The following is a 52,395-nucleotide window of genomic DNA, read 5'->3' on the forward strand; positions in this document are numbered from 1 at the left end:
TTTGCAAGTAACACATTGGGTTAGGTGTGAGAGTTCAGTTAACTACTTTGTTGTGGCAAGAGTTAAGACCATGCCTCAGAAGGGCCCTGGACAAAGCCTCTATAGACCTTATCCTGGGCATGTGGGAATTAGATATTACCCCTAGCAATACTTGCCATCTGTGTCAAGACTTCAGCCTTTCAGCAGAGGACTTCTTTGAATAAGACCTAGCTAAACAAGGGGCCTCAGTGGTACTCCCTATAAGATGGAGGTCAGTGAGGGTCACAAGATCTTTCCTGGGACAGTGATCAGAAGTCAGCTGACTTCCCAGGACCAATTAGTATGATTTTTGGATGGTTGAGCCCTGAGTTCCTCACCTGGTGGAGAAAAGGAGTCCAGAACACATGAATGGGTTATCTTTTAAGGTCTTGATCTTCATAGGCTTCAGAACTTGGTATTCTATTTCATGGCCTTGCTTCTAAAGATCCCTGATATAACTAAAATGATATTTGATGGGCTCCCTCTTCTTTGCTTCTAACTTCATGAGTAGCTTCCTAGTACCTTTGTAGCTAGAGGTCATTCTGACTGAGTCAGGACCAACCCTGTTTCTGTGTGAGAATATAATGATATAAAAGTTTTACTTCTTGGGTGGCTGGGATTTTTCCTCCTTCTCTCTGTCTGATTAGTGCCAAATAAACTTTCTTCTCTGATATCACTTTATTTCAAAAGCAGCTCAGATAATTAGCTCTTCTTCTCCTTACCTTCTTCCACTTCCTTAGGAGTGCACTCATGATCTGTGAATCACCATACAAAGATACTAGGCAGAGTGTGGGGTCAGGAAAACCCCACCATGGGGGCTGTTTTCATGTAAAGAAGTCCAGTTGCATCATGGAGCTCCAGCACAGTCTGAAATGAGGATAGGTGAATTTGGAAATTGAAGAACGGCATCTGTAATGTGGGGTGAGGGAGTGAGGAAAATGGCAGTCTGGCTGAATGACCATTATTTGGGTCTGAGCTTCTATGACCTCTAATTTCAGGACACACCTTTCTCATCCTAAACCAACCAGGACGTTTCACTGGGAAAGTGTCTGAGCAGCGTCTGGGTCTGGCTGCCTTTGTTTTTTTTTTTTTTTTTTTTTTTGAGACGGAGTCTCGCTCTGTCGCCCAGGCTGGAGTGCAGTGGCCGGATCTCAGCTCACTGCAAGCTCCGCCTCCCGGGTTCACGCCATTCTCCTGCCTCAGCCTCCCGAGTAGCTGGGACTACAGACGCCCGCCACCTCGCCCGGCTAGTTTTTTGTATTTTTTAGTAGAAACGGGGTTTCACCGTGTTAGCCAGGATGGTCTCGATCTCCTGACCTCGTGATCCGCCCGTCTCGGCCTCCCAAAGTGCTGGGATTACAGGCTTGAGCCACCGCACCCGGCCTGGCTGCCTTTGTTGTGGCTAGGAAAGGAGATGAGATAAACCCTAGAGGAGAGGAAGGAAGCCGAGGCTTGGAGGCAGAGCACAAGGAGCAGACAGATTCTGCTTCTGTCTTGTTAAGAATGATTCAGGTTTGAAAATTCTAGAAATGGGGACCCTGAAGCCTTCCACTGTGCTCCCAGGCATTACATTACAGTACTCACCTAACGTTTACCATGCCACAGAACACCTCCCCAGCGTGCATACCCGGAGGCAGTGTGGGGTTGAATTTAGGGGACCTCAACCTCCTTTAACTAGGTGTTAACTAGGTTAACTAACTTCAACTAGGTGGGCAATCTGTTACTTGAGTCTTGCTTTCTTCAGCTGTAAAAGACAAATTCTGAAGGTCCATTATGGGTGTGAACCAGGCTCAGCTGTTAGCAATTTACATCTCTTTTTATAAACTACATGGCAACTGGATTCAAATCAAGTTTTACTCATTCTTTCACCAAACACTAAGGGCCTATGATACGCAGAGCCCCAAACCAGAGTTTCAGTGAGCTCAGTTTGTCCCTCAGATTTTGCCACCCTGCTTCCTATTAGATTCTGGAACATCATTTCAGTTCTATCTTGTCAGCTCTCTTGCTCACCAGCACCCCTGTGTCCCCAGGGAGGTTTCCTGAATCAAGTGAGAAATCATGGAGGCCTCTTCATCCATCCCCTGCTAGTGTGCACTACCATCAGATGGTCCAAGGTTATGCTTCACCCTCCCCACCAACATTATTTTCTTTCGTAGCTTAAAAAAATTACACGAAGCAGGAATACACTTTTCTGGTAGAATAATTTTTTAAAAATAGATAGCATGCTTGTAATCCTAGCACTTTGGGAGGCCGAGGCAAGGAGGATCACTTGAGCCCAGGAGTCCGAGACCAGCTTGGGCAATATGGTGAAACCTTGTCTCTACAAAAAATACAAAAATTAGCCAGGCTGGTGAGGCATACCTGTAGTCCCAGCACCTCGGGAGGCTGAGACAGGAAGATTGCTAGAGCCCAGGAGGTTGAGGCTGCAATGAGCTGAGACTGTGCCACTGCATTCCAGCTTGGGTGACAGAGCAAGACCCTGTCTCAAAAATAGAGTAAAATAAAATAAATAGATAAAGAGAAACTCCTCTTGACAATTCCCCAGCCTCCCAACTTGATTCATGGAAAAACTCAGTCATCCCGAAGAGATAGTGACAAGTTTATATAAGGTTTTGAAAGAGGTCTTGAGGTTCCCAAATCTAAGCCCTGAACAATAACCATTAGGATCTAACCTATAGATGTGAGCCTTGACTCCCTTCAATACAAGGCAAGGTGACTAAGCTGGGCCTCAGTGGTGGGCCTGTCCTGGTGCTGGGATTCGGAAGCAGCAACTTCAGGCCAACCTGTTTTTTTCCCACCCCCGTATCTGCAGGAGCTTTATGATGCCAGTGTGTCCTCCTACCTAAGATAAAAGTTCAGGTAATGGAGGTTGCGCAGGAAAGGATGATTGTAAAATCTGAAAAGAGGAAATGGGGAGAATGATGCCTTTGATGCCTGGCCAATGTTCTTGATTACAAAGGCAAAATTGTAGCAAGCAGTAAAGTTACCTGTCCAAGGCCTAGTTGAAGGTCTGTACGTGGAATCAGAGAACTAAGAGAAGATTGCAGCAGAGGTCGGTGGCAGGGAGGGGGAGGAGAGTGCCCGGGAAACATGAGACAGTAAAGAATTGCTTGCAGAAGCACACACCCAAAGAGGAGGAGATGCCATGGATAAAGGGAGACCAGCATTAAGTTCCAGGCCCAGTTGAGCCCTGAAATGCCCTTTGTGAGGAGGTAATGAGATCACATGGCTTCCTACATGGGAAGGAGGCAGGCTGAGAACTGGAAGAGCTTGTTCAGTGGGGTTTGGAGGTCTGAGAACAGGAGGGAAGTGACTGTGGATAATGAGCTGTCCCAGACTGTACCTTGCCGAACACTGGCATTTAGAGGCACTGTTGATTACCAAAGAAGGGGGAAGTTCAGAAAAGGCCTTGTCCCTTCCAGGAATAAGAAGGAACTTTATTATTATAGATGCAGTAATAAAAACAGCTGCCATTAAGTGAGCACTTACTAAGCATCAGGCTTTGTGCTAGGCACTTACATCCATTATCTCCTGTCTACACGAAGCATTTTTGTTCCCATTCCAAAGATGAGCAATATGAGGCTCAGAAAGATTAACATGCCCAAGGTCACACAGGTAAATTATGGGGTCAGAATTTGAACCCTAGGTCTGTCTTGGGAGGGAGGGGAAAAAATCAGAACAAATAAGGAGGACAGAGGGAGAATAGACTCAGGAATATGAAATACAACATACACCACCAAAGGACAGTTCGCGTATCTTTACACAGAGGGTATAAAATGTGTATGCAAAGCTGAATTCTGAGTCAGAATGACCTAACTCATGCTTGAAAGCAAGTGCCTCTTAATTTGCCCCTCATGGCAGCCTGTGAGACAGGGGTGTCCTAACTCCTGGTCTTTGAGGAAGTCAAATTCACCAAGTTCCTCTGAGCCCTCTACAACCACACCCTTCTCAAATCAGGCAAGCTCATTTCTCTTGACCCCCTGGTGTCACTGAGGGGACAGGTGGCCCAGTGTAGAAATCATGTTTGCATCTTCGTGATTAGGAGACCTTGCATTCCAAGGAGACAAATGTATTTGCATCTATTTTCTCAAGAACCCGCCTCCTGGCTAAAAATTCCTTGGAGGAAGGGCAAAGACAGCCCCTGTGTTATACCCAAGGAATGCCGATGCTGTCTTTCTTGCTAGGTGCTGAACTGAGTCCTAGTTCAAATGGCTATTATTTGTTTTTAATTTGAGAATACTTAAACAGCTGTCATTGTAAAAGAGTCAAACCATACAAAAATATAATGAGTGTGATTGTCATGCCACAGATATGATTGTACTAGAAAGATCATGTTACTTTATTTTCTTTTTATCAAATCTAACACCAAGGTCCTATCCCATTAGCTGTGTAGACATTTGTTTTCAGAGGCACTTCTCCTCCCAGAGTAGAACAAAAGTCCCAGAGTTTTAAGAAAACCAAGATATCCAAGAGACCCTTCTGACATTTATCCATGCTGGCCACCACAGATACGTTCCTTGTCCAAACACAGGCGTTCCCTTGAAATCCACACAGGCACATCATCTCTCCCAGGGCCCAGCCTCCTGGGGTCTAGTACTCAGTCCTTCTCCAGGGACCCACTGCTTCTGGGGCACAGGCTGCAGCTTCCCACTACTCAGCCTGGCTCCAGACCCCTCACACTGGCTCCAGACCCCTCACACTGGCTCCAGACCCCTCACACTGGCTCCAGACCCCTTACACTGGCTCCAGACCCCTCCTTCCTGCCCTCCCGGTTCTGAGACTTTGACCCCTCCCTTCACCACAGGCCCTTCTGCCTTCAGGACACTCACACTTCCTCAGTGAGTTCAGTTTTTCTGCAAAAGCCAGGAAGGGAGGAATTTAAACAACATTTGCTTTTGGCAAATGCCCCTGAGGCAAGGAAATAGAAGGTGAAGCCATCTCCTTGGAAGGGAAGGAGGGAAAAGACATGGAACAAAATATAAATAGCTGTCGTTCCTTTTGATTCTACAACAGCAAAAAACAAAACTCAAATCTCATGTATTATCCTGTGATCAAAGTATTCAAAGCAAAACACCAAAGTCCCTCTTTACTACCCCCTCTCAAATTCCTCTCCCAGAGCAACCATTATCAGGATTTGAGTGTACTCTGTCTTGTCTTCATAGTTAGCTATCGTCAATTATCTGGTTGTAGACTTTCAACATTTAATCAACAAATATTGAGTGCCCACAAAGTAACAGGCAGTGGGGGGCAGGCTAGACTCAGTCATCATCTGGAGAAGAGAGGGAAGTAAGCTGACAATTACAATGCCGTGGGGTAAGTGTGTGATTAGGGAAATGCCGGACAGAGCAGCAAGTGTCAAAGGTGTTTAGGGAAATGAAACAAGTTATTATTTCTGGAACATAGGTCACAAGGCGGGAAGAGATATAGGAAGGGAACGTTAAGCCATGCGGCAGGGCCCAGACCAGGCAGAGCCTTTTAAGCTATGTTTAAGAGTACAGACTTTATATCAGGAGCTATGAGGAGCCTTGTAAGAGCTGTAAGTAGAAGAGTAACATGCTCAAGTTAGCATTTTAGACCACTTTGGCTGCAATATAGAGAACTGATTGGGATGAAGTGACCCAAGGGAGTAGGTTATGTCAGTAAATAGGGTTGGCAGTGATGGTTGCCTGGATTAGAATAGCGATAGTAAGAATGGAAGAAAGAATAAAATAAGACAAATATTTAGGAGGTAGAATTGTTAGAATTTGGTGATTGATTGGATATTGGTGGTTGCATTCCTTAAGACAGCAAACACTGGAGGAGCAGTTTTGAGGATAGAATGATTTCAGTCTTGAACATGCTGAGTTTGAGGTATTCTATTTAAGATTATTAAGGTAGAAACGTCCAGGGGGCTGTTAGACTTAAGGGTCTGGAACTTAAGAGAAGACCAAGACATATGTAATCACTGACCTCTGTGTGGGCACTGTGGCCATGGGATTGGCTGCAGTCACCCAGAGAAGGCATCAAGAGTGAAAAGAGGTGGCCGGGTGCGGTGGCTCATGCCTGTAATCCTAGCACTTTAGGAGGCCAAGGTGGGCAGACCATGAGGTCAGGAGTTCAAGACCAACCTAGCCAATATACTGAAACCCCATCTCTACTAAAAATACAAAAATCAGCCAGACATGGTGGCAGGCACCTGTAGTCCCAGCTACTTGGAAGGCTGAGGCAGGAAAATCACTTGAACCTAGGAGGTGGAGGTTGCAGTGAGATGAGACTGCGCCACTGCACTCCAGCCTGGGCGACACAGCGAGACTCTGTCTCAAAAAAAAAGAAGAGTGAAAAGAGAAGAGGGTCCAAGAATCCCAGAGGTCACCACCAACATTTTAGGGACTTGTATTTGGGCCCTTATGCTTTAGTAAGATAAATTTTCTTAGTAAATGAGTTCAGGGAAAGTATCATGTTTTCAAAATAAAATGTAAATTGTTCTTAAATTTTTTTTTAACCTTATCCTACTACTACTTTCCTTTTTTTTTCTAATCTCTACCACTTACTAGCTGTGTAATCTTGGGCATGTTATTTAACCTTTTAGTGCCTCAGTTTCCTCATCTTTCAAACGGGGACAATAAAAATCTCTACCTGATACTGTTGTTATGAGGATGAAAAGAGCTAATATGAAAAAGTGCAAAGAACAATCACTGGCTCACAGTATTTACCCAATAAATATCAACTGTACCGCCCTCATCCTGACTATCATTAGCATGGAGATGGATGGAGGGTTGATGCTGTGTTCATTTGGAGCGCCATGGCTCCAACAATGGAGTCAGACAGAGTTGAGTTCAAATCTTACATGACCTTGATTTCTCCCAGCCTCAAGCTTCTCTTCAAGTGGCTGTGATAGGGGTAGTGGGGAGGTGGAGATGGTTAATGGGTTTAAAAAAAAAAGTTACAACGAATGAATAAGGCCTAGTATTTGATAGTACAACAGGGTGACTATAGTCAACAATAATTTTATTGTACATTTAAAACTAACTAAAAGACTGTAATTGAATTGTCTGTAATACAAAGGATTAATGCTTGAGGAGATGGATATTCTGTTCTCCATGATGTGATTAGTACCCATTGCATGGCTGTATCAAAACATCTCATGTATCCCATAAATATATACACCTACTATGTGCTCATAAAAATTAAATAATTGTTTTTAAAAATGGCTATAACACCTACCTTATAGTGAAATAATGTCTAAACTCCCTGGCACACAAGAGGCCTTTACTGATGGTTAATTTCCTTCCATTCCTTCTTCCGTAGTTGTCAGTTCAGAACCAGGCAAGTTTGGTGACTCACACCAGGTCTTTTTTCCCTTCCACCTTGTCAGAGGTGTCCTACAATGCAGCACTGAGCTGTAGATGCTGGTTCCCTGTTAAAACCTGGGGAAGAGTACTGGTTAAATATCTGCAGACACACTGGAGGAGCTTCTCCAAAATGACTTTCCTCTCCCAGGTGGCCCTCTGGTCAGTGAGCGGCATCTTGGAGAAGGCTGGACCATGTGGGGAGGGTGGAGGAGCAACAAAGCAGAGCCTTCTCAGGCTGCGATTTGTCCTTCCTCAGGGAAGGCCTCCATCTTCTGCTCTGGTGGAGCAGCTGCCTTCGGACTCCCCACCACACCAGACTGTCCTCCACAGTCTTCAGAGAAATTGGTCTCCAGTGCAAATCTGTGGTCCCAGCTCTGTGGCCTGACTCTTGCAGATCCTTCCAGCCTCATGTCCTGCCTTCGCTTTCATGCCAGACCTCACTGCCCACAGTCTACCTCAGCCTCATGCCAGGCCTCCGTTCCTTGGTGCAGTGGCTTCCTCTGCCAGGAATGTGCCTCCCCAACCCTGCTCCCTTTCGTTGGTCCCTGAGGTGAACACATACCTAGTTAGCCTTTCAAGGTAGCTCTCCAGTCACCTCTTGTGAAAACTGCTCTGCTTCCCATATGTATTGTTAGCTGCCCCCCTTTGTGCCCTCCCATAGGCCCTTGTGTTATAACATCATAATGTGGTTGCATGCTTGTCTTTTGAGCTGCTTTAAGGCAGGGAGCCTCTCTTACTCATCATTAGCTCCTCACTGCATTGGATAGAGCCTGACACCAAGGGGGCCTTCCGTGTTGGCAGAACAAAGAAATGAATGGACGCATGGACAGATGGAGAGACTAATGCAGCTTGTTGAGACAGGGGCTACAGCTTCACTGATGTAAGAACAACTCCACCCTCATGCCCCAGCCTTCTTCTGGGGGCAGGGGCACATAATAACCTTTCTTCCACACTAAACCTTGCTCACTACCAGACTAGTAGGCCTTAAACTCTGGGAGCAAGTATGGAAATCCCTCCTATTTCAACACCCACTGCCCAGAGATTTTGATTCAAAGCAAGGTAGTACATATTTATTGAGAACCTACTATGTTCAAGGGACCATGGTCAGAGGAAATAGCCTGACAGTGCTTTCAGAAAGTGCACTTTTAAATCCATCATTGACATTATCTTCATAAACATCTTTATAAATTCAAGATTCTCTGTGGTTCCTCTGACGGTTCTTTCTGGAAGTCCTTCAGACTTCAACAGTAGTAGAGGGGGAAGTGTGGGCAGTTCTCTAATAAGAAATCTCTTTCTTGCCAGGATACGTGGGGTTTCTACTGTATAGGAGGCCCTGGCCCATAGGATTATTCAGGGCCAAATAAGTCATACTTTGTTCTCATCGCACTCTGACATTTTGTTTAGGGAAAATTAGATTCGAATGGGTGTACGAATCGCCATGAATGAAAAGAGACAGTAAGGCAGTCCCATCCCTTTGATGAGGAGAGCCTCAGATTTCTGTCAGCACATTCTCCTTTGTTCAGCACCAGCTGGGCTCAGAGGCACAGGGTCTTGGACAGGATCTGCCATACCCTTAGAGCAGATGGGCTGGGCTGGCTCCACCTCCATGGCATCATTCCTGGGACCAGAGTGAGCTGTCAAGGCTTATGTCTTAGCCAAGCCTCATTGCAAGATAGTCTCACCTCTCTGTCAACACCATGCTTGATCCCAGGATGGGCACAGGGCAGAGGCAAAAAAGGGACTAGTGAGAGAAGCAAGGCAGCACCGAGTGAGAAGACCCAGCCTCCTGAGAAATGGGAATCTACAGGGCAACAGTTGCCCGGGGGCATCCCGAGGAGGGCAGGAGGCACCAGCAGCACCCAGGACTGTCCATGGGGATTCTGAAAGCACTGATACAGGGACACATGGATATTCTCTTAGCCTGGGGCTTGGGGAGCAGGTAGGAGGATCAGGAGGTAGAGAGTCTGGGGCCAGGAGAGGAGCCCTCTGCATCTGGCTAGTTTAGAAAAGTAGGATTGTTGGAGTTGAAGGTTGTTAGAGTTGCTTTGCAGCAAGCTCTTCATTTAGGCCCCCTCTGGGACACCCTCTTCCCTCCTGTCTGCCTCCACTACCTGTGTCCTTGGCCCCACCATCTCTGAGTGACAAACAGTGGTCACTAGCTTACTATGAGGCAATCCAATCATAAGGCATACTCTTTTATGGCACCAAGACACTTGCCTGGTACCTCCCTAGAACAATGGAGAGGTGTGTGGCTCTCACAGCTCACTCCTGCTGCCTAAAGCCTCCCTAACCCAAATCTGTCTCTCTCTGCAGTCCCACCCCCTGTACCTGTGCAATGCCAGTGATGACGACAATCTGGAGCCTGGATTCATCAGCATCGTCAAGCTGGAGAGTCCTCGACGGGCCCCCCGCCCCTGCCTGTCACTGGCCAGCAAGGTAGACTCATACTTCGCCCTACACACACCCAGAACTTCACCCAGCTCTGGGCTGTGAGAAGACCCTGTGCTCTCTTGTTCCCATGTTTCCTAAGAGTGATGTACCTGATTCCCTTGGGTTTCCCTAACCCATGACTGGTCTGAGAGAAGTGGAAATTCATACCTCTGTTCTTTCTCCTCTGACTAGCACCAGCAGGACTTTTTGACCTTCATCCCAGCATGTTCCCCATCCCACCTCCTTCCCATCACTTGGGAGTTCCTGAGTCCCTTCCCCTGCTCTGCACCAGAGCAAAGAAGGGGTCAATTGAAGGGATTTCTTCTTTTAGAAATATACACCAAGCATGTGCAAGAACAGCAGAAATAGAAATCGTTGCCCCACCCTTAAAAAGTTCACAATTTTCCCCTGAGATTGCAAACTGGTGGCCCATAAGCTGGGTTTGGCTTGCAGACACGTTGTGTTTAACCCTCACAGTGACTTTTCAATGTGTAACTTAATTGCCACATTTAAAAATTAAAAATGTTTATATAAAAGCTCAGATTTTCACCAGGCGCGGTGACTCACGGCTATAATCCCAGCACTTTAGGAGGCCGAGGCGGGCGAATCACGAGGTCAGGAGATCGAGACCATCCTGGCTAATACAGTGGAACTCCGTCTCTACTAAAAATACAAAAAATTAGTCAGGCGTGTTGGCAGGAACCTGTAGTCCCAGCTACTGGGGAGGCTGAGGCAGGAGAATGGCGTGAACCCGGGAAGTGGAGCTTGCAGTGAGCAGAGATCGCACCACTGTACTCCAGCCTGGACAACAGAGCGGGACTTCCTCTCAAAGAAAAAAAAAAAAACCCTCAGATTTTCAGTTTCTCTAGAAGAAAGCTGCAAAGTACATTGCTGCAGGCCATGGTTGATAGGAGCGGGGCTGGGGCTGCCCCTTTTCCACTGCTGTGGGCCTTCTCTTTTGCTATGCTCCACCCTGGTCTGCTACCTCACAGGACCTTTAGACCTTTGCCTGTGACTCCTGCTTTAACTAATAATAGCAGTTACTGTTTTCTGTGTGCTCACAATGTGCCATGTGGACATGGGACAGATTCTTTGTATGTATGATCTCATTCACTTTTCAGAACAATCAGGAAAGGTAGGCATTATTATTCTCAATTTGACGTATGAGACAAGTGAAGATCAGAAAAGTCAAGTAACTTGCTGGATGACACAGTTAGGAAGGGATGGAGCTGAACTTTGAATCCAACCCTGTCTGTTTCTCAAAACTAGGCTTAATCTATCTGTGACCTCCCTTCTAGCTAGAAAACTGAACATATGTGTGGAGTGTAGTTAGATTGTGTGTGGCACACATGGGTATGCCCGCAAGGGTGGTAAGAGAGGAGAGTGACACTCTCGGCCTTTGTGCTAGCTTGTTGTCTCAGGCCCAGATCCCTTGTGGGTATCCTGGTTCTCCTGGGGGCAAGGAAACAGCCTGGATTCTTACCTCATCCCATGGAAGGCAGGGATGTGGGCAGGATTCTGAATGTGGGTGAAGATATTCACCTGGCCTGGCCATGCTGACAAGGAAGGGGACTCCAGTGGTGGTGGGAAGCAGGGGGTCAGGATGCACTTGGAGGAGCTGGGGAATGTGGCATCTCTGCAAGGCTGTGAGCCTTCATGGCAGCAGAGTTGTTAGGCTGCAGCCGCCTGCCCTACTTCTGGATGTTTCATTTCTCTTAACTTACAAAATATGAGCAAATGGCACTCATTTATTCATTTGGTAAACAAGTTCCCAGTGCCTGTACTACATTACATAGTGAGTGTGTGTGTGTGTGTGAGTGTGTGTGTGTGTGTGTGTGTGTATGGTGGAGGGGGGAAGAAGGGTTCCGAGAAGCTTTGCTGCTATTGGTGGGAGCTGGGCTGGGGCTACCCCCTTTCCACAGCTGTGGGCCTTCTCTTTTGCCTGCTGTGCCCTGGCCTGCTACCTCCCAGGACCTCTAGACCTTTGCCTGTGAGTCTTTGAGCTACCTCCAATATTTCAGAGGTTCCACGGGCCTACCTCAAATACTTGGTTTTGTTTTGGCGGGAATTCTATTAGTTCAACATGTTAATACAAGTTATCTCATAAGAAAATAAATTGTAAGTAATAAATGTAGTTAGTTTGGAGGAATATCTGTTCTTTTGAGACAGAGTCTTGCTCTGTTGCCCAGGCTGGATTGCAGTGGCTCCATCTCAGCTCACTGCAACCTCCGCCTCCCAGGTTCAAGTGATTCTCCTGCCTGAGCCTCCCGAATAGCTAGGATTTCAGTTGTGTGCCACCATGCCTGGGTAATTTTTTTTTTTTTTTTTTTTTTTTTTTTTTTTTTTTTGAGACAGAGTCTCGCTCTGTCGCCCAGGCTGGAGTGCAGTGGCGCGGTCTCGGCTCATTGCAACCTCCACCTCCAGGGTTCAAGCAGTTCTCTACCTCAGCCTCCCAAGTAGCTGGGATTACAGGTGCCTGCCACCACACCCAGCTAAGTTTTATATTTTTAGCAGAGACGGAGTTTCACCATCTTGGCCAGGCTGGTCTTGAACTCCTGACCTCGTGATCCACCCGCCTCGGCCTCCCAAAGTGCTGGGATTACAGGCATGAGCCACGACGCCCAGCCTAATTTTTGTATTTTTAGTAGAGACAGGGTTTCACCATGTTGGCCAGGCTGGTCTCAAACTCCTGACCTCCAGAGTTCTGCCTACCTTGGCCTCACAAAGTGCTGGGATTACAGGCATGAGCCACTGCGCCCAGCCAAACATCTGTTTTTCTTAAAATGTGACTCATGAGAGGTATAAGGGAAAGATGGGGTCTTAGGGGAGGAAGAGTTTGGAAACCACTGATCCCCTGCAGCTCTGCTTTGGTTTTTCCTATTGGTGCCAATGGTGTTGTCACCAATGACAGAGCTGGGGCTCTCAAGCCAGATAGCCCTGGGCTTGGAGCCTGGCTCCTCCACTTCCCCTCAGTGTGACCTGGACTTTTTTAGCTCACCTCTCTAAGCCTCTATTTCCTCATCTGTAAAAGGGGAATAATAATGGGACTTACAAGTAGTTTGGAGGATTTAATGAGACCGTACAGATGGAAGCTTTTAGCCCTATGCCACGTACATGGTAACCACTCAATAAATGATTACAGTTATCATTACTGTCATCATCATTGGCATCATCATTCCGTGCTTTTGTAGTTAACAAGGTTGGGATATTTTTCCTTCCATTTGTTTTCTCGCTTATTCTTTTCTGAAACCCTCACCATAATTCTTCTGGAGGCTTCCATTCTTGTCACCACCCCACTACCCCCTCCACCCTCTGTCCAGTCACCCAGATTGGTTTCTGTTTCTTTATTAGCAGCTCCACAGCCATCCTGGTGATAAGCCAGAGTCTTATCACCTTATGCCTGAACTCGTGCAGTGGCCTTTTGCCTGCTAGAAGGAGCTAGATCTGGAGAAAAGCAGATGGGTGCAAGCCCTGCCTCTTACCATGGAGGCCACTACCTGGTAGTAAGGAAGAGGCAGTCTGAAGGCTGAGGTCCTGGGTGCAAATTCTGCCTCCACGGCTTCTCAATTGGTAACCCTGGGGAAATTATTCAGTTTCTCTGAGGCTCAGTTTCCCAACTCAGAAGTGGGGCTGATGACTGTCTTATAGAGTTGTGAGGAGTAAATGAAATCACATGTAGGAAACATGTAGTGTTAATAATAGTTGATATAAGAGCTGGGTGCAGTGGCTCATGCCTGTAATCCCAGCACTTTGGGAGGCCGAGGCAGGCGGATCACAAAGTCAGGAGTTTGAGACCAGCCTGGCCAACATGGTGAAACCTCGTCTCTACTAAAAATACAAAAAAAAAAAAAACCTCGTCTCTACTAAAAAGTAGCTGGATGTGGTGGCGCACGCCTGTAGTCCCAGCTACTCGGGAGGCTGAGACAGGAGAATCACTTGAACCCAGGAGGTGGAGGTTGCAGTGAGCCGAGATCACACCACACATCACTGTATTCCTGCCTGGCGACAGAGCAAGGCTCTGTCTCAAAAAAAAAAAAAAAAATTAGTTGGGCCTTGTGGCATATGCCTGTAATCCCTGCTACTTGGGAGGCTGAGGCAGGAGAATCTCTTGAACCTGGGAGGTGGAGATTGCAGTGAGCCGAGATTGCACCACTGCACTCCAGCCTGGGCAACAGGGTGAGACTCTATCTCAACAATAATAATAATAATAGTTGATATAATAATAACTAATGGTTAAGCAACACCATGTGCCAGGCACTATTATAAATGCTTTGTGTGGATTCGTTTATGTAGTCCTCATAACAACCCTATGGATTAGGTCCTGTTATTATCCCAGTTTACAGAAAAAAAAAAACAAACGCAGAGTAGTGAAGTGACTTGCCCCAAGTCTCACAGTTAATAGTTGGTATCAGAGCCAGGATTCAACCCTAGGCAATCTGGCCACTGGATCTCAACAAAGGTTATATTCCTTCTCCTTCCTTTCATCCTTCACTTTCAAGCCCAGAGGAAGCCCACCTTTGCTACCGAATCTTTCCTGACCAGCCCAGGCCCAGCCAGCCCAGTAGGAGCAGAAATCCCTCCCTGGGGGCATGCCTCCAGCAGGTAGGGTGTCTGTGCATGCTTTCAACACCATCTTCTGCTAAGTCTAGGTTTCAGGGAGGCACATGGTGGGTGGAGGGGAGAGGCCAAAGGTCCTTCCTGTCCCCACCCCTACCTCAAAGTAAGCAGCCTCACTTTTATCTGCTTTCTATATTGAACATTTGTGCCAGATTGTGTGTGTGTGTGTTGGTGGAGGGGATAGTAGAAGGGAGAGCCTTCTGGAGTGAAAAAAGGTATGGAAACCTCTGTTTCTATTCCTATGTGCTCTAGAATATTATCATCAGCGTTATAGCTTTATGTATTTGCCTTGTCTCCACAACTATATTATGAGCTGTTTTGGAGGGCCTGGCTTTTCCTGGCTTGGTGGCCTGGGCACGGTAGGTGTTTCAGTTTTGATGAGCAGAAGATATACAGGGACTCTTGTCTGGAGAGGAAAATCTAAGGCCCAGAGAAATGCAGCAGCTGACCAGTGAGTCCTGCAAGTAAGAGGCAGAATTGCCACCTCACTCACATTGTTCTCTCTGTAACAGCTCCTGTTGCTAGAGGCTGTGGCAGCCTTGCCTGCTGCCCCTAGGGCCGGCCAACTCTGAAGCTTCCAAAGAGCTCTCTGGATTCTTTCTAAAACTGCCTTCCTGTCCTGAGGGCCTGCCTGTCCTCTCTCTGCTTTCCAAATTCCAGTCCCCAAAGAAGTACTTTTTTTCCTTTTTGCCTCCACTATACTTTCTTGGGGGCAGGTGGACAGGAGGCATAGATAGCCCTAGATTGGACTGCTATCTGTCCCAAATCTTGCTTTTTATTCCTAGAATTCTGGACACAGGGACCTACTGCCTGAAAGTTCTGTTTGTTTTCCCCTGTTGGCCAATGCTCTGGGCTCTTTGATCACTTTTACAACTTTGTAATTATGGGCTGTAATGGGCTGGAGTGTTTGAATGTCACAGTAATTGCCTTCCACTGTTCCTACCCCAATTCTTCAAAGAGAGAGGGGAAGGGAAATAACAAAATCTCCAAAGAAGAAAGTCTTTGCCCTTCCTCATGCTCTTCCAGGCCAGGGTGGGTCCAGGGTCTTGTTCTAGGGATGTGAAAACCGAGGCCTGGGAGTCCCAATTCTGTGACTACTGGGGTGACCTCTCCTGTCCTTTGGCCAAATCCCTGGAATAGGAGATCACCAGTAGGGTTCCCTATCAGGGATTCCTTTTCCCCTGGTACTTCTCCCATACCCTTGTTAGGAGGGTTCTGAAGATTGGAAAGTCTCTACCTGCCTGGAGTAGCTTAGATGGGGTGGACTTCCTGGGAGGAAGTGAGTAGGGAAGATGGAAGCCATGAACCTCTCAACTCCTTTAGCACTTCCATTCTGGAATTGACGGGTCCTGTGAATTTCCAGTCAATTAGCCTGGTAAGCCTGGGCCCTAGGCTGGGCCTAGCTCCTGGGGGAGGAAGGAAAGTTACCCTCCTGACCAAAATGGGGCCCCACTTGAGTGTCTCCTCTGCCTGCAGGCCGTGGGCTCTGAGTGGCCCCCTGGGCCCTGCCACTGTTTGGGGAGTGGAGAGCAGGGAGCTGGAGCAAGGAAAGGAGCTGCTCCCAGCCTGCCTGGCAGGAGACCTGCCCTGACAGGCTCTCCCTGGGAAGACAGGCAGAGATCAAAGTGCTGAGCCTGTGAGTAAGTCCCAGCACTGGCTCTTCTTGCTGCCACCACTACTTGCAGGAGGGTTAACTCCTTCAATGCCTGTGGGAAGACCCCAGAGACTCCGGAGGGTGGGGGCAGTGCCCAGGGATGTAAAATCACAGCCTGAAGCCATTAGAAGATGAACTTTTGCCCTAGGGAGGAAGGCTGGAGGGTGGCTGTGCTGGGCTGGGAGGCCCCAGGCCAAGGCCAGGAGCAGCTCCTCACAGTGCCTGTTAGTTGTTTGCTGTTGTGCCTCCCCGCTCCCCCAACCTTTAGCTCTTATCTTCCTTTTCTTACTCCCCTCCCCACGCACACCCCCTGGATTCCTGCTTTTTGTTCTCTTTCTGGCGCTGCTATCTGTTCTGCCTGGTTGGCTAGATTCTGCTTCCTCAAGCTGGCTCTTGGAGCCTTTGGTGAACATGCACGTGTGCCTGTGGGCACTTTCCCCTGTAGCTGCAGCAGCCGCTGCTGCTGACCTGGCCAGTGGTGTTGATCTGGGACTAGCCCCTCGAGTCCCTCCCCACTTTTGTCTCTAATGCTGCCCTAAGGGAGAGGACAAAAGATAAACCACTGGACAGGGACTCCTCTAAGTCCTTGAATTGGAGCCAGAGAAAGACTCGGCAAAGTAGAGTGTGGCAGGGAGAGGGAGCCCATGAGATGGGCTGAGAATGGGGCTTTGTAATGGCGGCCTTAGGTGAGAGTGCTGTCCCAGGCTCTTAGACCTTTGCCTGAGCTGGGGAGATGCCCCGCAGGCAGGGCTGGGCCCTGGAAAGCCCAGCTCCCTCTGAAGGAGAGCTCTACTTCTCTGCTGTCCCCTTCTTCCTCTCTCTTCTCCTTCTAAGGGGTGCAGGTCACTCCTGCTCTTGGTGCTCACACCTCTTAGTGAAGGCAGGCTGGTTGTACCCTGAGGGCAGGAGCTGTGTCTTATTTGTCTTTCGTCCTAGAGCCAGGTCCACCACCTGGCACCCTGTAAACCCCCCTTAAGGATTTGTTCTATTACAAAAGGAAAAGCTAGATATTATCCCTTGAAGGCAGTGGGGACCTGAGTGAGCTCAGGAGGCAGAAGAGGAGATCCTAGACCCACTGATGCCTTGCATAGGTAGATATGAGTGTGCAGAGGTGTGGTGTGGGCAAAATCCTAGGAAAGGATAGATATGTGAGGGGTGAGGCTAGACCGTGGGTGGGCTCTATCCTTCCCTGACCTTAGCCCAACCTCTACTGTGTGCCTCTGCAGGCCCGGATGGCGGGTGAGCGAGGAGCCAGTGCTGTTCTCTTTGACATCACTGAGGATCGAGCTGCTGCTGAGCAGGTACCCAGGGACATTTGCGTGTTCAAGTGGGGGGCTGGATGGAGGAAGATAAAGCTCTCAGAGGAGAGGGAAGGGCAGGGAGAAGTCACAGCAGCCCTGTGGGCACTTTCCCCCTGTAGCTGCAGCAGCCGCTGGGGCTGACCTGGCCAGTGGTGTTGATCTGGGGTAATGACGCTGAGAAGCTGATGGAGTTTGTGTACAAGAACCAAAAGGCCCATGTGAGGATCGAGCTGAAGGAGCCCCCAGCCTGGGTAAGCACACTAGACCTCCAGACCTTGCCCTGCACTATCCCTGCTTTGTCCTGTGGCAACTCCCACCAAAAGCCCTTAGACTCCTGGAGCTGAGAGAGATCCTGGAAACCCTCCAGTCCAACTTCATCCATCAGCTGTGTGCCTCTGGGCAAGTTTTCCCCCATCTTTGGGCCTCACCTACAGAATGAACAGATCAGGACAAATGAGTTCTAAAGTTCTTTACAGCTCTGTGGCTTCATGGCATGGAATAGCAGAGCCAGAATGAAACCCTGGTCCCCTGATCCGTGAGCCCTGGTTGGGGCTTCTCTACTGGGCAAGAACCTCTTCCAACCGCTCACTGGCAAGAAACTCCCACCATGCAGAGGGGTCCCTTTCTCTTTTTTCCCCAAGCACATGGGTTTTGAGATAGTACTTCTCCCAGCTGACATCCGGAAGACACTCTGAGTGCCCTTGGGCAGGGAGGGCCCACCTAATCCCACTTGCAGATCCCTCCCTATCCCCTCAGATGGAGGACTCAAGGGAACCTCCAGCTAGCTATGTGCCTCCCGGGCCTCTGTGTTTCCTCCCGAATTGGAAGTATGACCCTCTCTTCTCCTCCTGGAAGTATGACCCTTTCCCTCTCTGCTCACTCCCCAGCCAGATTATGATGTGTGGATCCTTCTGACAGTGGTGGGCACTATCTTTGTGATCATCCTGGCTTCGGTGCTGCGCATCCGGTGCCGCCCCCGCCACAGCAGGCCGGTGAGCAGTGTGGGGTCTTTGGTGGTGGTGAACATCTGCGCGTGTGTGGGTGGGTGGGGAGAAGGAAGGAGTACGTGAGGAAGGCAGCTTTATACCTATGAAACCATTTACACTGAAATACTCCAGCATCTGTCTTTGTTGATTTCCAGCAGCCTCTCCTTACATTACTCATCCATTCAACAAGTACACCAGGCTCTATTATGTGTTGGGCACTGTTCCAGGTGCTGAGGGTAGTACAGTGAACAAGATGACAAAAAACCCTACCCTCAAAGAGCTTTTATTCTAGAGGGAGAAAACAGACAATAAACAAATTAAATAAGTAAAATCTATAATGTTTTAGATGGTGGTGTGTACTATAGAGAAAAAATGATAATGCTGACAGCAAAGTGGGGAGGGAATGCAAGGGAACAGGGTTAATTTTTTTTTTTTTTTTTGAGACAGAGTCTCGCTCTATCGCCCAGGCTGGAGTGCAGTGGCATGATCTCGGCTCACTGCAACCTCCACCTCCTGGGTTCAAGCAATTCTCCTGCCTCAGTCTTGTGAGTAGCTGGGACTACAGGCGTGCGCCACCATGCCCAGTTAATTTTTGTATTTTTAGTGGAGATGGGGTTTGACCATGTTGGCCAATCTCTTGGTCTCAATCTCTTGGCCTCGTGATCCACCTGCCTCGGCCTCCCAAAGTGCTGGGATTACAGGCGTGAGCCTCCGCGCTTGGCCAGAACAGGGTTCATTTTTAAAATCAAGTCCAGGGAAGGCCACATTGAGAAGATGGCATTGCAGCAAAGATCCTAAATGGGAGAGGGAGTGATCTGTGCAGGTATCTGAGGAGAAAGGGATCCAGGCAGAGAGAACAGTAAATGCAAAGGCCTTAAGGCAGAAATGTGTCTGGTGTATCTGAGGAACAGCATGAAGGATGTGACTGGAACAGAGTGAGACGGCAGAGTAGCTGATGGGGGCCCAGTTGTATTGGACTGTTGAGGCCATTTGTTTTTTACTGTGGGTGAAACAGGAGCCACTGGAGTGTTGTGAGAGAAGGGGCATCACGATCTGACTGAAGTTTTAATATGATCATTCTTGCTGTTGTAATGAGAATAGACTACAGGGAAGCAAAGCTGGAAACAGAGACACCAGCTAAGAGGCTATTGCAGGAATCCAGGTGACAATAATGACAGCTTGGATTAGGAAGGTGGCAGTTAAAGTGATGAGCAATAGTTAGGTTCTGGGTACATTTTGAAGGCCAAGCCAACAGATTTAGTAGTGGATTGATTGTAGGGTGTGAAAGGACTCAAGGATGGCACCAAGATTTTTGGCCTGAGCAATTAAAAGAATGGAATTGCCATTTGCTGTAATGGGGAAGACGGGGAAGACAGGTATGTGGTCGGAGATTAACCCATGGTTAATAGGATGAGGCATGTAGGTTTGAAATGCCTATTAGATATCCAAGTTGAAATATCAAGCAGCAGTTGGATAAAAAGTTTCTCATGGGTCATCAAAGGAAGAAAAGCTAATGGTATAAGCAGGTGGGTGGCCTGCACCACCATACCCGGCTAATTTTGGGAGGGCTTGGCATGCTTGGCAGAGCCATATATGAGCTCCGAGGAGATGAACTCCTAAGGATGTTCAGCTGGCCATGTGATCTACCTGAGTGACTGGGAACAGAGTCCAAGCTGGGGTCTAGAGAGGAGGGAAGGGGAGCCCATGCCCCAATCTGACATGCCCCGATCTGAGCCTCATTCTTCTTCCCAGGATCCACTTCAGCAGAGAACAGCCTGGGCCATCAGCCAGCTGGCCACCAGGAGGTACCAGGCCAGCTGCAGACAGGCCCGGGGTGAGTGGCCAGACTCAGGGAGCAGCTGCAGCTCAGCTCCTGTGTGTGCCATCTGTCTGGAGGAGTTCTCTGAGGGGCAGGTAAGGCAGGTCTTGTGATTCACCTCCATGACCAGACTGGGGAGATTGAAGCTGGGGGAGGGGTGGGCAGGCCTGGGGTCTGGTATGGGTACCCTGGCTACATCTGTTTTCCCATGTATCCTGCATGAGGCAGAGATCAGGGGCCAGCCTGAGGTTTGGTCACTTTTCTGACCTTCCAGTGAAAGAGCACTATTGTTTGTTGAGAGTGTACCACGTGCCAGGCTGCAGTGGTGCTTTGGATGCATTATCTCATTTTAGACCCATGGCAATGAAGGGTGGGGTTCGATTCATTTATCTTCATTTTACAGCAGAAAACTGTCTGTTAAGAAACTTGCCCAAAGTCATGCAGCTAAGTGCAAAATCCAGGTCTGTGTGATACCAAAGCTCATACCATTCCTATTCTACTGTGAGGTCTTTTACAAGTAGATAATAGCAAGAAGGAGAGGCCTAAGGGAGTTGGGGGATGTCCTGATTCCTGGCAATTCCTATGGCTACAGAAACCTTTGGTTTGGACCTTTGGTTTTTCTCCAGGAGCTACGGATCATTTCCTGCCTCCATGAGTTCCATCGTAACTGCGTGGACCCGTGGTTACATCAGCATCGGACTTGCCCCCTCTGCATGTTCAACATCATAGGTATGAGGTGGGCCAAGGGCTCCCCCATGTTTAGGCAGACAGGTCTAGAATGTGGCTTCCCTTTGGGAAAGGGTTGCAGCCGTGAAGCTGGGGAGAAAGCAGAACTGCCACCATAGTTGTACAGGCTGTACACTGCTCCAGAGTGCCTCACTTGAGGGGAAGGGTCATTCACAATGTAAATTTATTTATTTGTTTGTTTGTTTATATTTTTTGAGATGGAGTTTCGCTCTCATTGCCTAGGTTGGAGTGCAATGGTGCGGTCTCGGCTCACTGCAACCTCCTCCTCCTGGGTTCAAGCGATTCTCCTGCCTCAGCCTCCCAAGTAGCTGAGATTACAGGCATGCACCACCATACCTGGCTAATTTTGTATTTTTAGTAGAGATGGGGTTTCTTCATGTCAGTCAGGCTGGTCTCAAACTCCTGACCTCAGGTGATCTGCCCACCTCGGCCTCCCAAAGTGCTGGGATTACAGGCGTGAGCCACCACGCCTGGCGTGTAGATATCTTTATTATTGTAAAAATTATTTGCATTTCATGGCAAGTTTGTTGATTCTAAATCTGGCGATTTATATGTTTATTATTCCAATTTTCTGGCAATAAAATATCCTATTCTAACAAAATCAGTATGTTAAGATAATTTTATAAAAGATAAAAGTGAAATAAGTATCTTGAGAAAAGAGACCCTTTGTACCATGGGTGCCCTATGGGCTAGCAGTGGCCCTGGGTGAAAGAGCTCCAAATGGCGGATGGGAGGATTAGGGATTGATGCGCACAGTGGCCCTCCCCGGGCAGACAGCTGGACTGGAGGGAACCAAGGAGTCCCAGAGCACAGGCAGGTTAGGCACGTCCTTGGTTCCCCAAACTCTGAGCTCACAGGCTACCCAGGGTCAGATAGATTAGCTACAGCCACGTCTTTCTGTAGGTTTGTAGAGTTAAACATCTGTGCTCTTGGTTCTTTTTTCCAGAGGGAGATTCATTTTCCCAGTCCCTGGGACCCTCTCGATCTTACCAAGAGCCAGGTCGAAGACTCCACCTCATTCACCAGCATCCTGGCCATGCCCACTACCACCTCCCTGCTGCCTACCTGTTGGGCCCTTCCCAGAGTGCAGTGGCTCGGCCCCCACGACCTGGTCCCTTCCTGCCATCCCAGGAGCCAGGCATGGGCCCTCGGCATCACCGCCTCCCCAGAGCTGCACATCCCTGGGCTCCAGGAGAGCAGCAGCGCCTGACAGGGGCCCAGCACCCCTATGCACAAGGCTGGGGACTGAGCCACCTCCAATCCACCTCACAGCACCCTGCTGCTCGCCCAGTGCCCCTACGCCGGGCCAGGCCCCCTGACAGCAGTGGATCTGGAGAAAGCTATTGCACAGAACGCAGTGGGTACCTGGCAGATGGGCCAGCCAGTGACTCCAGCTCAGGGCCTTGTCATGGCTCTTCTAGTGACTCCGTGGTCAACTGCACGGACATCAGCCTACAGGGTGTCCATGGAAGCAGTTCTACTTTCTGCAGCTCCCTAAGCAGTGACTTCGACTCCCTAGTGTACTGCAGCCCTGAAGGGGATCCCCAGCGAGTGGACATGCACCCTAGCGTGACCTCTCGGCCTCGTTCCTTCGATTCGGTGGTACCCACAGGGGAAACCCAGGTTTCCAGCCATGTCCAGTACCACCGCCACCGGCACCACCACTACAAAAAGCGGTTCCAGTGGCATGGCAGGAAGCCTGGCCCAGAAACTGGGGTCCCCCCATCCAGGCCTCCTATTCCTCGGACACAGCCCCAGCCAGAGCCAGCTTCTGATCAGCATGTCACCAGATCCAACTCAGCAGCCCCTTCGGGGCGGCTCTGTAACCCACAGCGCCCCAGGGCCCTCCCTGAGCCAGCCCCTGGCCTAGTTGAAGCCTCCAGCATGTGCCTCAATACCAGCAGTCTTTTCAACTTGCAAAAATCCAGCCTGTCTGCCCGACACCCACAGAGGAAAAGGCGGGGGTGTCCCTCCGAGCCCACCCCTGGCTCTCGGCCCCAGGATGCAACTGTGCACCCAGCTTGCCAGATTGTTCCCCATTTCACCCCCAGCGTGGCATATTCTTGGTCCCCAGAGGCACACCCCTTGATCTTTGGACCTCCAGGCCTGGACAGGAGGCTCATACCAGAAACTCCAGGCCCCTATTACTCAAATTCACAGCCAGTGTGGTTGTGTCTGACTCCTCGCCGTTCCCCGGAACCACATCCACCTGGGGAGGGGCCTTCTGAATGGAGTTCTGACACCGCAGAGGGCAGGCCATGCCCTCATCCACACTGCCAGGTGCTGTCGGCCCAGCCTGGTGAGTTTTCAGGGGGAAGTGGATGTGGTAGGGGGAGGAAACTAGAGCTGCATATTTCAGGACAGGTGAAGTCAGCCAACAAAGGGTTGATGGAAGCTGAGAAGGATACAGCAGAGGTGACGACCAAAATACATAACCATCAGGACAGCATATCATGCTGACTAGAGTGCAGGAACACCCCAGCTCTGCCAGGTGGTACCCCTTTAGTTGGCAGATCACAGAGAAGTCCCAGGGAAGTGCTGGTGTGGCTGAGGCATCAGAAAGGCCCTTGGAAGGCTGGGTGTGATGGCTCATGCCTTTAATCCAAGAACTTTGGGAGGCCGAGGTGGGTGGATCCCTTGAGGCCAGGAGCTCAAGACCAACCTGGCCAAGATGGTGAAACCCGGTCTCTACTAAAAATACAAAAATTAGTCAGGCATGGTGGCGGGCACTTATAATCCCAGCTACTCTTGAGGCTGAGGCAGGAGAATCGCGTGAACCTGAGAGGCAGAAGTTGCAGTGAGCCAAGATGGTGCCACTGCACTCCAGCCTGGGTAACGGAGTGAGACTCTGTCTCAAAAAAAAAAAGAGGCACTTGGAGTGGTCCGGGGTAGCAGCTCAAACATAAGTGTTTCTATATTTGAATAACTGGTTTAGTTCTACCAATGCTCACAGCTCAGTATTAGTTCTAAATACAAAGAAAGCCAAGAAGTGTTCCTTGGGGAGAGCTATAGTAGAAATAATTACACATAACCATAATACGAGGCTATATAGGAAGAGCTATGTGAGTAACGAGAAAAAAGAGAGAGAGAGAGAAACCACAGGTGGTCCCCAGCAGCCCTGTACGGCTTTAGGTTTTCTTCTCTTACCCTGTGGTAAAACAACAAGGAGGACTTCCCTTTGATGCATCATGATTAATAAGACTGACCTTAATTTCTTGGGGATTCAGTGCATCCCTATATTATAACAAGTGGTGATCATGTAAATTCTCAACTTTAACATGGTATTTACTTGCCCACATATCTCTCTTTTCCACCCAGGACCTTCCACCTTCTACTGTTCCCCATCTTCCCCCATTGTGCAGATGACACCGTTCTTTGTATACAGTCTTCACTAGAGCCCTTCCACCCCAGGAGGTGACCCAAAGGTCCTGAAATATTCTTCACTGTAGGAATTCTTCATGCAGGACCTGGGAGCTGCTTTCATCCATTCATTCATTTATTTGTTTCCTTCCTCCTTCCCTCCTTTTTTTCCTTCTGACTATATGCCTGCTTTGTGCTAGGTTCCAGACTAGGCTCTGGGGACATGGAACTTGCCAATCAGGACATCCATGTCCATGGGGAGAGAGCCATGTACCGCAAGCTTTGGCTATGTGTTTGTGATTCCATTCGGACCCTACCGTGTGTGTACTTTGAGTGCTGCCAGTACCACACCACTATCTCCCTTTTCTCTCAAACTCAGAACTAGTTTCAGTGCCTCTCTTTTTCTTGCCTCTCACATCTAATCAGTGCCAGATTCTGTTAACTGTATCTTGGCTAGCTTTATCATGTTTTTTCAAGTCCAGTACTTACGGCCCTGCCAGTGTCTTAGATATACCCTAAAGATCCATGCAGGAGCCTCCTAGCTCTTTCCTTCCCTCTTACAGGGCCTCAAAGACTGAGTGCTGCCCATCCAGTATGTCCCATAGAGTTGTGCGCCACAGCTCCACTGCTCACCTACCCTCCCTATTGCTGCCAGCGTCATCTGCCTTACAGTAAACTGTCCAGAAATCTTCAAATGTTCTGTTTTGTCCACAGAGAGGAAAAATCCAACCTGCTTTGGCCTCAAAGGTTCCTGCACCAGCCAGCCCCCAGCTTCCTTCTCAACCTTATTTTCTACTCTCTTCCCTCCTCCCTTCCCCAGGCCCATGCTTTAGCCAAACTGGGTAAACGATTCTTTTTTTTTTTTTTTTTTTTTTTTGAGACGGAGTCTCGCTCTGTCACCCGGACTGGAGTGCAGTGGCCGGATCTCAGCTCACTGCAAGCTCCGCCTCCCGGGTTTACGCCATTCTCCTGCCTCAGCCTCCCGAGTAGCTGGGACTACAGGCGCCAGCCACCTCGCCCGGCTAGCTTTTTGTATTTTTTAGTAGAGACGGGGTTTCACCGTGTTAGCCAGGATGGTCTCGAACTCCTGACCTCGTGATCCGCCCGTCTCGGCCTCCCAAAGTGCTGGGATTACAGGCTAGAGCCACCGCGCCCGGCCGGGTAAACGATTCTTGTAGTTCCTGTAGCCCAGAATATACTCCTGCCTTCTCTATTCCCATAAATCTAATTCTTACCTATTCCTACAGAATCAGCTCATTTATCCCCACTTCCAAGAAGCCTTTCCTGATTGCTGCACTTGGACCTGGTCTCTCTCCTTCCTTAATGCATCTCTCATGACTCCTGTCCTGTCTCACTGGCGTAATGGCCATTTGCTTTCATACTTTCTCTCCAAAAAGGTTACCAGGTCCTTCCTTATTCTTTTTGGTCTTCTATTTGGCACATGGTAGCAGACCAAATTCACAACGAATGCTTAATAAATATTTATTGGGTGAATAAATGAATAGTAAGTATTGGTAACACACTGGTTGCTATATATATTTCTTTAGATTTGTTTTTCTCTCCCTTGTGTCCCAACTGGGGCCCCCTTAGCTTTCAATTTAACGACCCTTTCCAGACAGTCTCTCCTCCTCCCTCCCTGTAGTCCCCTCCCAGCCACACTCTGCTGCAGGTGAGAGAAGCAGGTGCCTGGCCTGACCCTCAATGACCTCTTTCCTCCCCTCTCTCTAAATACAGGCTCAGAGGAGGAACTTGAGGAGCTGTGTGAACAGGCTGTGTGAGATGCTCAGGCCTAGCTCCAACCACGAGTGCGCTCCAGATGCGTTTGGGCCCTACCTAGCACAGAGTCCTGCTCCCAGGAGAAGAAAGGACCACAGCAAACACCATTCTTTTTGCCATACTTCCTAGAAGCACTGGAAGAGGACTGGTGATGGTAGAGGGCGGGAGGGTGCTGTTTCCTGCTCCAGCTCCAGACCTTGTCTGCAGAACACATCTGCAGTGCAGCAAATCCATGTCCAGCCAGGCAAACAGCTGCTGCCTGTGGCGTGTGTGCGCTGGATCCCTTGAAGGCTGAGTTTTTGAGGGCAGAAAGCTAGCTATGGGTAGCCAGGTGTTACAAAGGTGCTGCTCCTTCCCCGAACCCTACTTGGTCTCCTCACCCCAGGCCTCATGTTCATATCAGCCAGTGGGTTCAGCAGAACTCATGACACCTTATCACCTCCCTCCTCAGGTGAACTCTGCACACCAGCTTTGGCCCCTCCACAGTAAGGCTGCTACATCATGGGCAACCCTGGTTCTATCATTTTCCTTTTTGCCAAAAGGACCAGGACCATAGGTGAGCCCTGAGCACTAAAAGGAGGGGTCCCTGAAACTTTCCCACTATAGCGTGGAGTTCTGTCCCTGAGGTGGGTATAGCAGCCTTGGTTCCTCTGGGGGTTGAGAGTAAGAACAGTGGGGAGGGGAAAACTCCTCCTTGAAGATTTCCTGTCTCAGAGTCCCAGAGCAGGTGGAAAGGAGGAATTTCTGCTGGACTTCCTCTGGGCAGAGGAAGGATGGAATGAAGGTAGAAAAGGCAGAATTACACCTGAGCGGGGACAACAAAGAGTTCTTCTCTGGGAGAAGTTTTGTCTCAGAGCAAGGATGGAGAATGGGGACAACAAAGGAAAAGTAAAGTATGACCCTTGGGTTTGGACAGCCCAGAGGCCCAGCTCCCCAGTATAAGCCATATAGGCCAGAGACCCACAGGAGAGTGGATTAGAGCACAAGTCTGGCCTAGGCCACTTACACTGAGTGGACAAGAGCTGAGGGGCCTCCTCAGGGTGACATTCACCCCAGGGCAGCCTGACCACTGTTGGACCCTCAGGCATTATCCCATTTGGAATGTGAATATGGGGGCAAAGTGGGCACAGGACCCCACCTGGGAACCTTCTTCCCTCAGTCAGTGGGGAGACTAGCACCTAGGCACCCACATGGGTATTTATATCTGAACCAGACAGACGCTTGAATCAGGCACTATGTTGAGAAATGTATTTATTTGCTAATATATTTATCCACAAATGTGGTCTGGTCTTGTGGTTTTGTTTTGTCATGACTGTCACTCAGGGTAACAACTTCATCTCTTTCTACATCAAGAGAAATAAATTATTTCTGTTATCAGAGGCTAGGCTCCGATTTATGAAAGGATAGGGTAGAGTAGAGGGCTTGGCAATAAGAACTGGTTTGTAAGCCCCTAAAAGTGTGACTTAGTGAGATCAGGGAAGGAGAAAGCATGACTAGAATTCTCACTGTGATTCAGTCATAATTATTATACTGTTCACTTCACACATTATGATGCTTCAGTGACTTAGACCTTGGGCAAATACTCTGTGCCTCGCTTTTTCAGTCCATAAAATGGGCCTACTTCATGGTTGTTGCAGGACTTACATGAGATAATCGAGTACAGAAAACATGTTCCAAAGTGTAAAGTTTTATTCAATGATAGAAAACATCCAAACCTGTCACAGAGCCCATCTGAACACAGCATGGGACCGGCAACAAGAAGCAAGCCTGCCCGGAAGCAGCTCAGTTTCAATCAGGAGGCTGGGCTGGAAGGATAGAACAGCGGGGCCTGAAACTATTTATATCCCAAAGCTCCTCTCAGATAAACACAAATGACTGCGTTCTGCCTGCACTCGGGCTATGGCGAGGACAGAGAGAGCTGGTGCTCCGTTGGCATGAAGTCCCCAGGGCCAGAAGGGGCCTCTGTCGCTTCCTCACACGGCACAAGTTCCCCTTCTGCTTCCCTGAAAAAGGTTTGGTAGGGGTGGTGGTTGGTGCCTGTAGAACAAGGCATTTCGCTTCCTATACGGTGAAATGAAAGAGAAAAAAAGGACACCTAATCTCCTACAAATGTTCTTTAGTAAAGGAAACGTGTCTAAGTGCTAAGAACTGCGCAAAGTATAAATTATCAGCCGGAACGAGCAAACAGACGGAGTTTTAAAAGATAAATACGCATGTTTTCCGCCGTAGCTCGCAGGCCAGCATTCCTGTGGGAAGCAAGTGGAAACCCTATAGGGCTCTGGCAGTTAGGAAGGAGGGGTGGGGCTGTCCCTGGATTTGTTATGGGTCTCTGCAGAGATAATCCAAAGGGAGACAGTGGATTCACTGCCCCCAGTGCTTCTAAAACGGGAAGACAAAACAAAACAAAAAAAACAAATTTCGGTTCAGCACCGGGAACGGGACCAGCGCGCCCCAGTGCCAGCAGCCCAGATCAAACGGCCCGCGTCGCGGCGCTGCGGCTCAGGCCGACGCACTCCCGCGCAAGCGCAGCCGCCCACCCCAACCCCGCCCCTCGAGGGCCCGCTAACTACCCTACACAGCCTCCGCCGCGCCCTCGGCGGGCTCAGGTGGCGGGGACGCGCCCCGGCCCAGGTGGAGGCCGACCGCCCCGCCTCCCCGCCTGCCGGTGGGAGAAACCATCTCCTCTGGCAGGGGTAGGGGCGGAGCAGGCGCCCGCCCACACCGGAAGAGGAAGTCTGAGCGCCAGAAGTGGCGGGCATTCTGGGTAACGAGGTGTTTACTTCCTGCGGTTGCGCAGGCTGTGGCCGTGTATCTCCCTGTTGCTCTTCCCATCGGAGAAGATGGCCCTGGAGACAGTGCCGAAGGACCTGCGGCATCTGCGGGCCTGTTTGCTGTGTTCGCTGGTCAAGGTGTCAGTCGAGGACTTGGTTGTAGGGACCATGGGGGACCAAGGTCAGGGAAAGAGGGCGGAGCGGGGCTGTGGGACAGTAAAATGAAAAGTAAGGCCCAGGACTCAGAGGTGGCAGGGGGAGTGAGAAGCCGAAGGAGACCATCGTTTACCTCGTAGGATCGCGGGCAGGTCTTTTAGCTGAGGGCACGGGCGGTCTTATATGCCTTTGAATCCTCAGCTCTTAGACGTTCGGTGAACTTACGTTGGAGCCGAAAGACGCTGGGAGTCACAGGCGGGTGGGGATCCGCAGCTGAGTGAGTAGTCGGAAAGGGTGCCTGACCCTGAGCAGACTAGAGAAAGGAATAGATAAAACGGAATTGGGAACAAGAGAGGAAGGAGTGGGAGGGTGGGACTTAGGAATGGAGCTTTGAGAGTAGTAGGTGGGGAACCTTGGGAGACAAAGTCAACATAGGGAAACAAGAAATTGAGCAAGTCGAAGTATTAAGAAAGCTACTTTGTCTCTTGGTCTTGTTCATGCTTATCTCTCCTTTTCCTTTATTTTTCTTCACTCCCAGACTATAGACCAGTTTGAATATGATGGTTGTGACAATTGTGATGCATATCTACAAATGAAAGGTAACCGTGAGATGGTATATGACTGCACCAGCTCTTCCTTTGATGGGTAAGCCGCTTCAGGTTCCGTCATTCCCTTCTGCATTACCCAGCCCGCACCCAGAGAAGTAAATACAGGGCAAGTGTTAATCCTAGTTGGTCCCAGCCGTTCGTTTTTGGGGGTTATCTTGTGTGGGTTTTTTTTTTTTGAGTCAGGGTTTTGCTCTGTGGCTTAGGCTGGAGTACAGTGGCATGATCATGGCTCACTGCAGCGTGGAACGATCCTCCCACTTCAGCCTCCCAATGTGCTGGGATTATAGGTGTAAGCCACTGTGTCCAGCCTCAACAGTTATTTTGAGACATACTAGTGCTAGGGATCTAATACAGTAACCGCTAGCCACATGTAGCTACTGAGCACTTGAAATGTGTCTAGTCCAAATTAAGACATGCTTTTAAGTATAAAATATACCCCAGATTTCAAAGACTTAACATGAGAAAAAAGAATGTAATCTTAATAATGTTTGTTAAATGCGTGAAAATTTCTTTTGAAAATGAAGGGAAAGGAGGTATAGTAATGGTAGAGCATTGCCCAAAACCTGTTGCTTTTTTGGAGGGGACAGACTTTTCGCTCCTGTCACTCAGGCTGGAGTGCAAAGACGCAATCTTGGCTCACTGCAACCTCTGCCTCCCGGGTTCAAGCAATTCTCCTACTTCAGCCTCCTGAGTAGCTGGGATTACAGGCGCCTGCCACCACGCCCAGCTAATTTTTGTATTTTTAGTAGAAATGGAGTTTCACCATGTTGGCCAGACTGATCTCAAACTCCTGATCTCAGGTGATCTGCCCACCTCGGCCTCTCATAGTGCTGGGATTACAAGTATGAGTCACCATGCCCGGCCCATTTTAGCCGTTTTACTTATTTATTTATTTGAGATGGAGTCTGGCTCTGTCGCCCAGGCTGGATTGCAGTGGCACAATCTCAGCTCACTGCAACTCCACCTCCCAGGTTCAAGCAGTTCTCTGCCTCAGCCTCCTGAGTAGCTGGGATTACATACAGGTGCCTGCCACCACGCCCAGCTAATTTTTGTATTTTTAGTAGAGACGGGGTTTCACCATGTTGGTCAGACTGGTCTTGAACTCCTGACCTCATGATCCACTCACCTCGGCCTCCCAAAGTGCTGGGATTACAGGAGTGAGCCACTGCGCCCGGCTGCATTGGCGTGATCTCAACTCACTACAACCTCCACCTCCCAGGTTCAAGCAATTCTCCTGCCCCAGCCTCCTAAGTAGCTGGGATTACAGGCACCCACACCATGCCCAGCTAATTTTTATACTTTTTTAGTAAGGACGGGGTTTTGCCATGTTGGCCAGGCTGGTCTGGAACTCCTGACCTCAGGTGATTCTCCTGTCTCAGCCTCCCAAAGTGCTGGGATTACAGGCGTGAGCCACTGCGCCCGGCCACCATTTCTAAATACACAATTCAGTGACATTAGTGCATACTCATTGTTGTGCAGCCATCACCACCATCCATCTCCAGAACTTTTTTCATCTGTACCCATTAAACACTAGCTCCTCATTCTCTCCTCCCTGTGGTCCCTCACAACCACCATGCTTTGTCTCTATGAATTTGGCCACCTTAGGCACCCTTAGGTACCTATGGGCTCATTCAGTAGCATTTTGTAGCTTCTTTCACTTAGCATAATGTCTTCAAGGTTCATTCATATCGTAGCATGCAACAGAATTTCCCTCCTTTTTTTGAGCTGAATAATATTCTCTTGTATGTGTATAGCATGTTCTGTTGCCCATTCATCCATCAGTGATATCTTGGGTTGCTTCTCCCTTTTGGCTATTTGTGAATAATATTGCTGTGAACATTAGTATACAAATATGTGTTCAAGTCCCTGCTTTTCATTATGTTCAGTACAGATGCTCCTCAAGTACAGAGTTACAACCTAATAAGCCCATCATAAGTTGAAAATATAAGCCAAAAGTGCATTTAACACACCTAACCTACTGAATATCATAACTTAGCCTACTTCAAATGTGCTCAAAACGCTTATGTTACAGTGGCTGACCAGAAGCTGTGACTCACGGCTGCTGCGCGGCATCATGACAGAATATTGCACTGAATTGCTAGCCTGGAAAATAACAAATTTAAAATTTGAAAACAGTTGCTACTGAATGCATGTCACTTTTGCACAATCATAAATTTGAAAAATCATAAGTTGAACTAAGGTAAGTCAGGGATCGTCTGTATATCCACAAGTGAAATTGCTAGATATATGATAATTGAGTGTTTAATTTTTTGAGGAACTGTCATACTGTTTAGCAACTGCACCATTTTCCGTTCCCACCAACAGTGCCCAAAGGTTCTAATTTCTCCCCATCCTTACCAACACTTATTTATTAATAATAGCCATCCTAATGGGTGTGACTTTGGTGTCCCATTTCCCCAGTGAAGGGTGATGTTGAGCCTCTTATGTGCTTATAGCCATTTGTATATCTTTGGAAAAATGCCTATTCAAGGCCTTTACTCATTTTTTACTTCAGTTTGTATTTTTTGTTGTTGGGTTGTATGAATTATTTATATATTCTAGTGCATATTAGGTCTTAAAGAGTGGGCAAATTGAAGATCGGAGGAGGGCTGGATGACCTCAACCAAAATTGGAAGAGATAGTACTTTCCTCTTAAAGAAAGAAGCTTGGGATTTTTGAGGAAGTTGAGGTGAGAGAGAGATAGAACATTCCAAATAAAGCGAGTGACTAGAGCAAAGGCATAGGTTGGGGAAAACCAGGATGTGTTTGGAGAACAGTGGGAATTCTGTTTAGGTTAAATCATAAGGTTGGGCTATAGAGACCCTAAGGCTAAAAAGATAGATTGCAAAGGACAGAGAAGAATATACTTGTGGTCAGGAGGATGGCCTGCATCGTGCCTATCTCCCATCAGGCTGCAGGGCTGAGGGCTAGTGTTCTTCTGCTTGTCAGCCCTGGAGGTAGGGTCGGTTCCACTTACAGCGCATGGCTGGTAATGTAGGATTTGGATGGGAAGGGAATCTTCTCAAATAAGAATCCAGGAGTGTTACTGAGAGAAGAGGGGAGGCATATTGAGGAGGCAGTCAACAAATGTCAGTGCTCAGACCCAACACAATCGCCAGGCAGTAAGCATTTGATTGAATGCTTTGAATGACAAAAATGCTTATCCATCTTGCTCAAGCAGCATCCTCTAGCCCTTGAATAGCCTTACCATTCTTCTGGAATCACAGCTACCTGGGAAGGACAAGTAGGATAATGAGTAGAGCTAATGCTTATTTAGCACTCTGTGCTAGTCTTTGTGCTAAGGTGTTTTTCATGTAGTATCTCAACCTTTGAGTCTCAGCTTACTGATGAGGTTCTGAGAAGGGAACCCCGCATGTATAGGTCATTAGAGGGGTCCCCATATGTCTAGGTCATTAGAGGAAGAGCTTAGCCAAGTTGAACTCATTTCTAGTAGGAGGATCCATTGTTCTGACTCACCCTCCTCTTTGCACTAGGCGCTAGACCCCTTGTAGTTGTGTTAGTTGTAACTATTGGCCCTCTAGTCCTAAAGCCGTCTCGTTTTCTAGGGAATCTGTAGGCTAAGGATGTTTGTGAGCTGAGTGAGAGAGTCTTTTGGGGATGGAAACTAACCTGTGGCTGGTGGGTCAAGGACATAAGAACAAAGAACGTTTGTCAGTCCTAGCTTTGAGTCAACCTCATCCCAACATCAGAAGGGAGTTTTCCCAACTTTGAAGTGGAGACTTAGTACTTGGCTTTTTCCTGGATTTCTCTCTCAGAATTGAGCTCAGGCACAGGGGAGGCTCAGGCTGACTCTCCATTTCTTTTCCCTCCCTAGAATCATTGCGATGATGAGTCCAGAGGACAGCTGGGTCTCCAAGTGGCAGCGAGTCAGTAAGTGTTGGCCTTTCTCCTTTTGGCTTAGTTGTAGTGTTACTGTTCCTCAGGTCCATTAGGGAGTCTGAAATCAGCAAGGTGAGTGACCTCAGGGTGGGAAAGATCGGGTTGTAGGGAAGACAAGGAAGCAGTGTCCTGTGCCTTATCATTTAACACTTGTAGCCGAAAGAGGGGATAGCTCTTCTGTTGGAGTTGCATCACTTCTTTAATGTTTAACTTTAGCTTCCATTTGATCTTCAGTCTTTTTTTTTTTTTTTTTTTTATACTTTAAATTCTAGGGTACATGTGCATAACGTGCAGGTTTGTTACATATGTATACTTATGCCATGTTGGTGTGCTGCACCCATCAACTCGTCAGCACCCATCAATTCATCATTTATATCATGTATAACTCCCCAATGCAATCCTTCCCTCCTCCCCCCTCCCCCCTTGATCTTCAGTCTTAACTCACTTCACTGTAATCTTGTATCTTTTTTCTTCTCTCTCAGGTAACTTTAAGCCAGGTGTATATGCGGTGTCAGTCACTGGTCGCCTGCCCCAAGGTAATAATCATAACAGCCAATGTTCATTTACTCTAAAGCTCTGCAGAAGTTTTTTTAATCTGAATTAATGCCAATTCTCACAACTCTCTGAGGTTCAGCATTTTACAGATGGGGGGAACCAGGCACAGAGAGGTTAAATCACTTGCTGGAGGTCACCCAGGTAGTAAATGAGGAGCCAGGACTGGAATCCAGGCATTCTGGCTCCAGAATTTTTGCTATTTCTGTTTTTTATTTTTATTTTTTTATTTTTATTTTATTTTATTTTTTTTTTTTGAGACGGAGTCTCGCTCTGCCGCCCAGGCTGGAGTGCAGTGGCCGGATCTCAGCTCACTGCAAGCTCCGCCTCCCGGGTTCCCGCCATTCTCCTGCCTCAGCCTCCCGAGTAGCTGGGACTACAGGCGCCCGCCAGGTCGCCCGGCTAGTTTTTTGTATTTTTAGTAGAGACGGGGTTTCACCATGTTAGCCAGGATGGTCTCGATCTCCTGACCTCGTGATCCGCCGGTCTCGGCCTCCCAAAGTGCTGGGATTACAGGCTTGAGCCACCGCGCCCGGCCTGTTTTTTATTTTTTTAGAGACAAGGTCTCACTATGTTGCCCAGGCTGGACTCTTAACTCCTGGGTTCATGCGTTCCTCCCATCTCTGCCTCCTGAGTAGCTGGGACTACAGGTGCCTGGCCTAGAACCTTTGCTTTTGGTGACTATATGTATCCCTCTTTTTCTTCTCATTCTTACTGAACACTTACCTGGGTCTTCACTGGTAATGAGTCAACTAAGCAGGACCTTTTTTTTTTGTTTTTTTTTTTTTGTTTTTTTAGTTTTTTGGAGACAGGGTCTCACTCTGTCACCCAGGCTAAAGTGTAGTGGCGTGATCGTAGCTCAGTGCAGCCTTGAACTCATGGACTCAAGAGATCCTCCCGCCTCAGCCTCCCAAATAGCTGGGACTACGGGTGCAAGCTACTACGCCTGGCTAATTTTAAAAATTTTTTTGTAGAAATGGGGCCTTGCTCTGTAGCCCAGGCTGGTCTTGAACTCCTGACCTCAAGTGATCCTTGACTTCCCAAAGTGCTGAGATTACAGGCATGAGCCACCATGCCTGGCCAAGGAGGACTATTGTTAAGTGGTCTAGGAACTCCAGTTTACTTATAGTACCCCCTCAGGGTGGCAGCTGGGTGGCTTATCTTACCCTTCTGAATCTTACCTCACAGAACTATTTCTTTTCCTGCTTCAGGAATCGTGCGGGAGCTGAAAAGTCGAGGAGTGGCCTACAAATCCAGAGACACAGCTATAAAGACCTAGCAAGATGCAGGGCTGCCAGCATCTTTGCTCTCCTGCCTCTGCTTATTTCTTGTTCTGGAACTAAATGAGCAGAACTTCAAATACTTCCTACCCTCCAATTCAGACTCAGCTGACTGTTGAGAAAGCAGCACATCATTTTATCTTCTTTGGACTACAAGTGGGGTGGGAGGGATTTGGGTTGGTGGATTAACAGATGGAATTGAGGAGAGAGTAGGATACTGATTTTCCTGCCCATGGCCCAGGGCTGTGCCTTCCCCATGCTGAGGACTCTAGGTCAAATGTCAATAAATATGAACCTCCTCTAGAAAGTTCTGAAGGCCATGACACCTGCCTTGCCTCCCTCTTCCATTCTCTTAGGCACAGTAATAGCTTATTTTGCCCTATAAGGAGCTTCCCAGAGCAGCAGAGGCCCTTCTACTCCCTTTTGACTATCTCAGCCTCTGGGATTGCAGCCTTTCTAGTGTGCTTCCTATCAGAAGGTGGTGTCCAGAGGCTTGGTAACCCCATCAGCTTGGTGGCCCTGGTGTCTCGTGGTTGTATCCTGCCCTCGAGACCTGGCACAGCAGTACCCCTTGAAGAAATCCTGAGGCTTTGTAGTGCTCCTTGACCATGTTTAATAATTCTTCCCCCACCCCCGCTCTTCCTATACCTTAGGCCAGTCTCAAGCACTTACTGGAGGCCCTTGGGCCTTGGGCGACCATTGGGTCCTAGTCTGCCTTGTTTGTGCCCCTGTAGGAGGTAGATCCTTTTCTCCTCTGGCCTAGTAGGGGACCTTGGGTAACATCCCATTTTTCGGCCAAGGTGAGTTACTTGCTTTAGGATTAAAAAAATTTACCACGAATTCTCGTTTATTTAAATTTCCACAGAAATCCCCATTTTGATTTCCCTAAGTTCCTTGTTCTCCCTCTAAAAAGAAAATGATTACACCCTGCCTGTTTACCTCAGGATTGTTGTGACTGTAGAAACGAGGCTATGTGAAAATTATATAAGTATTATAAAGGTGAAATCCTTTTGCTCTCCTTTTTGGGCCATTTTTCAATACATAGAATATGTGCACGATCAGCCAAAAGAGTGGGGGAAATGCTGAGAGCCACAGCTGCAGGGTGAGCTGTGGGTCATTAGCAGAGCTGCCTGTGCTAGGGCTTTGTGTCTCAGCCACCTGGTGTTGCTCTTGAGTTGATTTTGCTTGTTACCTGTGGGCTGGAGTGTGTGGGAAGGAGGAGAGATGCTGACCTGATTCTGATTAGTTTGATTAGTTTGTCTACTCCCCTTCCTTGTCTTCGCCTAGGCCTATGGGAGGGAAACTGGGACTGGCCGGGCTGCTCATGTCCACTCATGGTCTTCAAACTAGAACCATTTTCTCTGGTGCCTTCAAGCTCTGAGGGAATGGTCGGATAACCCCAACTCCAAACAGTTTCTCAAGGATTTCCCCAGCCCAGCAAACAGAAAGCTCCATGAGTGGTGATTTCTGTTCAATTTCAACCTGAAAGCACCCCTGCCGGCTAGAGCTTACATCCTGGATGGAAGAAGTGCGTTTCAGCAAGAGTACCCAGGCTGTGCAGCCAACACCCAACTTTCACTAGCTTCTCAAAAAGCCCCTTGGAAAGCCCCAGCTGCTGTCCTGGGTGTCTGACCCCGGACGTGGCTGCTTGGTGAGAATGGAAACAGTTGTGGGGAGGGGAGGCAAGAGGAGCTTGCACAAATAACCACACTTGGGCTGCCTCAGCCTCACACTGAACTGAGCCCTAACTGACAGTCTCACAGGAAGCCAAAGACATAGCATAGGCATTGATGCTTGTGGGGGAAGGGTGGCCTGTTTCCCTTCCTGGATTCTATAGACTGTGCCAAGTGGGCTCTCCCTGGGAGCTGCTGCTGAATTAGCTTTCTTGCTTTCTCTGGCACTTGAACATGCAGGTGGTGCCACTCAGCAACCCAGACAGGCAGAAAGGTGCTGGAGTCCCATCCTCTACTGGAAACCCAAAGAAACTAAGACAAGGACTTGGTTCACAGCTCCCTGGGAGGGCGCGGTCCAGTCCTGGTACCACTGCCGTGCTTTCCATGGCTATGAGGGTGGCCGTGAGAGCTGTGTCCTGCCCACTGGCCCATGTGTCTGTCAAAGGTTCAGTCCCATTCTGGCTGCCAACGTTCTGAGTGCACAGCATCTTAAGATCTCTCCTTGTCTTGCTCAGTAGTGTGGCTTCTCTCCTTCTGAAGAGCAAGTCTCCTCCCCAGCTCAACAAGGACAGACACAACTCAGACAGAGACTAGGAATGGTAGCCAGGCTGCCTTCCCCTTGCCTGCCTGTGCCTCATTCTCTGCTTCCTCCCTGCCACATGCTGTGGAATTAGGGTCTCCCAGAACACTGAGGAGCTCAGTGGCAGTGCATGGATAATACAGCCTCCAGCTCAAGAAAGGACTGGTGGCTGATAGAGCAAGGGTCAGGATGGTCTGGTTTTGGAGGGGAGCAGTTACACCAGGGTCTGGACTGAGGCTTTGCTCTTGGTGTGGCTTCTGCCTTGTTACTCCTAGTCTGTCTGCAGCCTGCTACTTGATCCTCAGGTCCCCTCCCTGACATCTGTTCTCTATCAAAGAGGCAGGTAGGTCATGTTTAAGAACAGACTAATAATAACTTTGTCTGGAAGTCTGGTTCATGTTTAGTATCAGTAAAACCTTTCATGTAAATATTTTTACAGTTGACAAAGACTGGGTGCTGTGGCTCACGCCTATAATACCAGCACTTATGGGAGGTCAAAGCGGGCAGATCACTTTGAACCCAAGAGTGTGAGACCAGCCTGGGCAGCATGGCAAAAGCCCATCTCTACAAAAAAAATAGAAAAAATTAGCCAGGCATGGTGGTATACACCTGTAGTCCCAGCTATTTGGCAGGCTGAGGTGGGAGGATCCCTTGAATCCGGGAGTTTGAGGCTGCAGTGAGCCATTATAGCACCACTGCACTCCAGCCTGGGTGACAGAGCGAGACCATGTCTCATAAAACAACAAAACAAACCCAAATACAGTTGACAAAGGGCTTTCACATCCACTATCTCATTTGATTCTCACAAAAACCCTGGAACTAATTAACATCCTTATTTGGTGATGAGACTGAGGCTCAAAGAGTTAAAGTGTCTTGACTGGGCGCGGTGGCTCATGCCTGTAATCCCAGCACTTTGGGAGGCCAGGGTGGGTGGATCACGAGATCAGGAGTTCAAGATCAGCCTGGCCAAGATGGTGAAACCCCGTCTCCACTAAAAATACAAAAATTAGCCAGGTGTGGTGGCGTAAGCCTGTAATCCCAGCTATGTGGGAGGCTGAGGCAGGAGAATTGCTTGAACCCAGGAGGCGGAGGTTGCAGCGAGCCAAGATCGCGCAACTGCACTCCAGCCTTGGCGACAGAGCAAGACTCTGTTTCGGGGCGGGTTAAAAAAAAGAGTTAAAGTGTTTTAGCCATAATCAAGTAGTGGAGCCCCAGCTCAAGAAATACAATGTCCACATCAAGTTTAGGGCTACTAACTGCGACATAGTTGTCCACAAACACAGCAAGTTTTTTTCCCTCCGTAAGTATTCCACGGAACCAGTATGAGGCATTAGCTTTCTTCTGAGTGAAGTTACTGCAACACATTGTCCCTACATGTTGAGCCCACCAACCACTCTAATCCCACCACTCTAGTCCCTAAGTCTAAAATTAGCCAAAGAGATGGAGGCAGTGGGGCAATGGCCCAGGGAGGGGAATCCTTGGGATTTACTCAAGGATCCCTGTGCAAGGCATTGGGAAACCAGTCTAGCCCTTCATAAGTTACCCCTGGCTGCATTTACCGTTCCACTCCAGCAGCTCTTACACGCCTGCTGACGTCTGCCCCACACCTCCCAATCTCTCTTTTTCCTCCTCACCTCCCTTTATCTGCAGACTGATGATGGCACCATCACACCCCACTGGAACACTGAGAGACTTGTGTGATGAAAATGCATGTATCCAACTAAGGGCAGAGTCCTGGCCCTGCTGCCTCCACCAGCCACCAACTCTGTGACTTTCCCGTCGCCTCTAAAATGAAGTTTCTTGTCTGTGAAGTGCAATTGACAAAACTATGATCTTAAGTGGTAGGATCGTGGTGAGCTGTGATAGATGGGGGTGGAGGAGGGCATGAGAAGCACCTAAGGTGCTGGTTATATTTTGTTTTTCTTTTTTATTTTGCTTTCCTTTCCCTTTTTTTTTTTTTTTTTTTTTTTTTTTTTTTTTTTTTTTTTTTTGAGACAGGGTCTCTGTCGCCCAGACTGCAGTGCAGTGGCATCATCGTGGCTCACTGCAGCCTCAACCTCCTGGGCTCAGTTGATCCTCCCACCTCGGTGCCTCAAGTAGCTGGGTCTACAGGCAACCACCAGCACATCCAGCTAATTTTTGTATTTTGGTAGAGATGGGGTTTCATCATGCTGCCCAGGCTGGTCTCGAACTCCTGGGCTCAAGCGATCCACCGACCTCGGCCTCCCAAACTGCTGGGACTACAGGCATGAGCCACCACGTCTGGCCTGTTATCTTGATCTTGATGCTAGTTATGTAGGTCAGTTCACTTTCTGAAAATATATTGTTATATACTTAGGATTTGTTAACTGTTATACTTCAAATAAAAAGTTTGCTTTGGCTGGGTGTGGTGGCTCACGCCTGTAATCCCAGCACTTTGGGAGGCTGAGACAGGTGGATTGCTTGAGCTCAGGAGTTTGAGATCAGCCTGGGCAAAATGGCGACACCCTGCCTCTACTAAAATTTTTTAAAAAATTAACCGGGCGTGGTGGCACACACCTATAGTCCCAACTGCTTGGGAGGCTGAGGCAGGAGGATCACTTGAGCCCAGGAGGTCAAGGGTGCAGTGAGTCCTGATTGTGCCACTGCACTCTAGCCTGGGCAACAGAGCAAGACCGTGTCTCAAAAAAAAAAAAAAAAAAAATCAAATACAGTAATTTAGGGAAAAGCAATTTGAGAGTTGTAAACTAAGTATGTAAGGAATTCTCATTATCCAAAGTTGTCTATCTCTAGGTAAGTTCTAGATAGGTGTGACAAGAATTTCATCCTTCCAGCATTGCTGGGTAATAGGTGTTCCACCACATATATCATACATAAATACATCAAAATGGAATGAAAACAGAAACATTTTCCTTCAAGCACCAGGGCTTCCTCCCCCGCCCCTCCGCCCCCAAAGACAGGGTCTTGTTCTCTTGTTCTGTTTCCCAGGCAGGAGTGCAGTGGCACAATCATAGCTCTCCGAAGCCTCCAACTCCTGGGCTCAATCAATCCTCTCACTTCAGCCCCCAGAGTATGTAACAATACAGGTGCACACCCCTCCACCCAGCTAATTTTGGGGTGTTTTTTTTGGTATTTTTTGTAGAAACAGGGTTTCAAATTCCTGGCCTCAAGTGTTCTTTTGGCCTCAGCCTCCTAAAAGGCTAGGATTATATGAGTGAGCCACTGTGCCTGGCCAAGGTTTTTTTTCAATTTTAATCTTTATGTTCTCGTTTTTTATAAGATAAAGTTTTGGTTTGGGTTTTTGTTGTTGTTGTTTTGTTTGTTTTTCTGTGGTTCTTTTTTTTTAGACAGGGACTCACTGTGTTGCCGAGACTGGCCTTGAATTCCTGGGCTCAAGAGATTCTTCTGCCTCAGCCTTACAGGTAGCTGGGACTACATTCATGTGCCACTACACCTAGCTTAAATTTTTAAAAATGTGTTATAATACTTCCTTGCTATTTGGATACAAGATTCTGAATGTGATTTAACCTGATTTGGCTCAAAGTTGTTGTAAACCTCCATTTTTGTATCATGTGGTGAAATGGTTCCGGGACTGACTCTTTTTCTACCTCTTGGATTCATAGCAACCTGTCAGCTGTCACTTCTGTTGCTCACATGTGGCTGTCCCCCTTCCAGTCTTGTCTGAACTAGGAGAACAGGCAGCCACACTTGGTAATAATTGCTATAGGTTGTGCCAGTAGGGTTTAGACTGGAGAGAAGAGCACATGGCTGCCTGCCTCAGTCTTGGGGTTTCAAGGCCTTCACCAGTGGGAAGGTGAGATGCTGAGTCTACAGAAGAGTGAAGGCAGACCACAGAACATTAGGACTGGGGGAGTCATGACTTAGGCCAGCCCCTCACTTTATAGGGGAGAGGACTGAGCCTCAGAGGCTGGTCAGCTTGACTTCAGGAGCGGGTCACTGCTACTTTGTGTGTCCTATACTGCCTAGCTCAGTACCTCTTGTCTAAAGATGCTGTGTTTCTCTGCCATAAGATCCCAGGAAGCGGGAACTGAGTGCAGAGAACACTCTGCCTTGTGCTGCTGGTAGATCCTCTGAAAAATAGGATGGAAAACATTTCCCCTCTATGCCTTGGCACTCCCCCATTCTCAACCCTCTGCCTTCCGGGTAGAGGGCAGACATTATGTTCTCCCAGATAGGGAACTTGAAGTCCAAGGAACTTTCCTTGGGGGTCTATCTATGGCGGATAGAGGCTTGGGCCTCTGAGAAGTCAGGGAGCTGGCCTAGCCCATTTCAAAAGCTCCTGTGTGCTGCTCCCCGCCTATGCATTCTTCCTGCAAACTGAGCTCATGTGTTACAGAGTGAGCGTGAGGGAAGGGAAGGAGCAACTTCAGACAGCAGGGTAGGGGGACCTCAGTTTCTCTCCAAAATGGATCCCTCATCCCCTTTCAACCCCTTCCCCCATCCCGGAAAATACCTGGAAGGAAGTGAGCGCTCTGGGGCCACTAGCAGGAAGTGGGGGGTTAACTGTCACCTCATCCCTGGGGGCTTGAGTAGCAGAAGGCAGAGGGGGGAAATGCAAATCCATGCTTGGGAGGGAGAAGAACTCCTGAGAGGAAGCAGGTGGCAGCCAGAGCCCAGCCTTCCTCCTGGGCCAGTGGTCCCAGCAGGGGCTGCGGAGGCCTGAGGCAAGGGAGTTATCACAGGCCCTGAACAAGCCAGTGGCCGGCCCACCCTGTGCAGGCAGCTGCAGCACTTTCTCTGGTCAGCTGAGTAGACTCACTTCCTCTGCCCTGCACCCCAGAAAGGCCGGGAGATGGGAGGGCGGGGTCTCAGGAGGAGGGGTGGGGCATGGTCTGGATTCATGGAAGGTGAGGAGATGCAGGAGAAATGAAGAGGGGGTATGTCCCTGGGGAATCAGCTGGAGGCGGGCAGGCATCAGTCTCTTCTGCTTTTGCTTAGGGACTAAGATTCAGAAATCCCTGTGGCATCTGCACCTCCCCCTACCTTGTTCTAGACACCAGGGGCCAAAATTGAGAACCACATGGTGTCCTTGCAAAGGGATATTTTATAGCAACTGGAAACAAGAAGCTAAGAAGCAGCCTTTGGCCTTGTGCCTCTACACTATTCATCTATTACATCCCTATGACAATTTCCAGCTTCAAAATGGGCCACTTCTATTATTGCATTTGACCCTCAGTGCCATCCCACGAGGCAATATTATTCCCCTTTCACAGATGAGAAAACTGAGTTTCCATTACATCTCTTGCCCACAGTCAGTGGCCTGGTGAGGCTGCACTGGTGCTTCAGCCTTTCCCCCTTGCACAACACTGCTGTCCCTATGGCCTCCCTTCAGTTCTGCATGGCAGATGGGGATCCAGGGCCCGTAACTGAGGCAGGGGCATGGGGGGTCCTCCAGGTTTTCCTTTTTCTCCCTTGAGCCCCACCCAGCCTGCAGGTGGGCTCTGGGGTTGCAGGTCCACTGACCTTAGTGTCAAAGCCTCCTTGGGGGTGAGGGCTTCCATGCCTCCTGTATTCACCCACCCTGGGACCCCTTGAAGAGGGACTGGGCCCCCTGACGCCCGCCCCCATTTTGGCCCAGGCATCTCACCTCCCCCTCCCCAGAGCCACAGCTCCGTGACGCAGCCAGCCACTGGTGCCCCATTGGCCCGCCCTAGTGCATTTGCCCTTATTTGGCCAGGCCGGCTCCAGGCTGGGTCTCCACCCCTGGCCCAGCCCCCGCAGGCCTGTCTCTCTCACTTCGTCTTTTTGAGGTTTGGCTCTGGGGCTCTGGGGCCCTGGCGGGCGTCACTTCAAACGCACTTTCTGGTTGAGTCACTTTTTAACGGCTCCAGTGCTGTGAGCTGCTGCTGCTGCTGAGTCCCTGGCCTTGGGGGCCAACCCTCCCCCATCTGACTGCTTAATAGGCTCTGAAGGAAAGGGCTGGGGAGGCCATCTGCTGCTGGAGAGACTCTGCAGACCACCTCACCACCCATTTAGGCCCCTCTGCCCCCTGCCCCCCCACAAGCTTGGGCCAGAGGGTCGGCCCTGGGTCACTCCCACTGCTTTTTCCAATGGGGTTGTGAGGGGAGAACAGGTCCTCACAGAAGACCTATTCCTTTGGGGACTTTGAATTGAGCTCCCTTGGGGGAACAGAAACGGCATACCCGATTTTCAGGAAGGTGAAACTTAACCTTGCTGAGTTTCCGGTTCCTCATCTCTGAGATGGGGATACCATTACTTACCTCACTGGGTCAGCATGACGATCAAGCGAGATTCAGATTGAGTGTGTTTCATCAAGTTATCTGGCTGCCTGGGCTGCCTCCCTTCCCCCTGCCCCGTGTGCAGAACGTGGAGGTGAATGGGATGAATCCAAGCAGGTTGACAGGGCAGTCCTCACTGAGCAGTCTCTTTCCAACTCTCACCGCCTTTTCCAGCTGGGCCTGGGATGTGAGGAATCCTGTTGGGGGCAGGAGGCTGGCAGGAGGAAAGAGCCCTTTGCCCCTTGTTTCCAGACAAGATAAGGGGAGAATTCTACTAGAGCCCTTCCTAGCCACCCTGCCTTCTCTGCATTTTGGGAGGTGTGCCCTCAAGCCAGCTGGGAAGATTCCATGGCTGCCCCAGGGGCTGGGCAGGATTTGGAACACAGATACTGCTGCTCCCACCTGCGAGGTCCCTGGGCTCCTATACTCTTGGGGACTTCCTAGAGCACAAACAGGTGTTTTGGTCAACTCCCCATTTTTATAGGTGAAGAAACAGGCTGGGTTTAGGGATAGATTCAGTGACTGGCCCAGAATTGTACCACATATAATCACAGGGTGAGGACTAGACCCCTAGTTTCTTGACACTGAGTTTTATCCTCTGCTTGGTGATCCTGATGTTGGGATAGGGAGTGGGGCTGATGAGGGATCGTAGTGGGTTTCAGGCAGAAAACCAGCTATTGGACCCCCTCCCTGCCCCCGCCACACACACACAATTTATTTGCAGCAGTTGGAACTGCAGCAGGTACAGCTATGCAAGTTAAAGCCGGCTCCTGTGTGTGGAGAGTCCAGAGGGAACTTTCTCGCATTTCTCCACTTGTGTCCCTAGGAGACCCCAGAGGAGAAAGCTTCTGGTTTCATGGCTACTCCCACAGCAATGGTCAGGGTAGTCTTCCTCACACCCACACCCCCTTTCCACCCAGCCCATCCTGCCTTTTCCCAGATGTTGTGGAAAGAACCCAACTTGGCCCTAACTTGTTTTCTGACCTCAGGCTGCTTTCTGCCTCTCTCTGGGCTTGCAGCTCTGTTTCCTGACTTGGGACCAGTTGCTGCCTAACCTTGCTGCTTAAAAGTCCTTGGATCTTATGATCCCAGGAGACCTGAGCCAGAACCCTGTCCCAGTGCAAAGTGACCTCCTAGTGTGGGCCACTGTGCACTGGAGCTGCCCCTTGCCAGACAGAGTAGAGCAGGAGAGTGTGAAATTAAACCTAGGGGAGTCTGGGCTGACCTGGCAGGAGCTGAGAGCCAGCCACCTTGTCCGCCCTCCTTGCCTGGAGGCCCTTCCGCACTCCTTGTGCTCCCAAGGCTCTGAGATGAGACAGAGATCTTCTGAGGTGCTGAGATGACCTCTGTAGGGGACATGGGCTGTCTTAGGTTCTTAAGGCACTTCCCTCTCTTGGCACCTGCTTCCCTTGGTTGCCCCTCCAGGGAGATGGGGAAGGGTCTCGACATTTGGGACTATTGACTCCAATTTGCTTTAGCCCCATTTTGCAATGCTAGGGGCTCAGTTTCCCTCCTTTGTGGCCAGGCCTGTCCCCAACCGTAGCTTACTGGAGGGCGGGTCTGCTCCGCCTTCTGGACTTCCTGTTTGTGAGTGGCTAAGTCTGTGGCTTCGCTCTTGTTGTCTCTTCACAAGGCAGGTTATCTGGGCTGCCATCTCCCACTGGCTGCTTGCCTGCCTGTGAGTGAGGGCCCCAGGCCCATGCAGATGGCGGGGAAGGGTTGGTTTTCTTTTCTGCCTTCATGTGCGGACAGTGAGCTCGTGTCATTTCTTCCACCCTCTGGGCCTGTTATCCTTACAGGCATTAGGCCTTCAAAAGACCATTTTCTCCCTGTTTCTCCTCCTTGCCCGGTCTCTCCTTCTAAACCCTCTTCCACCTGTACTCACATTCTCCAGGAAGCCTTCTCTGATGGGACTCCTGTGACTCTAAGGTTGCCACTGCAGCATCCAACATCCCAACCCCCTGGGCCCTGGCAACCCCCACCTGGGATGGCCTTATGCCTGTTGCTGTTACTCTGTTAAATGTAGATGTGTGTGCGTCTACTTCACCCTCAGATTGGCTCACTGGAAGTAGGAGCCAAGTGTCCCCATCAGATCTGAAGCTCTGCCCCTGCTTTGGGTACAAGACACTCACTTGCACTGACACATACACTCTTACACACTGCCTGTCAGGCTGGGAGTGCCCAAGGACGGGTCCTGTGTCCTTTTCTCTGCTGGCTCACCTTTGCCTACCCACAGCCTCAGCTTGGCACACAGAGATGGTTGTCCCCGAGGTCAGTAAGGTGGGGGTGGGAGTGAGGGACGGTGAGCCTGGAGCCCTCCAGGATTCCAAGCCCAGATCCCTCTATCCTGGTGAAGGGCTGTTCCCACCTTGTTCCTGCCGCCCCCACCCCTACTTCCTCTGAGCAGGAATCTGTCAGAACCAGAGTGCCATGGGAGACTTTTGACAGCAAGTCCAAGTGAGCCAAGGTTGCCCAGTGACAGTCTGCTTGAAACTGGACTGGCCGCCAAGCGGGCAGAGTTTGAAGTATCAACTTGAATTCCTCTCTCCTGTGCAAAGACGTCAAGGGTCTGGTTTTCCGCATCCTGGGGAACTCAGGCAACAGGTGGCTTTGGGGGCAGGAGTAGGAGCCAGGCCACTCTCACAGAGGTACCTATGTTCTGAATCCACCCCCAACTCCTTCCAGTCACCCTGCCAAGCACTGGCCCCAGATTCCCAGGTGAGCCTCCTTGTGTCTCTTGGGGAGGAGGCAGGTGTGTCCAGGAGCATGGATAGGCCTTCCTCTAGGTGTGTGTGCAGGCCTGCGGGGTGTGTCAACCACAGCGTGTCTGTGTCTGAATGTTTTGGGCTCTCTGGGCCGCTGTCTGTGCATGCATGTTTCCACGCAGGCACTGGCTGCTCTTCCCTCAGGCAGTTGCTGGTCAGTCACACAAGCCACGCATCTGGGTGGTGGCAGCCTACATCAGGCTTCCAGTTCAGCAGCCTTCTTCCACTCACAGGTGGACGGCCCATTCCATGTATCAGGCATTCTCACAAAGTTTCTTATTGTCTCTGTATTCTTATTTTAGACTCTGCCCCTTCCCCTGTCCTTGATTTTGTCTCTGGCCCTGTCCCATTTCTTCTGGTTTGAGGCCAGCAGAGCTGGGAGTCATCACTGGGCTGGGGAAAGTCCAGGTGCAGGGACCCCGAACCTCTCCTCATTCCATCCTTCTTCAGCCCCAGCCTGGAGATGGGAACCAGCAGAGGGCCCAGACTCTCCAGAAACCCCCTGACCCCAGAAGCGCCATCGACAGAGAAGCTGGGTCCTAAGCTCTCTTCTCAAAAAAAGAAAATAGATAAATAAAAATAAAAACTATTGGTGATCTTTGGGCATTGAGGTTGTACAGAGAAAATCAGCCTCTGTTGTCACAGGGCAGTAGGCATCAGGGACACCTCAATCTGCTCAGGACAGGAGAAGGGCTGGATTGGAGACTGTTGGAGCAATGTGTGTCCCCAGGAACCTCAGCTCTGACTTGCCGCAGGTCACAAGCTGAGGGGTCTATGGCATAGCTGGGCCCAGAAGCCAGGGGCCCTGGCTCCCATTCTGTGACTCTCTTTTGCGGGGACAGGACGCCTCTGAAGTGAGGGCTATGGAGGCATCAGAAGCAGGAGAAGAAATAAGATGCTCTCAGGGGAGGAGCCCTGAAGAATGGGGGTCCAGGAACCCAGGTTACTGCACAGCTTTGATATTCTTATCCTCTTATCGCCCGGGGCAGCCACTTCCCCTCCACCCAGGTCGGAGGCAGCGGTGGTCTCTTAAAGGAGTATCGCCTCATTTTTGGCCAGCTGGGCCTACAAGGCAACCCTCCTCACCACTTTCTCTTTAGACTCAAGAGGGTGAAAGGCCCTGTTTCCCCTTTCTCTGTCCCATTTTAGGGACCTGGGAGTGGGGCAACTTTCCAGGTTGAAGGACCCCCTTCCTGGAGGGAAGGATGTGGGGCTGTCTCCCTCCCCGCTGCCCCCATTGCCAATTCTCTTCTAGGCCCTGAATCTGACAGCTCCCTAAGGTCTGTGTGGGCCTAAATGGAGGACCCAGAGAAGAGGTCCATGGCCTTCTGGGAAGTAGTCACTGGGTGGTTTTCTCTCTAGTGCTCCTACCTCCCCAAACCCATTCCTCTTGCTTCCAGACCCAAGCCCATCGAGAGGCTTGGAGAATGCTGGGGGAAGATGGTGTGGGCCGGGCTCAGCCCACCCAGCCCCCTGCCCACCCCCACACCCTACTCCCCTCCCCCAGCCAGGGGCCCTGGGCTGGGCAGCTTCCTGCCTTCCCCATGGGGAAATCGGGGGTGGCATGCAGGTGGGTGGGCCCCATGCCCACATCCGGTGGCCGCCAGAACCTTCCCTCGAGCCTCTTTCCCTCCACTCCTCCAAGCCCCCTTCTCTCCCCGTAGCACCTGTGCCCCACCTTAGGACCTGGTCCTCACCCAGCTCTGCCCTGCTCTCTTGTCCTCATAGGCCCCAAGGAGAGCATGAACACCTAGCCTAGTGTCATCAGGCCCACTGGGCCTGAGAGTGCCCCCCGCACTGTGCCCTGCAGCCTGAGGCTGCAGGAGGGGTGCCTTGGCGGGGTGCTGAGAACAACAGCCTCCATGGAGGGTGTGCTGGCCCCAATGCCCTTCATGCATCAGCACCTCCACGGCTCCAAGGGAGCACATGCAGACGAGCCAGGGTTTGGCCTGAGTGTTGGGAAGGGAAGAGAGTTTTCTGGGCTGGGGTCAGCAGCGGTGAGGCTCAGAGAGAAGGTCCTTTTCTTGTGCTGGAATTCTGGACTCCCTGTTTTGGGCACTCACTGAGGGCCCTGTTGAGGAGCCCTGGTCTTCTGGGGACACCCTCAATGCCCTGAGTCAGTCCCAGGCTCTTGAGCCATCCCTTGGAGCTGGTGCCATGGGGGAAGGGCAGCTGGGGCCGGAAGCCACCTGCCCAGGGCATGAGAGAGGGTCCCCAGCCCTCCCGCGGGCCCACCCTCTGTTTCCTGTCAGTCTGTCCTCCCCAGGGAGGGAGGGAGGGCGCTCAGCCCCTGCGGGCGGGGGCGGGGCGGGCTCTGAGACCGTTGGGCGCCCTGAGATCTGGCCCACGTGGTCTCGGGGTTATAAGCCCTGCCCTCCCTGAAGGGAACCCCACTTCGGAGCCTGGAGCACAGGGCGAGCCCTCCTCCACTCTGCAGCCTCAGGTAAGGACCCGGACCTTCACTGCTGCCCCAACTGGAGCTCCTCAGCTCGAGGCCTGTAGGGGCTTGGGCTGCTGGTCTGGGTGGAGGCGCAATGGGGGTGTCGAGGAGCTTGGGTGGGAGCCCTATGCAGGAAGTTCAGGGCAAAGCGCCTTGAAACCTTCTCTAGTGGAAGGTAAAATGGCTCCTGGACCCCAGTGGGGGAAAGAGGTGTCCAAGGAGGAGGGCTGGAGAGTAGGGTGGGGATGGCAGAGCGTGGGCAGAGACTGAGAAGTAAGACCGTGTCTCAAGGGGCACCAAGCTCTTCCTCTGCCCAATGTGGCCACCATTTTTGTTGGGACAGCCTTGGGCTCCTGTGAGGGGAACAGCAGGGCAGTGAGGGGTTCAGGACTTTGGGTTGGTGGGGAGCCGAGAATCAAGGCCCTGGTGAGTCAGGACTTTGGGGCTGGTGGAGAGGCTGAGGACTGAGGCCCTGGTGGTTCAGGACCTTGGGGCTGGTGGAAAGGCTGAGGACTGAGGCCCTGGGGGTTCAGGACCTTGGGGCTGGTGGAGAGACTGAGGACTGAGGCCCTGGGGGTTCAGGACCTTGGGGCTGGTGGAGAGACTGAGGACTGAGGCCCTGGGGGGTCAGGACCTTGGACTGGTGGGGAGGCTGGGAATTGAGGCCCTGGGGGGTCAGGACCCTGGGCTGTTGGGGAGGCTGGGGACTTAGGCCCTAGGGGGTCAGGACCTTGGGCTGGTGGGGAGGGCGGAGGGTGAGGACTGAGGCTCTGGGCAGTCAGGACCTCAGGATTGGGGTAGGCTGGAGGCCAAGACCTTGGCGGGGGGAGCTGTGTTTGCCACGTTTGGACGCTGGAGGGTGGGTGGCATGGCTGGGAGCGGCCAGCCAAGGGGTCACAGAACTGGAGGTGAGTCCTCCAGAGGCCCTGGTCTCTACCTGAGTGTCCCTAAAACTGGGGGGATGGGGTGGAGCCTTTAGGGGGAAGGGAAGAGGGAACCGAAGAGGAAGTGGGGGAGGGAGGTAGAGGAGGCAAGTCTGGCGCCATGCTGAGTCACCGCCCACAAGGCCCAGTAGGGGCCCTGGCAGCGTTGGGGTGATCTTAGGAAGCCACGAGGAGGGCTGGGGGGCTCTTGGAGCAGCGAGGCCCAGGCGGCCTGAAGAGTACACGCCGACGGACAGACAGACAGTGCAGTCACCCATAAAGTAGAAAGCACTACTAACAGCACTGGAGGGTGTAGTGTTTCCTACTTTATGGATGAGTGTACTGTGGGCTTCGGAGATCACGCCACCGCCGCCGCCCGCTGCCCGCCACCATCTTCCTCGGCGCTCGGGGACCTCTTGTGACAGGTGAGCACCTCACAGCCCCTCCCTACTCTGCCCAGATGCCTGAAATACCTCCATGGCTCTCCCGCCCTTCCTGGTTCCAGACAGCTGGGGAAAGGCCACAGTCGCTCCTCTGCTGCCCTGCAGTCTTTGGGGGCGGGGAGGGCTGGACGTGTGGAACCCTGATGCAGCCGCAGCCGCAAGGACGAGGAAGGGGTGGGAAGGGAGGGTACATGGAGGGGAACGGGTGGTGGTGCCAGGGACCCAATGCTAATAAAGACTGGACTGTGCTTCTCTTTTGTCTGAGACTCTGTTGCTGGGGTGGGGAGCTGAATGCGGGCGGCAGGCACACAGACAGTATGGGCACACGGAAGGGCTGAGAGGGAGAACCTCTGTCACTCCTCTGAGAGATACGGGTTTGGCCCTGCCTATGAGATTAGAAGAGGGCTCTGGGCCTGGCCAGGCCACAGCTGGAGGAGAGAAGGGCCTGGACCACCTGCAGAAAGGGGCAGGGATGTAAGGTGTCCTCTCACATTCTACCCTAGCTCTGGCCCTATCCTGCCCCCCACTCACTCTCTACACGCCCAAACTGAAAGCTGCCTACATCCAGTTGTAATCTAAGAAAGTTTAGGGGGTCTTAGGTCCTATAAAAATTGGGCAAAATCCACTGTGGCACATACACAGCATCTTAGACAAGGGCGCAGACACTCATATACAAAGCACGCACTGAGATGCAAATGCATTTACACATAGAGGCCCCATGCAGTGTGCCACTAACACACACACAGACACATGTGACATGACTGGTATGACACACAGGGATTACACACACCCAGGGCACATACATATTCAGTAGTACACACATGCAATAATAGAAACATAGGACGTGTCTTACACATAGAAGAGCACACACATACAGTGACATTCGCATAATAAACACAGTGGCTCCATACACATACCTAGAGACACATTCATAGACCATGATAAATACAGAATACATAAACAGATACATGGTGATATACATATATATAAATCAAACCAAGTCATTATGCATATTTACATGACTATATGAGCATATCATATATTGTGTAATCAATTACTATATTGTGCCATATAGTAGCATCCATATCTATATATATCATGATGTGTTGCAATTTATAAACTCATGCAATGATAGCCTCCCATGCACATAACATAGACACAGTGGCAAACAGACATAGATGCAGTGACACAGAAACATACATACAAATACACCCAATGTGTTTTTCTTGTTTTATTATGTGACCCATAGACACATAATAGCACACGCATATATACACACAATGGCCCCTTCACATACACAGAAACAGAGATATGTCTATTCTCTATATGCATACTATACCCATGCAAGCGCATAACGGCATGCGTATATACTCTGACCTAAACATCAGCAACACATCATGCAGTGGCGTACGTGTTGACCTACACACTGCTTTAGGGAAGTGAATATGTCCACTCCTCCCCATGCACCCGCTACCTCCAGTTCCATTGGCTCTTGCCTGGGTGGAGCCCACAGTCAGTCAGGGGCTCTAGGGTTCAGTGTCACTGCTGCTATTCTGTGGGGGTGCCACACGAGGGCCCCCGACCTTGGCTAAAACTGGCTTGTCTAATGAGTCCCGGGTTCAGAGGGGAGAGGCGCTGCCTCTCGGGGCTTCTCCCAACACCCTTGTCTCTGGGGACTCTGTCTAGACCCCTGCCCCTGTATATAGGCTGACGCCTGGTTGGGGGGATTCTCACGTCCTTGTCCCCCAAATTATTTTTTCATAGCAACAAGGTCTAAGGCTACACAGAAGGTGAACTTCCAGGCAATTCAGGGCACAGCCAACCCAACAGGCTATGTGGGCTTCCCTGGTGGCTTGGGACAGTCAGGTTGCCCACCAAGTGCAATCTGCCAGGAGGAAGCGGAAGCAATTCTCTCCGTCTATTTCTACCTGTCTCATTGCTTGTCTTCCTGCTTTCTTTCTCTTGGTTTCTCTCTCTCTCTTTGTTTCATCTCAAGTCCCATCTTTTCTAGTTCTGCCCTTCTCTG

The 52,395-nt window shown here is 50.1% G+C and overlaps 2 protein-coding genes and 2 long non-coding RNA genes across 5 annotated transcripts; 2 read left to right on the forward strand and 2 right to left on the reverse strand.

Annotated features, from left to right (window-relative positions):
* Positions 1-211: 211 nt before the first annotated feature.
* On the reverse strand, positions 212-9,991 carry LOC115894731. Its single transcript, XR_004054877.1, has 3 exons — positions 9,948-9,991; positions 7,222-7,424; positions 212-885 (listed from the first exon to the last, which is right to left on the reverse strand). It is a non-coding gene; the product is annotated as an uncharacterized LOC115894731 (long non-coding RNA).
* RNF43 (ring finger protein 43) lies at positions 9,665-27,317 on the forward strand. The gene is made up of 8 exons (XM_010372932.2): positions 9,665-9,785; positions 17,277-17,351; positions 17,471-17,602; positions 18,239-18,343; positions 20,090-20,251; positions 20,783-20,885; positions 21,850-23,202; positions 25,998-27,317. Exons 2-8 carry the CDS (start codon positions 17,283-17,285, stop codon positions 26,039-26,041), a joined length of 1,968 nt encoding a protein of 655 aa, XP_010371234.1. The 5' UTR covers positions 9,665-9,785; positions 17,277-17,282; the 3' UTR covers positions 26,042-27,317.
* Positions 27,266-45,303, reverse strand: LOC104669829. Of its 2 annotated transcripts, none has more exons than XR_004054876.1 (4): positions 45,024-45,303; positions 43,781-43,978; positions 29,100-29,279; positions 27,266-29,016 (listed from the first exon to the last, which is right to left on the reverse strand). It is a non-coding gene; the product is annotated as an uncharacterized LOC104669829 (long non-coding RNA). The 2 variants fall into 2 exon arrangements; XR_004054875.1 differs by having other exon boundaries at positions 43,781-44,012.
* Positions 28,778-36,324, forward strand: SUPT4H1 (SPT4 homolog, DSIF elongation factor subunit). Its single transcript, XM_010372933.2, has 5 exons — positions 28,778-28,948; positions 29,505-29,611; positions 33,410-33,465; positions 33,957-34,010; positions 35,238-36,324. Exons 1-5 carry the CDS (start codon positions 28,880-28,882, stop codon positions 35,303-35,305), a joined length of 354 nt encoding a protein of 117 aa, XP_010371235.1. The 5' UTR covers positions 28,778-28,879; the 3' UTR covers positions 35,306-36,324.
* Positions 45,304-52,395: the final 7,092 nt, after the last annotated feature.

Source organism: Rhinopithecus roxellana, chromosome 19 (assembly GCF_007565055.1).
Source record: "Rhinopithecus roxellana isolate Shanxi Qingling chromosome 19, ASM756505v1, whole genome shotgun sequence".
NCBI classification, from domain to species: domain Eukaryota; kingdom Metazoa; phylum Chordata; class Mammalia; order Primates; family Cercopithecidae; genus Rhinopithecus; species Rhinopithecus roxellana.

Excerpts from the sequence above, each read along its gene's own strand:
- RNF43 (XM_010372932.2), top strand. The coding sequence starts at position 17,283 with ATGGCGGGTGAGCGAGGAGCCAGTGCTGTTCTCTTTGACATCACTGAG. Across the intron at positions 17,603-18,238 it reads TGAAGGAGCCCCCAGCCTGG|CCAGATTATGATGTGTGGAT; the intron begins GTAAGCACACTA and ends CTCACTCCCCAG. Across the intron at positions 20,252-20,782 it reads AGGAGTTCTCTGAGGGGCAG|GAGCTACGGATCATTTCCTG; the intron begins GTAAGGCAGGTC and ends GTTTTTCTCCAG.
- SUPT4H1 (XM_010372933.2), top strand. The coding sequence starts at position 28,880 with ATGGCCCTGGAGACAGTGCCGAAGGACCTGCGGCATCTGCGGGCCTGT. Across the intron at positions 28,949-29,504 it reads TGCTGTGTTCGCTGGTCAAG|ACTATAGACCAGTTTGAATA; the intron begins GTGTCAGTCGAG and ends CTTCACTCCCAG. Across the intron at positions 34,011-35,237 it reads CACTGGTCGCCTGCCCCAAG|GAATCGTGCGGGAGCTGAAA; the intron begins GTAATAATCATA and ends TTCCTGCTTCAG.